This window comes from Schistocerca gregaria, unplaced genomic scaffold (assembly GCF_023897955.1).
Source record: "Schistocerca gregaria isolate iqSchGreg1 unplaced genomic scaffold, iqSchGreg1.2 ptg000308l, whole genome shotgun sequence".
NCBI lineage: Eukaryota > Metazoa > Arthropoda > Insecta > Orthoptera > Acrididae > Schistocerca > Schistocerca gregaria.
In genome coordinates this window covers 520509-592597 of record NW_026061788.1, presented here as the reverse complement: position 1 = coordinate 592597, position 72089 = coordinate 520509, and positions in this window count along the sequence as shown.

Here is a 72089-nt window from a genome sequence, read left to right as displayed (position 1 = left end):
CCAGGGATTCCCATACGAGTTCCCAAAGCATCTATGTACAACTTACATGTCATTTGAAAATACCGTTAACACATCCTTCTCTCTCTCTCTCTCTCTCTCTCTCTCTCTCTCTCTCTCTCTCTCTCTCTCTCTCTCTCTCTCTCTCACTCACTCACTCACTCACACACACACACACACACACACACACACACACACACACACACACACACACACACACACACACACAACCATAAATGTTGTCTAAATCATCTTGTATCACAGCATCATCTGCAAACAACCGCACATTATTCCCCACCCTGCTTGCCAAATCATTATGTTTACAGAAAACACTTCCCTAGGGGCATTCCTGACAATACCATTGTTTCCGTTGAACACTCGTCTCATTAGAGGAGTTTGTTAAGAGTGGTTACATTACTTTATCATGAGTCTGAGTAGATATGTGCTTTCTTACGGTCCTCAATCATCTGCAAACAGAAATAAAATTACATGGCCAGAAGTATTGGAACTGCACAGCAGGTCCACTGCATCAAGAAAGTACAAAGTGCAGCAGCAAATTTAAAGATCTATTCACAGCAAATGAGAGACAAGAGTGTTACTATGGAACGGTGGGTTTCCTACGGATTTCCATGAATACTACTACAGGTTGTTGAATGGAGATGTGGATCGTGTGCTGCCTAAACCAGACATAAGTACAGAGAGATGACAAACCAAAGATTCTGTGTGAGAGCTCCCACAGTTGTTTCTATAGGTATTTTGAAGCAATAAATTGCAACGGGCACCAGTATATTTGATTTACCTGTTGCACCAATCTGAAAAATCCAATAAATATTTCTCACTGTGGAACAATGAATGGTAAATGGTTATCAATCTCATACCCTAATATTTGTGTTTTGGAACAGATGAGACAGTATGCCATGCACTTGTGACCACCCACTTTCTGGGAGGGCATGGTGAAAGCATCATTAAGAATGGGAGGTTAAACCCTAGTATACCTTTCTGTTTACATAATTAGGCGTTCACAGTTTTCCTGTCGATGGCATGGAATAAACTGCAAGTTCCTCTTTTTCAGTTTGCAAAAGCCACAAGATTTTACATACCACTTAAAATTTTGAAAATGGTGCCTTAACATGATAACGAGTCACTCCCTAAACGAATGTGATAATTAACGTACCCTAAATATGAGTGTAAATTTATTTACCACAACAGGGCTTATTTATTGCGTCCGAGTGTTACTTAGGAGTAACAATTGTTTCTACACAATCAGAACAAGATTATGAAATTTTTAGATATGTTTTTCAGATTTACTTGCCCCTTAAGGTTTTAGGGAGAAATAAAGCTTTCAACAGCTTCTCTGTTATTGACAGGACCTGCCTGTTGAACCGCACACTGTCATCCTCTGTATGTAAAAAACTGTCACAGTGTTACTGGCAGAGCTAACTCTCTTAACTGAGTATGGAAGAAGCTCCCAAATGCTCAAGCTATCTGTGCACCCTCATGTGGGAATAGGAGAAAATTATCCCATAATGCTGTCACAAAAGAAATTTTGATTATTGGAAAATTCTGTTCTAATGTAGTGTATAACCACTCAGATACAACCATTTCAGTGTTGTGTATTTGATAACAGCACTTGCCACCATTATCTTTCTTCCCAATTCCAAATTTTATGGACAAAAACGTTGCAAGAGTTTGTTTTACATCTTGAGGTTGCTTCCTGACTACCACATCAAATTAATAAACACTGCCAGAGATGAAATAAGTTATATGTGAGATATCCTGAGGGAGATGAATTAAAATACCTATACATGTCAAACATATTTTTATTTCTTTCTGGATGAAGGCATAGCCGCTTACACTATAATTCAACAACATTGTTAACATCCACTTTCCGCAGCAGGCAATAAAGATATAAAAATAGATGATGTATATAAATCAAGAATCTGCTTTTATAAGAGATCAGTAACAAAATAATGGTAAGTGGCCATAAAAGTGTAAATCAGCATCAACATATTACAATGACTTACAAAACACTGTGAGTGACAGTAGGGGATAACTTTAATAATGTATTTCAGGATAGTTAGTAATATTCTTTAATGTTCAGAACATACTAACAGTGAAACATCAAACTAAACTTAAATAACATATTAAACACAAACAACTTTCTTTTTTTTACAATTATAGCTTTGAAAACTAAATTACAAACAAGTGTTAGGCAATGCTATACATAAATTCGAGATAAAAATGGCAATAGTGACAAGGATTCAGATGAGGCATTAAAGAAATGATACACTGGTGTATTTAACATCCAAATGAATACAGAATTCCATCAAATGAACAATTCAATCATATCATTTAATTTTACTTTATTGTTGCAGCAACATATGTGGACACGAAAAATTTATTGAATAAAGCAGAAATTTGTATTAAGCAGTCTTGCTTCAGGTGGTAATGCAGTCATCATTGCACTGATTAACAATCAACTCATCTAACAGAATAAATAAATAATTACAAATTTACTGTCCAGTGAATAGACTATTATAAGTGTTGTTCATGTCATCAATGTCGTTATCATCGCCATTAATACTGTTCACTGTGCTGTGTGTTATTTATGTAATGTTATAAATTAACTGGGTCAAAGAGCACTTCATGACACATTCGATGCTGTAGAATTAAATACTCTGAAACCCCTGATGGATGTTCTCAAAAAGAAGTACATGCCACATATGCACAGCCTTTATTGCTACTACTTTAGAGGCAGTCTTGGATAAGGTAGTGGTAAGCTGTCAAGTTACAGTTCACAGTGCCGCAAACGTATGTCGGCTACCCATGTCTTGTGTTGCATAAGAAGGGCTTTGATGCACATACAGATTCATATCCATATAAAATTTGAGAACTGTTGTTCATGGGTGGAGTGAGGATGGGTCTGTGTAGGACCAATTTTCTCTTGGAAAGGAAACTGAAGCCTCTTCACAAGTGTCATGTTACCCACTGCACCTGCAAAGGGAGGTACAAAGAACAGGGTGTGGTAGACAGTGTGATAGCAGTACAGATTAATCCAGGAGTCTAAGAAATATGGAATGTCCAGTACAGCTAGGAACAGATCGTAATCCTGGTGGCTGCACACCTATCAAGAGAAATTCTTGCACCCCAGAGATGGTCATCCACTCAAGAATGTTTTCATCTCCACACCAGTCCCATTGTAGCACTAGTCCCATCGTCAAATCAGCCCCATCGTAGCACTAGTTATGCTGTTACATCCAGAAACATCATAGAAATGACGTTTCTGATTATCACAGAATGTCATTAGCTCTGATAGTATTGTTAACATGCGAATACAGAGCTCATTTGTTTTACACAAAAGTAGTATTGTTTTGACTTCTCCCATATGATGCATACAAATATAAAGTAACCAAGCAAAACTGAAGCTAACACAGCTAACATTTACAGCATTAAGTATCAGGTACCAGCAAGGCATCTTTACACTTAAAAATGCATGCAGAAATCAGTGTACAGTAAGAAAGGAAAGAATGTCTTTAAGCATTAATCTGAATGTTACTAAGTTTACATTTAATTTTGTATATTTTAAGATAATTGTGCATAAACTATTTTAATTATTATCATAAATTATAACTGTCTGTTTGGAATTGTGTTGACCCAAACTTAAGTTTCCTAGCGAACAATAAACATTTACATACATAATGTATAAACAGGTTACTATATAACATGAATAAAAGTACTTACGTAACTAGAAACATTCTAGATTAAGGAATAATCATTATGTCAACATGACAAATTACTATCAAGCAGTTACAACTTTTACAAGCAGCGCAATGGCAGATTTCTATAGTGATGTTTGCTACATACAGAATGTAAACATCAAAGGTAATTATAAGTTTAAGGTAGAAGATCAATTTTCAACATTTGGTAAATACAACTTCAGTTATAGCTGAGCAGTCTAAATATGCACATAGTGCAAACTTCACATCATCCTCTGTAAGTCATTCATTTTACATTATTGTTTGCACAACATACTTATATGTAGCATCTCTGTCCCAAATAATCCCACCACAAACCTCATAGTTTGGGCAATTACATAATATCAGACTGAATAACAATATTTTTGGCTTATACAGAACAAAGCAGTTATCTCACAAACAGCTGTATTCACATGATCTGAGTAAATATCAGTTTTGTCCGACACATGTTTCAAGATAAACAAAACAACAGCCAGTATTTTCTACAATGGAATAAAACTGCACCATAATTTTTTTGAATGCATTAAAACCCTAATATTAAAAAAAATGAAGCATACCTCTCAAATAGTTAATACTAAAAAGTCCATGATTATTTATGTAACATCAAGCAGGCATTGAAAAAATTATTATTATTTAACTAGAAATAATGTGAAATTCTGCACCCAGTGTCTGTGATGGATAATTTCCATCCTTCATCCAATTTTGTCATCTTAACTTTGTGGTGAGCTGATGACTCTGCTTTTTCAAATGGGCTAAAGAGACAACACAAAGAATACAAGGGGATGCTAAAAGTATTGTCAAGGTACTTGAAACAGCTGAAAGGCAGTGCCCAAACTACAAATATTCGCTCACCCAGTGTGTAGTTATGCGACACAAACTGTATTTTTTTTTTTACATAAATTGTACACTTGTTTGGCAATGTGTATAAAAAATTGTACAAAACACTTCAAAATTAACAGCAGATCATCATCATCTACAACTGTAAAAGATGTTATTGCTGTATGTATGGATTAGTTAATTAAAAAACTGTTTCCTCTTTCAATTAACATGACATATGTAATATTTCATAAATATTCTATGGTTGAATAAAGTAACTTACTAATATTTTCTGCACAATTTCGACTTTAAGCCCATAGATGCACACTAAATGCGGCAACATAACATAGTACATAAAACCAAAACCATTGGGCTGGGTCTCTAAAACTGAGGAGTACACAGTACTGATTGTGACAATTGCATCAGATTTTATCTTGGCCTGACTGGCAGCAACTTCAAGATATAATAAGTACAAGGATGCTTTTAGACTGAAAACATTTAAGTACATCTGCAACTGCCACTCACATGGCTCAATATAGATACAGCATTTCAAACACTAAAGATAATCTACAAACAAAATATACAACTAACTTATGGAGGAAAATGGGTATCTTAAAATAACTAGAAATATGCATTCACACCTTCAATTCATCTCAGCAAATTCTAAATGAGCAACTACAGCTGGCTAACAAACAATCCTGAAAATGTTCATTGCACTTTTCACACAAATTAAACATGATTGGTCTGTGTTAGGACTCTGAACAAGGGTATCCTTATTCCACTAGCTGCCCAACTTAACATCCATTGAAGAATATTGTCAGGGACCAAAATCAAAACACATGCCATTGCTTCTCGAGAGTAGCCTGATAAATCTTCTTGTTAATTTCTCCTATGACATGCTACAATTAGAGTTCCTCACTTGTAAGAAGTGCACTTTTCTGGACAAAGCATTTTTCTGTTATTTAGATTTGTATCGTCCACACATTCTTTACTTAACATACAGTAGATGAGATGTTTCCTTGTTGAGAAATGAGTGATATCATTGGTCAGTGGATAGACTTTTCACTGTAAGCAAAATCATTACATGTGAAGTACTTGTCAAAGGCTGCAACTGATGAAAAATACTGTGAAGTGTGTGCACAACACAGTGGATTGTTTAGAATAAGTGCATTGTCTATAATTCTTAACTCTTCGTGTGTCATGCTGAAAATGCTTAAGGACCAAAGAAAGCCTAAATGATACCGACAAAACAAATCGAGGGTATGTAAGTATTTCATTTTATATTTTATCAAATACACGTATATTAGCACATTGTTGCAATTACTTAAAAAAAAGTAAGTAAATAAAATAAAAACCTGTAGACAGACATAATAGCTTGAGACTGGTAATGGCATTTAAATAAATACTTTTAGAAGTACTCATGGTTGGTTGCATTCTTAATCAACATTTGTTCACAGCTGATGAGTTCAGAAAGATCCAGAATGGATAATAGACCATTAAAATTATATGCTAAGCTGACAACAGCCAATGATTCAACATTACATATTTATAAAAGCATTTCAACCCTCAGAGAAATTTTGAAGTGAAATTATCTATAAAACATGATAAACTGAACTGTACATTTAACTATGTGGGCCCGAATAGTATGGAAACAAATGTGTACCCACTAACTCAGATCCATAAGGGAATGCATCACATATCCTGTGACTATCTACATACTGCAAATAATAATGGTGTACTGGCATTTTTCCATATTATAAAAAGTTTTTACATCTATTTATCATGTTTTATGTTATTAAATTACAGGAAAATTGAAAATAACTCTGTGGGCAGCTACTGACAGGTTATGTATACAGAGATGCATGCTGAACTGATTACAAAAAATGCAATATTAAATACTTGTTATTGTATGCAGGCCTGCAAGGGACTGCAAGTGCTTTATGTGGATCAAATCAGTTTCATATAAGCATCATTTCATTATACTGGAAGAAAAAAACATCGGGACAGTGGAAGGTTTATAAAACTAAACGAAACAAACCAGGACCAGAAATGAGAAAAATCAGTAAAAAGTAGTAAATAGTGTTATGATGATGAAACTTTCCAAATTATTACTAATGTTAACAGTTTAATTCCATTACCCACAGACATTCTTGAATTCATTCACAAATTACTGTAACTATTGTCACTGATAAGCTTATTAAGCAAACGACTTCATTGACATGAACGTTCATAAATATCCTGAAGCTTATTAGCAAGAAAAACAGATATAAAAGACTGAAGGTGACACTGTCAAAAGGGTGCAACAGTAAAGAACTGACTTATTTGTAACTACAGATTCTTTAATTTTTTGTATTTTCATTAAATACGCCACCAGCTTGTTCCCCTATCCAGGTGTTTTGCTATTTCATACTTCAAATATCTGTATCTGTGCTTACAAACATATCAATTCTTTACCATTGGATCGTTTTGACAACTTCACTTTCAGTTCTTTATATCAATTTTTCCCATGGATAATAAGTTTCAGGGCTACTCAAAATTCATGCAGGTTCAAGATCCGTGCCAACATAGTTGAGGGCAAAAGCTAGTGGATATTAAGAGAAGAATTGGAATGCCCAAGCCTTCAGAAATAAGAGTAAATTATTTACAGACAGACACCTTAGTATACAAAGAAGAAGGACAGTGACTTGGATCATTTTAAATTATAGTTGCCAGGAGTGGACTTTGTAGAAACAGGAAAAAATATACAGAAGCATTAGGAATGTGAAGTTGCAGAAAATCTGCTACAACATCCTGGGCCGGAAGAAGATATTTTTCCCATTTGGTTGCAGTTGCTGCTCACTGTTAACCCATTGTGATACAGATTTTCTGGACACACAACTTGGTGTTTTTTCAGGCTTTTCACTTTAAATGTGTTTTTGTGAAACTTTTACATTTATTTACGTCTCTAATAGTTTTACGTCTCTATATCAGGCTGATTTTCTTTCAGCCCAAGATGTTCATAAACACTGCCCGGCTAAGAAATTGAAATTCGCAGAAATAAAAGAAATGCCATGGGTTCAGACGGTATGTGATGTTACTTTAGTGATTACAAAATTGAGTCAGATTTACAAAGAACTTGGCAGTATGATCTCACTTATCAATATGACATGCACCAAATTGCCCTTCTTGCATACACTTGTTTGGTTGGAAGGGTGTCATAAGGCCACTAGATTCCTTCCTCGGGCAAGCTGGCCTCAAACTCCTGTAATGGTCCACAATATTCTGGATACTGACACTGGGGCAGAGTTTATGTCCAAGCTCGTGCCACATATGCTCTGCAGGGAACATATCTAAGGATTTTGCTGACTATGGGAGCAGCTAATACCATGCATACAATTGATACATACACATGCCACTATGTGGATGAGCACTGTTGTGTTGGAAATAACATCACGATACTGTCATACAAGATGTAACACGAGGATTATCGACATCTGAAAGATTGTTGTTCCGTCACAGTTCCCTCAATCACTATCAACTGCAACCTACATTCATAACCATTTGCTGGCCATACTGTGCCTTTCCAAAACATTGGAAGAATGGAATGTCCCCCAAGCTGCCGCCACACGTGCTGACAGTGGTCATCGGGGATAGTGCAGAACCGTGATTCAACACTGAACACAATGTGACACCTCTCATCAGTAGTCTACCCGATGGTGCTCACACCTCTTGTATACCCTCCACCATCAACACTAGTGGCCTTTCTACTTTCGCTGAGAACCGCTGCTGTAATTGTGTACATGCCCGCTAATAGTTTGTACTTGTACAAAGTTACACTGTTATGGGTGCTTTATTTCCTTTTTCCAGACACTGCATATGAGGTGTGATCAAAAAGTTACAGGAATTTAATTCTGTCGGCTGTATACATTTTTGTTCTTTTCTTATTAGTACACGTGTTCCTGATGTACCGTACATATATTTACATCTATTTTCAGTATTTAGTTCATTGTTGACAGTGGAAAAGGAGGTTTTTGTTTTTGAGTGCTCAGAGAATTTTTACTTTCAAAAAAGATGGATCAAAGATTCTCCATTAAATTTTGTTTAAAAATGGAACAAAGTGCAGTATCGCATTGGAAACATCGAGTGTGGCTTTTGGCGACTCTACTACGAGTACAAGACTTTACAAGTGGTACAAATGTTTCAAAGATGGTTGAGAAGATGTTGAAAATGACTACTGCAATTACTGACGACAATGTGGTAGGAGCGAAGTAAATTGTGGTAACCACAACCATCAGCAGGAATGGCTGGGGTTGCGGATCGGAGCCGCCAGGCAGGGAAGACACCAGCGGTGGAGCACGCACCACAAGGTAAACACAGGACAAGTCGGACGACAGACCAATGACACCTGACAACAACCAACCGCTACCGACTATAGGCGACACAAGGAGGAAGAGATAAACAACAGAGGCTTGTGGAAACCAAAGACCAAACGTAAATCCACTCAGAACCAGAGCCAGGCTATTGTCAACAACGAGCAACGACCAGAATGCACTACCACCGAGATAGAAACAAAACCCAGAGCGAGTACCAGACTGGCTGGACTAGGGCAGAGCGGGTCCCTATTACGAAACCGGAGAGAGCAGCTATTGGCCACTGTCTGCACGTGGCTTTCACTGTGACATAGATTAAGGCTTCCTGAATGAAAATGAGGAGAGATTTAATTAGGTGAAAAATGAATTAGTTACTTAAATTGTATCCTTTATTTCTCATCAACTGAGTTTGCACATGTTCCCCATGTGCTAAATATAATGCATAAATATGAATTATGTTCACTGGAAGCTCAGATGTAACTAAAGAAGATCTACGTAGTTAGTGTGTGTGTGTGTGTGTGTGTGTGTGTGTGTGTGTGTGTGTGTGTGTGTGTGTGTGTGTGTGTGTGTGTGTGTGTGTGTGAAGTTTGATTTCAACTTGCAATGGTACAGAATATAAAATACAATGGCCAGGTTGCCCTGCCTTACCACACAGACATAGGACACTCATTTACAGAAGGAAATGGCTTTCACTCAAATCATTTTTCAATGTCGGCCACTGTGGAAGACATGTTCTACAACAAACACATTGTTAATGATATGCAGAAAAACCTGCATATTCATTCCAGTGGCAGGAAAATGTATCTCCTGGAGCGGATAGATATACATTTATAAATGAAAAATAACAAAATGTATACCACCAGAAAAAGAATGGTTTACCAGTCACACCTGATTCTACTGACTCTTTTAGACCTTTTGTAAAGTTACAGAATTTTTAATACTGCAGTTTACCACAATAGCATTGTCTGTGTTTTCACGTCGACTAAAGATCTTATTCTTTGCCAAACCCACAACGCTTCTCAACTCTCAACTGCTTCAATCCTGTATATGAACATGAGGAATTAGAGCACAGCAGAAAGGCCTTTTGAAGTACATTACTTGACACACATTTCCTCAGACAGGTCCGATAATAATTTAAGTTAAATAGTGACAACAGTTGGAGACTGTGGCTGAAATTCACTACATTCTAGTTCAATCCCAAGGAAACATGTACGCCAGGTTAGTGCTGTTTCCTCTAAATACACGAGCTACAACAAAATACTTTGTCGATGACTAATATTCAGTGTTTTATCAAGAATGAAAACACATGATACGTGAAGGATAGAAAATACTGCGAAGCTACTCACACCACGCGCATTAAATCACCTCCTACTCCTCCTTTCACAAGGTACACTTCAGGAGACAAGCACACATTTACACAACATAGGCCAGAATCAACACAAAAACACACACAAAAACACACACATTTACATTAAGCGATAAAATCCCCCTGCCCGAATAAAATGCAAAACTAAGTCCGCTATGGAACAGTCATAAGTTAAAAGCGCAGAGAGCATTTCAGCCATCGCAAAAGTCTGCCTGAGCACACTTAAAAGGGCGCACTCCAACAGAATATGGACCACTGTCAAGGAAGCCCCACAACGACAAAGAGGTGGATCCTCACGACACAGGAAATAACTATGCATCAGTCAGGTGTGGCCAATGCGGAGATGACAAAGGATGACTGAGTCCCTGCGGTGGCACGCATGGATGACCAGCACACAGTCATCATCTCCTTGTTATGACGGAGTTTGTTTGGCATGGGCAGGTTGCGCCAATCACTGTCCCATAAATCTAAAACTTTTTGGCGTAATAGTGCGCGCAAATCAATCTCCGGGAGGCTAATCTCCAGAGATGCTTTACTGGTGGCCTCTTTCGCCAGGCAGTCAACAGTTTCATTGCAAGCTATCCCAACATAGCCTGGGTTCCAAACAAAGACAACAGATCCGCCGCAACGGGCAAGATTATGCAGGGACAACTGGATAGCCATCACCAGACGAGAATGAGGGAAACACTTGTCGAGAGCTGGTAAACCGCTCAGGTAATAGCCACAGATAATGAAGGACTCACCTGAGCAGGAGCGGAGATACTCTAGAGCTCGAAAGATGGTGACCACGTCAGCAGTGTAAAAGCTGCAGCCAGCCGGAAATGAAAGATGTTCACAATGGTCCCCTAGAGTTAGGGCATAACCGACACGACCAGCAACCATCGAACCGACAGTGTAGACAATGCCAGAGCCGTGATACGTGGCTAAGATGGAATAAAAGTGGTGGCGCAAGACCTCCGGAGGGACTGAGTCCTTCGGGCACTGTGCCAATTACAGCCGAAGGCAAGGGCGAGGCACACACCAAGGCAGCATACACTATGTGGTATAATTAGTACACAGACACAATCAATACATTTCTTTTATGGAGTTTGTTTGTTGGAATGGTTACTACAAAGCAAAAATCATTGCATTTCATTCATTACCCTATGTATGGTTACTACAATCGTTACATTTCATCCATTACCTGATGTGACATATTTCTGAGGGAAGCTACATAAAGCTCCTCCCTCATTTCGTTTGTTTGTTGGAATGGTTCCTAAAAACCCAGAATCATGGCATTTCATCTATCACCCTATGTGAAATATTTCTGAGAAAAGCTACAGAAAGGTCCTCCCTCATTTGCGTTTGTTTTTTGGTATGGTTACTACAAAGCCAGAACCATCGCATTTCATCTATAACCCTATGTGATGTATTTCAGAGAGAAGGTGCAGAATGCTCCTCCCTCACTTTCATCTGATCGTTGGTATGATTAGTACACTACCCTACGTGAAGTATTTCTGAGAGAAGGTGCAGAAAGCTCCTCCATCACTTTCATCTGATTGTTGGTATGATTAGTACACAGACACAATCATTACATTTCATCCATTACCTGATGTGATTTATTTCTGAGGGAAGCTGCAGAAAGCTAATCCCTCAATTGGATCCCATTGTTGGTATGATTAGTACAGAGACAAAATCATTACATTTCTTTTATGGACTTTGTTTGTTGGTAGGGTTACTAGAAAGCCAGAATCATCGCATTTCATCTATTACCCTATGTGAAGTATTTCTGAGGAGAGCTACAGAAAGCTCCTCCCACATTTGCATTTGTTTGTTGGTATGGTTACCACAAAACCAGAATCATTGCATTTCATCTATTACCCTATGTAATGTATTTCATGGAAAAGCTGCAGAAAGCTCTTCCCTCACTTGCATCTGTTTATGGTATGATTAGTACACAAACACAAACACTACATTTAATCCATTACCGGATGTGAAGTATTTCTGAGGGAAGCTGCAGAAAGCTCTTCCCTCACTTACATCTGTTTGTTGTTATTTTCAGTACACAGACACAATCACTGCATTTCATCCATTACCTGATGTGAAGTATTTCTGAGGGGGGCTACAGGAAGCTCCTACCTCAGTTGTGTTTGTTTGTTGGTATTATTACTACAAATCCAGGATCATCGCATTTCATCTGTTACCCTTTGTGATGTATTTCTGAGAAAAGCTACAGAAGGCTCAAGCGTCACTTGCGTTTGTTTGTTGGTATGGTTACTACAAAGCCAGAATCATTGCATATAATCCATTACCCTATGTGATGTATTTCAGCCAATGAAAGCTCCTTAATCACTTGCCTCTGTTTGTTGGAATGATTAGTACACAGACACAATCAGTACATTTCACCCATTGCCTGATGTGAAATATTTCAAAGGGAAGCTATGGAAAGCTCCTCCATGATTTGCGTTAGTTTGTTGGTGGGGTTACTACGATGCCGGAATCAACGCATTTCATCTATTACCCTATGTGATTTATTTCTGAGAATAGCTAGAGAAACCTCCTGCATTATATGTGTTTGTTTTTGGTATGGTTACTACAAAGCCAGAATCATTGCATTTCAACCATTGCGATATGTAGTGTATTTCAGCGAGGAGCAGCAGAAAGCTCCTCCCTCACTTGCATCTGTTTGTTGATATTCTTACTACAAAACCAGAATCATTGTATTTCATTTATTACTCTATGTGATGTATTTCAGGGAGGAGTAGCAGAAAGCTCTTCCCTCACTTGCATCTGTTTGTTGCTATTCTTAGTACACATACACAAACATTAAATTTCATTTACTAGATGATGTGAAGTATTTCTCAGGGATGCTCTGGAAGCAGCTCCCTTATTTGCATTTGTTTGTTGGTATGGTTACTACAAAGCCAGAATTATACCATTTCATTTATTACCCAATGTGATGTATTTCAGAGAGAACTTGCAGAAAGCTCCTCCTTCACTTGCATCTGTTTGTTGTATGATTAGTACACAGATACAAACAATACATTTCATTTATTACACGATGTGAATTATTTCTGAGGTATGCTACAGAAATCTTCTCACTAATTTGCATTTGTTTGTTGGTATGGTTACTACAAAGCCAGAATCATCGCACTTCATTTATTAACCTATGTGAAGTATTTCTGAGAAGAGCTACAGAAAGCTCCTCCCTCAATTGCATTTGTTTGTTGCTATGGTTACTACAAAGCCAGAATCATCGCATTTCATCTATTACCGTATCTGAGGTATTTCAGAGAGGAGCAGCAGAAATTTCCTCCCTCACTTGCTCTGTATGTTGGTATGATTAGTACCCAGGCACAATCATTACATTTCATCCATTACCTGATGTGAAGTATTTCTGAGGGAAGGTACAGAAAGCTCCTCCCTCATTTGCGTTTGTTTGTTGGTATGGTTATTGTGAAGCCAGAAACATTGTGTTTCATCCATTATCCTATGTGGTGTATCTCAGAGAGAAGCTGCAGAAAGCTCATCCCTCACTTGCAACTGTTTGTTGTTGTGATTAGTACACAGACACAATCATTACACTTCATCCATTACTTGATGTGAAATATATCTGAGGGAAGCTACAGAAAGCACCTCCCTCATTTGCGATTGTTTTTTGGTATGATTACTACAAAGCCAGAATCATCGCATTTCGTCCATTACCCCATGTGATGTATATCAGAGAGAAGCTGCAGTATGCTCTTTCCTCACTTGCATCTGTTTATGGCAATATTAGTACACAGACACAATCATTACCTTTCATCCATTACCGGATGTGAAGTATTTCTGGGGGAAGGTACAGAAAGCTCCTCCCTCATTTGCATTTGTTTGTTGCTATGGTTACTACAAAGCCAGAATCATCGCATTTCATCTATTACCCTATCTGAGGTATTTCAGAGAGGAGCAGCAGAAATTTCCTCCCTCACTTGCTCTGTATGTTGGTATGATTAGTACACAGGCACAATCATTACATTTCATCCATTACCTGATGTGAAGTATTTCTGAGGGAAGGTACAGAAAGCTCCTCCCTCATTTGCGTTTGTTTGTTGGTATGGTTACTGTGAAGCCAGAAACATTGTGTTTCATCCATTATCCTATGTGGTGTATCTCAGAGAGAAGCTGCAGAAAGCTCGTCCCTCACTTACAACTGTTTGTTGTTGTGATTAGTACACAGACACAATCATTACACTTCATCCATTACTTGATGTGAAATATATCTGAGGGAAGCTACAGAAAGCACCTCCCTCATTTGCGTTTGTTTTTTGGTATGATTACTACAAAGCCAGAATCATCGCATTTCGTCCATTACCCCATGTGATGTATATCAGAGAGAAGCTGTAGTATGCTCTTTCCTCACTTGCATCTGTTTATGGCAATATTAGTACACAGACACAATCATTACATTTCATCCATTACCGGATGTGAAGTATTTCTGGGGGAAGCTAAAAATGCTCCTCCGTCATTTGCGTTTGTTTGTTGGTGGGGTTACTACAAAGCCAGAATCATCGTATTTCTCATCTATTACCCTATGTCATGTATTTCAGAGGAAAGCTCCTGAAAGCTCCTTTCTCACTTGCAACAGTTCGTTGGAATGATTACTACAGAAAGCACCTGCCTCATTTGCGTTTGATTGTTGGTATGGTTACTACAAAGCTAGAATCATTGCATTTCACCTATTTTCAGAGAAAAGCTGCAGAATCCTTGTCCCTCACTTGCACCTGTTTGTTGTTATGATTAGTACACAGAACGATCATTACATTTCATCCATTACCTGATGTGAAAAATTTCTGAGGGAAGCTACAGAAAGCTCCACCCTCATCTGCGTTTGTTTGTTGGTATGGTTACTACAAAGCCAGAACCATCACATTTCATCTATTACCCAATGTGAAGTATATCTGAAAAAAACTGCAGAAAACTCCTCCCTCATTTGTGTTTCTTTGTTGGTATGGTTACTACAAAGCCAGAATCATTGCATTTCATTTATTATCCTAAGTGAAGTATTTCTGAGGGAAGCAGCACAAAGCTCCTCCCTCACTGGCATCTGTTTGTTGATATGATTAGTACTCAGACACAACCATTACATTTCATCCATTACCTAATGTGAAGTATTTCTGAGGGTATTTACAGAAAGCTCTTCCCTCATTTACGTTTATTTGTTGGTATGGTTACTACAAAACCAGAATCATCGCTTTTTATCTGTTAACCTATGTGATGTATTTCAGAGAGAAGCTGCAGAAAGCTCCTCCCTCATTTGCATCTGTTTGTTGGTATTCTTACTACAAAACCAGAATCATCACATTTCATTTATTACTCTATGTGATGTATTTCAGAGTGAAGTTTGCAGAAAGCTCTTACCTCACTTGAATCTGTTTGTTGGTATTATTAGTGCACAGACACAAGCATTAAATTTCATTTACAAGATGATGTGAAGTATTTCTCAGATATGCTACAGAAAGCTCTTCCCTAATTTGCATTTGTTTGTTGGTATGGTTACTACGAAGCCAGATTCATCCCATTTCATTTATTACCCTATGTGATGTTTTTCAGAGAGAAGCTGCAATAGATGTAATTCAGAGAGAAGCTGCAATAATCTCTTCCCTCGCCTGCATCTGTTTTTGTATGATTAGTACACAGACACATGTATTTCGGAGGAAAGCTGCAGAAAGCTCCTTTCTCACTTGCATCAGTTCGTTGGAATGATTACTACAGAAAGCACCTCCCTCATTTGTGTTTGTTTGTTGGTATGATTAGTACACAGACACAATCATTACATTTCATTTATTACATGATGTGAAATATTACTGAAGGCTGCTACTGAAAGCTTCTCCCTAATTTTCATTTCTTTGTTTGTATGATCACTACAAAGTTAGAATCATCACATTTCATCTATTACCCTATGTCAAATATTTCTGAGAATAGCTATAGAAAGTTCATCCCTCATTTGCATTTGTTTCTTCGTATGGTTATTACAAATCTAGAATCTTCGCAATTCATTTATTACCCTATGCGATGTATTTCAGAAAAAAAAACCTGCAGAAAGCTTTTCCCTCACTTGCATCTGTTTATGGTATGATTAGTACACATACACAATCACTGCATTTCATCCATCACCTGATGTTAAGTATTTCTGAGGGGGGCTAGCGAGGGCTCTTCCCCCATTTGCGTTTTGTTGTTGGTATTGTTACCACAAAGCCAGAATCATCGCATTTCATCTTTTGCCATGTGTGAAGTATTTCTGAAAAGAGCTACAGAAAGCTCAAGCGTCATTTGCGTTTGTTTGTTGGTATTGTCACTACAAAGCCAGAATCATTGCATTTCATCCATTACCCAATGTGATGTATTTCAGAGAGGAGCTGCAGAAAGCTCCTCCCTCACTTGCATCTGTTTATGGTATTCTTACTACAAAACCAGAATCATCGCATTTCATTTATTACTCTGTGTGATGTATTTTAGAGAGAAGTTGCAGTAAGCTCCTCCTTCACTTGCATCATTTTGTTGTATGATTAGTACACAGACACAAACATTACATTTCATTCATTACATGGTGTGAAGTATTTCTGAGGGATGCTACAGAAAGCTCCTCCATAATTTGCAATTGTTTGTTGGTATGGTTACTACGAAGCCAGAATAATTGCATTTCATCTATTACCCTATGTGAAGTATTTCTGAGAATACACAAACATTAAATTTCATTTACTAGATGATGTGAAGTATTTCTCAGGTATGCTCTGAAAGCAGCTCCCTAATTTGCATTTGTTTGTTGGTATAGTTACTACAAAGCCAGAATCATCCCATTTCACTTATTACCCATTGTGATGTATTTCAGAGAGAAGTTGCAGAAAGCTCCTCCTTCAATTGCATCATTTTGTTGTATGATTAGTACACAGACACAAACATTACATTTCATTTATTACATGAAGTGAAGTATTTCTGAGGGATGCTACAGAAAGCTCCTCCCTAATTTGCATTTGTTTGTTGGTATGGTTACTACGAAGCCAGAATCATCGCATTTCATCTATTACCCTATGTGAAGTATTTCTGAGTATAGCTACAGAGAGCTCCTCCGTCATTTGCATTTGTTTGTTGCTAGGCTACTACAAAGCCAGAATCATCGCATTTTACTATTACCCTATGTGAGGTATTCCAGAGAGGAGCAGCAGAAAGCTCCACCCTCACTTGCTCTGTATGTTGGTATGATTAGTACTGAGACACAATCATTACATTTCATCCATTACCTGATGTGAAGTATTTCTGAGGGAAGCTACAGAAAGCTCCTCCCTCATTTGCGTTTGTTTGTTGGAATGGTTACTACGAAGCCAGAATCATTGCATTTCATCCATTATCCTATGTAATGTAATTCAGCGAGACCATGCAAAAAGCTCCTCACTCACTTGCATCTGTTTGTTGGAATGATTAATACACAGACACAAACATCACATTTCGACCATTACCTGATGTGAAGTATTTCTCAGGGAAGCTACAGAAAGCTCCTCACTCCTTTGCGATTGTTTGTAGGTATGGTTACTACAATGCCAGAATCATCGCATTTCATCTATTACCTAATGTGATGTATTTCAGAAAGAAGCTGCAGAAAGGTCCTCCCTCACTTGCATCTGTTTGTTGGAATGATTAATACACAGACACAATCATCACATTTTGTCCATTACCTGATGTGAAGTATTTCTGAGGGAAGCTGCAGAAAGCTCTTCGCTCATTGCATTTGTTTTTGTTGTTCTGATCAGTACACAGACACAATCATTACATTTCATCCATTACCTGATGTGAAGTATTTCTGAGTGAAGCTACAATAAAATCCTTCCTCAGTTGCGTTTGTTGGTTGGTATGGTTACTACAAAGCCAGAATCATCGCATTTCATTTATTACCCTATGTGATGTATTTAAGAGAAAAGCTGCAGAAATCTCCTCCCTCATTTGCTTCTGTTTATGGTATGATTAGTACACAGACACAATCATTGCATTTCATCCATTACCTGATGTGAAATATTTCTGAGGGAAGCTACAGGAAGCACAACCCTCATTTGCGTTTCTTTGTTGGTATGGTTACTGCAATGCCAGAATCATCGCATTTCATCTATTACCTAATGTGATGTATTTCAGAAAGAAGCTGCAGAAAGGTCCTCCCTCACTTGCATCTGTTTGTTGGAATGATTAATACACAGACACAATCATCACATTTCGTCCATTACCTGATGTGAAGTATTTCTGACGGAAGCTACAGAAAGATCTTCCCTCATTTGCATTTGTTTATTGAAATGGTTACTATAAAGAAAGAATTATCGCATTTCATCTATTACCCTATGTGAAGTATTTCTGAGAATAGCTACAGAAAGCTACTCATTCATTTGCGTTTGTTTTTGGTATGGTTACTACAAAGCCAGAATCATTGCATTTCAACCATTGCGATATGTAGTGTATTTCAGCGAGGAGCAGCAGAAAGCTCCTCCCTCACTTGCATCTGTTTGTTGATATTCTTACTACAAAACCAGAATCATTGTATTTCATTTATTACTCTATGTGATGTATTTCAGGGAGGAGTAGCAGAAAGCTCTTCCCTCACTTGCATCTGTTTGTTGCTATTATTAGTACACATACACAAACATTAAATTTCATTTACTAGATGATGTGAAGTATTTCTCAGGGATGCTCTGGAAGCAGCTCCCTTATTTGCATTTGTTTGTTGGTATGGTTACTACAAAGCCAGAATTATACCATTTCATTTATTACCCAATGTGATGTATTTCAGAGAGAACTTGCAGAAAGCTCCTCCTTCACTTGCATCTGTTTGTTGTATGATTAGTACACAGATACAAACAATACATTTCATTTATTACACGATGTGAATTATTTCTGAGGTATGCTACAGAAATCTTCTCACTAATTTGCATTTGTTTGTTGGTATGGTTACTACAAAGCCAGAATCATCGCACTTCATTTATTAACCTATGTGAAGTATTTCTGAGAAGAGCTACAGAAAGCTCCTCCCTCAATTGCATTTGTTTGTTGCTATGGTTACTACAAAGCCAGAATCATCGCATTTCATCTATTACCGTATCTGAGGTATTTCAGAGAGGAGCAGCAGAAATTTCCTCCCTCACTTGCTCTGTATGTTGGTATGATTAGTACCCAGGCACAATCATTACATTTCATCCATTACCTGATGTGAAGTATTTCTGAGGGAAGGTACAGAAAGCTCCTCCCTCATTTGCGTTTGTTTGTTGGTATGGTTATTGTGAAGCCAGAAACATTGTGTTTCATCCATTATCCTATGTGGTGTATCTCAGAGAGAAGCTGCAGAAAGCTCATCCCTCACTTGCAACTGTTTGTTGTTGTGATTAGTACACAGACACAATCATTACACTTCATCCATTACTTGATGTGAAATATATCTGAGGGAAGCTACAGAAAGCACCTCCCTCATTTGCGATTGTTTTTTGGTATGATTACTACAAAGCCAGAATCATCGCATTTCGTCCATTACCCCATGTGATGTATATCAGAGAGAAGCTGCAGTATGCTCTTTCCTCACTTGCATCTGTTTATGGCAATATTAGTACACAGACACAATCATTACCTTTCATCCATTACCGGATGTGAAGTATTTCTGGGGGAAGGTACAGAAAGCTCCTCCCTCATTTGCATTTGTTTGTTGCTATGGTTACTACAAAGCCAGAATCATCGCATTTCATCTATTACCCTATCTGAGGTATTTCAGAGAGGAGCAGCAGAAATTTCCTCCCTCACTTGCTCTGTATGTTGGTATGATTAGTACACAGGCACAATCATTACATTTCATCCATTACCTGATGTGAAGTATTTCTGAGGGAAGGTACAGAAAGCTCCTCCCTCATTTGCGTTTGTTTGTTGGTATGGTTACTGTGAAGCCAGAAACATTGTGTTTCATCCATTATCCTATGTGGTGTATCTCAGAGAGAAGCTGCAGAAAGCTCGTCCCTCACTTACAACTGTTTGTTGTTGTGATTAGTACACAGACACAATCATTACACTTCATCCATTACTTGATGTGAAATATATCTGAGGGAAGCTACAGAAAGCACCTCCCTCATTTGCGTTTGTTTTTTGGTATGATTACTACAAAGCCAGAATCATCGCATTTCGTCCATTACCCCATGTGATGTATATCAGAGAGAAGCTGTAGTATGCTCTTTCCTCACTTGCATCTGTTTATGGCAATATTAGTACACAGACACAATCATTACATTTCATCCATTACCGGATGTGAAGTATTTCTGGGGGAAGCTAAAAATGCTCCTCCGTCATTTGCGTTTGTTTGTTGGTGGGGTTACTACAAAGCCAGAATCATCGTATTTCTCATCTATTACCCTATGTCATGTATTTCAGAGGAAAGCTCCTGAAAGCTCCTTTCTCACTTGCAACAGTTCGTTGGAATGATTACTACAGAAAGCACCTGCCTCATTTGCGTTTGATTGTTGGTATGGTTACTACAAAGCTAGAATCATTGCATTTCACCTATTTTCAGAGAAAAGCTGCAGAATCCTTGTCCCTCACTTGCACCTGTTTGTTGTTATGATTAGTACACAGAACGATCATTACATTTCATCCATTACCTGATGTGAAAAATTTCTGAGGGAAGCTACAGAAAGCTCCACCCTCATCTGCGTTTGTTTGTTGGTATGGTTACTACAAAGCCAGAACCATCACATTTCATCTATTACCCAATGTGAAGTATATCTGAAAAAAACTGCAGAAAACTCCTCCCTCATTTGTGTTTCTTTGTTGGTATGGTTACTACAAAGCCAGAATCATTGCATTTCATTTATTATCCTAAGTGAAGTATTTCTGAGGGAAGCAGCACAAAGCTCCTCCCTCACTGGCATCTGTTTGTTGATATGATTAGTACTCAGACACAACCATTACATTTCATCCATTACCTAATGTGAAGTATTTCTGAGGGTATTTACAGAAAGCTCTTCCCTCATTTACGTTTATTTGTTGGTATGGTTACTACAAAACCAGAATCATCGCTTTTTATCTGTTAACCTATGTGATGTATTTCAGAGAGAAGCTGCAGAAAGCTCCTCCCTCATTTGCATCTGTTTGTTGGTATTCTTACTACAAAACCAGAATCATCACATTTCATTTATTACTCTATGTGATGTATTTCAGAGTGAAGTTTGCAGAAAGCTCTTACCTCACTTGAATCTGTTTGTTGGTATTATTAGTGCACAGACACAAGCATTAAATTTCATTTACAAGATGATGTGAAGTATTTCTCAGATATGCTACAGAAAGCTCTTCCCTAATTTGCATTTGTTTGTTGGTATGGTTACTACGAAGCCAGATTCATCCCATTTCATTTATTACCCTATGTGATGTTTTTCAGAGAGAAGCTGCAATAGATGTAATTCAGAGAGAAGCTGCAATAATCTCTTCCCTCGCCTGCATCTGTTTTTGTATGATTAGTACACAGACACATGTATTTCGGAGGAAAGCTGCAGAAAGCTCCTTTCTCACTTGCATCAGTTCGTTGGAATGATTACTACAGAAAGCACCTCCCTCATTTGTGTTTGTTTGTTGGTATGATTAGTACACAGACACAATCATTACATTTCATTTATTACATGATGTGAAATATTACTGAAGGCTGCTACTGAAAGCTTCTCCCTAATTTTCATTTCTTTGTTTGTATGATCACTACAAAGTTAGAATCATCACATTTCATCTATTACCCTATGTCAAATATTTCTGAGAATAGCTATAGAAAGTTCATCCCTCATTTGCATTTGTTTCTTCGTATGGTTATTACAAATCTAGAATCTTCGCAATTCATTTATTACCCTATGCGATGTATTTCAGAAAAAAAAAACCTGCAGAAATCTTTTCCCTCACTTGCATCTGTTTATGGTATGATTAGTACACATACACAATCACTGCATTTCATCCATCACCTGATGTTAAGTATTTCTGAGGGGGGCTAGCGAGGGCTCTTCCCCCATTTGCGTTTTGTTGTTGGTATGGTTACCACAAAGCCAGAATCATCGCATTTCATCTTTTGCCATGTGTGAAGTATTTCTGAAAAGAGCTACAGAAAGCTCAAGCGTCATTTGCGTTTGTTTGTTGGTATTGTCACTACAAAGCCAGAATCATTGCATTTCATCCATTACCCAATGTGATGTATTTCAGAGAGGAGCTGCAGAAAGCTCCTCCCTCACTTGCATCTGTTTATGGTATTCTTACTACAAAACCAGAATCATCGCATTTCATTTATTACTCTGTGTGATGTATTTTAGAGAGAAGTTGCAGTAAGCTCCTCCTTCACTTGCATCATTTTGTTGTATGATTAGTACACAGACACAAACATTACATTTCATTCATTACATGGTGTGAAGTATTTCTGAGGGATGCTACAGAAAGCTCCTCCATAATTTGCAATTGTTTGTTGGTATGGTTACTACGAAGCCAGAATAATTGCATTTCATCTATTACCCTATGTGAAGTATTTCTGAGAATACACAAACATTAAATTTCATTTACTAGATGATGTGAAGTATTTCTCAGGTATGCTCTGAAAGCAGCTCCCTAATTTGCATTTGTTTGTTGGTATAGTTACTACAAAGCCAGAATCATCCCATTTCACTTATTACCCATTGTGATGTATTTCAGAGAGAAGTTGCAGAAAGCTCCTCCTTCAATTGCATCATTTTGTTGTATGATTAGTACACAGACACAAACATTACATTTCATTTATTACATGAAGTGAAGTATTTCTGAGGGATGCTACAGAAAGCTCCTCCCTAATTTGCATTTGTTTGTTGGTATGGTTACTACGAAGCCAGAATCATCGCATTTCATCTATTACCCTATGTGAAGTATTTCTGAGTATAGCTACAGAGAGCTCCTCCGTCATTTGCATTTGTTTGTTGCTAGGCTACTACAAAGCCAGAATCATCGCATTTTACTATTACCCTATGTGAGGTATTCCAGAGAGGAGCAGCAGAAAGCTCCACCCTCACTTGCTCTGTATGTTGGTATGATTAGTACTGAGACACAATCATTACATTTCATCCATTACCTGATGTGAAGTATTTCTGAGGGAAGCTACAGAAAGCTCCTCCCTCATTTGCGTTTGTTTGTTGGAATGGTTACTACGAAGCCAGAATCATTGCATTTCATCCATTATCCTATGTAATGTAATTCAGCGAGACCATGCAAAAAGCTCCTTACTCACTTGCATCTGTTTGTTGGAATGATTAATACACAGACACAAACATCACATTTCGACCATTACCTGATGTGAAGTATTTCTCAGGGAAGCTACAGAAAGCTCCTCACTCCTTTGCGATTGTTTGTAGGTATGGTTACTACAATGCCAGAATCATCGCATTTCATCTATTACCTAATGTGATGTATTTCAGAAAGAAGCTGCAGAAAGGTCCTCCCTCACTTGCATCTGTTTGTTGGAATGATTAATACACAGACACAATCATCACATTTTGTCCATTACCTGATGTGAAGTATTTCTGAGGGAAGCTGCAGAAAGCTCTTCGCTCATTGCATTTGTTTTTGTTGTTCTGATCAGTACACAGACACAATCATTACATTTCATCCATTACCTGATGTGAAGTATTTCTGAGTGAAGCTACAATAAAATCCTTCCTCAGTTGCGTTTGTTGGTTGGTATGGTTACTACAAAGCCAGAATCATCGCATTTCATTTATTACCCTATGTGATGTATTTAAGAGAAAAGCTGCAGAAATCTCCTCCCTCATTTGCTTCTGTTTATGGTATGATTAGTACACAGACACAATCATTGCATTTCATCCATTACCTGATGTGAAATATTTCTGAGGGAAGCTACAGGAAGCACAACCCTCATTTGCGTTTCTTTGTTGGTATGGTTACTGCAATGCCAGAATCATCGCATTTCATCTATTACCTAATGTGATGTATTTCAGAAAGAAGCTGCAGAAAGGTCCTCCCTCACTTGCATCTGTTTGTTGGAATGATTAATACACAGACACAATCATCACATTTCGTCCATTACCTGATGTGAAGTATTTCTGACGGAAGCTACAGAAAGATCTTCCCTCATTTGCATTTGTTTATTGAAATGGTTACTATAAAGAAAGAATTATCGCATTTCATCTATTACCCTATGTGAAGTATTTCTGAGAATAGCTACAGAAAGCTACTCATTCATTTGCGTTTGTTTTTGGTATGGTTACTACAAAGCCAGAATCATTGCATTTCAACCATTGCGATATGTAGTGTATTTCAGCGAGGAGCAGCAGAAAGCTCCTCCCTCACTTGCATCTGTTTGTTGATATTCTTACTACAAAACCAGAATCATTGTATTTCATTTATTACTCTATGTGATGTATTTCAGGGAGGAGTAGCAGAAAGCTCTTCCCTCACTTGCATCTGTTTGTTGCTATTATTAGTACACATACACAAACATTAAATTTCATTTACTAGATGATGTGAAGTATTTCTCAGGGATGCTCTGGAAGCAGCTCCCTTATTTGCATTTGTTTGTTGGTATGGTTACTACAAAGCCAGAATTATACCATTTCATTTATTACCCAATGTGATGTATTTCAGAGAGAACTTGCAGAAAGCTCCTCCTTCACTTGCATCTGTTTGTTGTATGATTAGTACACAGATACAAACAATACATTTCATTTATTACACGATGTGAATTATTTCTGAGGTATGCTACAGAAATCTTCTCACTAATTTGCATTTGTTTGTTGGTATGGTTACTACAAAGCCAGAATCATCGCACTTCATTTATTAACCTATGTGAAGTATTTCTGAGAAGAGCTACAGAAAGCTCCTCCCTCAATTGCATTTGTTTGTTGCTATGGTTACTACAAAGCCAGAATCATCGCATTTCATCTATTACCGTATCTGAGGTATTTCAGAGAGGAGCAGCAGAAATTTCCTCCCTCACTTGCTCTGTATGTTGGTATGATTAGTACCCAGGCACAATCATTACATTTCATCCATTACCTGATGTGAAGTATTTCTGAGGGAAGGTACAGAAAGCTCCTCCCTCATTTGCGTTTGTTTGTTGGTATGGTTATTGTGAAGCCAGAAACATTGTGTTTCATCCATTATCCTATGTGGTGTATCTCAGAGAGAAGCTGCAGAAAGCTCATCCCTCACTTGCAACTGTTTGTTGTTGTGATTAGTACACAGACACAATCATTACACTTCATCCATTACTTGATGTGAAATATATCTGAGGGAAGCTACAGAAAGCACCTCCCTCATTTGCGATTGTTTTTTGGTATGATTACTACAAAGCCAGAATCATCGCATTTCGTCCATTACCCCATGTGATGTATATCAGAGAGAAGCTGCAGTATGCTCTTTCCTCACTTGCATCTGTTTATGGCAATATTAGTACACAGACACAATCATTACCTTTCATCCATTACCGGATGTGAAGTATTTCTGGGGGAAGGTACAGAAAGCTCCTCCCTCATTTGCATTTGTTTGTTGCTATGGTTACTACAAAGCCAGAATCATCGCATTTCATCTATTACCCTATCTGAGGTATTTCAGAGAGGAGCAGCAGAAATTTCCTCCCTCACTTGCTCTGTATGTTGGTATGATTAGTACACAGGCACAATCATTACATTTCATCCATTACCTGATGTGAAGTATTTCTGAGGGAAGGTACAGAAAGCTCCTCCCTCATTTGCGTTTGTTTGTTGGTATGGTTACTGTGAAGCCAGAAACATTGTGTTTCATCCATTATCCTATGTGGTGTATCTCAGAGAGAAGCTGCAGAAAGCTCGTCCCTCACTTACAACTGTTTGTTGTTGTGATTAGTACACAGACACAATCATTACACTTCATCCATTACTTGATGTGAAATATATCTGAGGGAAGCTACAGAAAGCACCTCCCTCATTTGCGTTTGTTTTTTGGTATGATTACTACAAAGCCAGAATCATCGCATTTCGTCCATTACCCCATGTGATGTATATCAGAGAGAAGCTGTAGTATGCTCTTTCCTCACTTGCATCTGTTTATGGCAATATTAGTACACAGACACAATCATTACATTTCATCCATTACCGGATGTGAAGTATTTCTGGGGGAAGCTAAAAATGCTCCTCCGTCATTTGCGTTTGTTTGTTGGTGGGGTTACTACAAAGCCAGAATCATCGTATTTCTCATCTATTACCCTATGTCATGTATTTCAGAGGAAAGCTCCTGAAAGCTCCTTTCTCACTTGCAACAGTTCGTTGGAATGATTACTACAGAAAGCACCTGCCTCATTTGCGTTTGATTGTTGGTATGGTTACTACAAAGCTAGAATCATTGCATTTCACCTATTTTCAGAGAAAAGCTGCAGAATCCTTGTCCCTCACTTGCACCTGTTTGTTGTTATGATTAGTACACAGAACGATCATTACATTTCATCCATTACCTGATGTGAAAAATTTCTGAGGGAAGCTACAGAAAGCTCCACCCTCATCTGCGTTTGTTTGTTGGTATGGTTACTACAAAGCCAGAACCATCACATTTCATCTATTACCCAATGTGAAGTATATCTGAAAAAAACTGCAGAAAACTCCTCCCTCATTTGTGTTTCTTTGTTGGTATGGTTACTACAAAGCCAGAATCATTGCATTTCATTTATTATCCTAAGTGAAGTATTTCTGAGGGAAGCAGCACAAAGCTCCTCCCTCACTGGCATCTGTTTGTTGATATGATTAGTACTCAGACACAACCATTACATTTCATCCATTACCTAATGTGAAGTATTTCTGAGGGTATTTACAGAAAGCTCTTCCCTCATTTACGTTTATTTGTTGGTATGGTTACTACAAAACCAGAATCATCGCTTTTTATCTGTTAACCTATGTGATGTATTTCAGAGAGAAGCTGCAGAAAGCTCCTCCCTCATTTGCATCTGTTTGTTGGTATTCTTACTACAAAACCAGAATCATCACATTTCATTTATTACTCTATGTGATGTATTTCAGAGTGAAGTTTGCAGAAAGCTCTTACCTCACTTGAATCTGTTTGTTGGTATTATTAGTGCACAGACACAAGCATTAAATTTCATTTACAAGATGATGTGAAGTATTTCTCAGATATGCTACAGAAAGCTCTTCCCTAATTTGCATTTGTTTGTTGGTATGGTTACTACGAAGCCAGATTCATCCCATTTCATTTATTACCCTATGTGATGTTTTTCAGAGAGAAGCTGCAATAGATGTAATTCAGAGAGAAGCTGCAATAATCTCTTCCCTCGCCTGCATCTGTTTTTGTATGATTAGTACACAGACACATGTATTTCGGAGGAAAGCTGCAGAAAGCTCCTTTCTCACTTGCATCAGTTCGTTGGAATGATTACTACAGAAAGCACCTCCCTCATTTGTGTTTGTTTGTTGGTATGATTAGTACACAGACACAATCATTACATTTCATTTATTACATGATGTGAAATATTACTGAAGGCTGCTACTGAAAGCTTCTCCCTAATTTTCATTTCTTTGTTTGTATGATCACTACAAAGTTAGAATCATCACATTTCATCTATTACCCTATGTCAAATATTTCTGAGAATAGCTATAGAAAGTTCATCCCTCATTTGCATTTGTTTCTTCGTATGGTTATTACAAATCTAGAATCTTCGCAATTCATTTATTACCCTATGCGATGTATTTCAGAAAAAAAAAACCTGCAGAAAGCTTTTCCCTCACTTGCATCTGTTTATGGTATGATTAGTACACATACACAATCACTGCATTTCATCCATCACCTGATGTTAAGTATTTCTGAGGGGGGCTAGCGAGGGCTCTTCCCCCATTTGCGTTTTGTTGTTGGTATGGTTACCACAAAGCCAGAATCATCGCATTTCATCTTTTGCCATGTGTGAAGTATTTCTGAAAAGAGCTACAGAAAGCTCAAGCGTCATTTGCGTTTGTTTGTTGGTATTGTCACTACAAAGCCAGAATCATTGCATTTCATCCATTACCCAATGTGATGTATTTCAGAGAGGAGCTGCAGAAAGCTCCTCCCTCACTTGCATCTGTTTATGGTATTCTTACTACAAAACCAGAATCATCGCATTTCATTTATTACTCTGTGTGATGTATTTTAGAGAGAAGTTGCAGTAAGCTCCTCCTTCACTTGCATCATTTTGTTGTATGATTAGTACACAGACACAAACATTACATTTCATTCATTACATGGTGTGAAGTATTTCTGAGGGATGCTACAGAAAGCTCCTCCATAATTTGCAATTGTTTGTTGGTATGGTTACTACGAAGCCAGAATAATTGCATTTCATCTATTACCCTATGTGAAGTATTTCTGAGAATACACAAACATTAAATTTCATTTACTAGATGATGTGAAGTATTTCTCAGGTATGCTCTGAAAGCAGCTCCCTAATTTGCATTTGTTTGTTGGTATAGTTACTACAAAGCCAGAATCATCCCATTTCACTTATTACCCATTGTGATGTATTTCAGAGAGAAGTTGCAGAAAGCTCCTCCTTCAATTGCATCATTTTGTTGTATGATTAGTACACAGACACAAACATTACATTTCATTTATTACATGAAGTGAAGTATTTCTGAGGGATGCTACAGAAAGCTCCTCCCTAATTTGCATTTGTTTGTTGGTATGGTTACTACGAAGCCAGAATCATCGCATTTCATCTATTACCCTATGTGAAGTATTTCTGAGTATAGCTACAGAGAGCTCCTCCGTCATTTGCATTTGTTTGTTGCTAGGCTACTACAAAGCCAGAATCATCGCATTTTACTATTACCCTATGTGAGGTATTCCAGAGAGGAGCAGCAGAAAGCTCCACCCTCACTTGCTCTGTATGTTGGTATGATTAGTACTGAGACACAATCATTACATTTCATCCATTACCTGATGTGAAGTATTTCTGAGGGAAGCTACAGAAAGCTCCTCCCTCATTTGCGTTTGTTTGTTGGAATGGTTACTACGAAGCCAGAATCATTGCATTTCATCCATTATCCTATGTAATGTAATTCAGCGAGACCATGCAAAAAGCTCCTCACTCACTTGCATCTGTTTGTTGGAATGATTAATACACAGACACAAACATCACATTTCGACCATTACCTGATGTGAAGTATTTCTCAGGGAAGCTACAGAAAGCTCCTCACTCCTTTGCGATTGTTTGTAGGTATGGTTACTACAATGCCAGAATCATCGCATTTCATCTATTACCTAATGTGATGTATTTCAGAAAGAAGCTGCAGAAAGGTCCTCCCTCACTTGCATCTGTTTGTTGGAATGATTAATACACAGACACAATCATCACATTTTGTCCATTACCTGATGTGAAGTATTTCTGAGGGAAGCTGCAGAAAGCTCTTCGCTCATTGCATTTGTTTTTGTTGTTCTGATCAGTACACAGACACAATCATTACATTTCATCCATTACCTGATGTGAAGTATTTCTGAGTGAAGCTACAATAAAATCCTTCCTCAGTTGCGTTTGTTGGTTGGTATGGTTACTACAAAGCCAGAATCATCGCATTTCATTTATTACCCTATGTGATGTATTTAAGAGAAAAGCTGCAGAAATCTCCTCCCTCATTTGCTTCTGTTTATGGTATGATTAGTACACAGACACAATCATTGCATTTCATCCATTACCTGATGTGAAATATTTCTGAGGGAAGCTACAGGAAGCACAACCCTCATTTGCGTTTCTTTGTTGGTATGGTTACTGCAATGCCAGAATCATCGCATTTCATCTATTACCTAATGTGATGTATTTCAGAAAGAAGCTGCAGAAAGGTCCTCCCTCACTTGCATCTGTTTGTTGGAATGATTAATACACAGACACAATCATCACATTTCGTCCATTACCTGATGTGAAGTATTTCTGACGGAAGCTACAGAAAGATCTTCCCTCATTTGCATTTGTTTATTGAAATGGTTACTATAAAGAAAGAATTATCGCATTTCATCTATTACCCTATGTGAAGTATTTCTGAGAATAGCTACAGAAAGCTACTCATTCATTTGCGTTTGTTTTTGGTATGGTTACTACAAAGCCAGAATCATTGCATTTCAACCATTGCGATATGTAGTGTATTTCAGCGAGGAGCAGCAGAAAGCTCCTCCCTCACTTGCATCTGTTTGTTGATATTCTTACTACAAAACCAGAATCATTGTATTTCATTTATTACTCTATGTGATGTATTTCAGGGAGGAGTAGCAGAAAGCTCTTCCCTCACTTGCATCTGTTTGTTGCTATTCTTAGTACACATACACAAACATTAAATTTCATTTACTAGATGATGTGAAGTATTTCTCAGGGATGCTCTGGAAGCAGCTCCCTTATTTGCATTTGTTTGTTGGTATGGTTACTACAAAGCCAGAATTATACCATTTCATTTATTACCCAATGTGATGTATTTCAGAGAGAACTTGCAGAAAGCTCCTCCTTCACTTGCATCTGTTTGTTGTATGATTAGTACACAGATACAAACAATACATTTCATTTATTACACGATGTGAATTATTTCTGAGGTATGCTACAGAAATCTTCTCACTAATTTGCATTTGTTTGTTGGTATGGTTACTACAAAGCCAGAATCATCGCACTTCATTTATTAACCTATGTGAAGTATTTCTGAGAAGAGCTACAGAAAGCTCCTCCCTCAATTGCATTTGTTTGTTGCTATGGTTACTACAAAGCCAGAATCATCGCATTTCATCTATTACCGTATCTGAGGTATTTCAGAGAGGAGCAGCAGAAATTTCCTCCCTCACTTGCTCTGTATGTTGGTATGATTAGTACCCAGGCACAATCATTACATTTCATCCATTACCTGATGTGAAGTATTTCTGAGGGAAGGTACAGAAAGCTCCTCCCTCATTTGCGTTTGTTTGTTGGTATGGTTATTGTGAAGCCAGAAACATTGTGTTTCATCCATTATCCTATGTGGTGTATCTCAGAGAGAAGCTGCAGAAAGCTCATCCCTCACTTGCAACTGTTTGTTGTTGTGATTAGTACACAGACACAATCATTACACTTCATCCATTACTTGATGTGAAATATATCTGAGGGAAGCTACAGAAAGCACCTCCCTCATTTGCGATTGTTTTTTGGTATGATTACTACAAAGCCAGAATCATCGCATTTCGTCCATTACCCCATGTGATGTATATCAGAGAGAAGCTGCAGTATGCTCTTTCCTCACTTGCATCTGTTTATGGCAATATTAGTACACAGACACAATCATTACCTTTCATCCATTACCGGATGTGAAGTATTTCTGGGGGAAGGTACAGAAAGCTCCTCCCTCATTTGCATTTGTTTGTTGCTATGGTTACTACAAAGCCAGAATCATCGCATTTCATCTATTACCCTATCTGAGGTATTTCAGAGAGGAGCAGCAGAAATTTCCTCCCTCACTTGCTCTGTATGTTGGTATGATTAGTACACAGGCACAATCATTACATTTCATCCATTACCTGATGTGAAGTATTTCTGAGGGAAGGTACAGAAAGCTCCTCCCTCATTTGCGTTTGTTTGTTGGTATGGTTACTGTGAAGCCAGAAACATTGTGTTTCATCCATTATCCTATGTGGTGTATCTCAGAGAGAAGCTGCAGAAAGCTCGTCCCTCACTTACAACTGTTTGTTGTTGTGATTAGTACACAGACACAATCATTACACTTCATCCATTACTTGATGTGAAATATATCTGAGGGAAGCTACAGAAAGCACCTCCCTCATTTGCGTTTGTTTTTTGGTATGATTACTACAAAGCCAGAATCATCGCATTTCGTCCATTACCCCATGTGATGTATATCAGAGAGAAGCTGTAGTATGCTCTTTCCTCACTTGCATCTGTTTATGGCAATATTAGTACACAGACACAATCATTACATTTCATCCATTACCGGATGTGAAGTATTTCTGGGGGAAGCTAAAAATGCTCCTCCGTCATTTGCGTTTGTTTGTTGGTGGGGTTACTACAAAGCCAGAATCATCGTATTTCTCATCTATTACCCTATGTCATGTATTTCAGAGGAAAGCTCCTGAAAGCTCCTTTCTCACTTGCAACAGTTCGTTGGAATGATTACTACAGAAAGCACCTGCCTCATTTGCGTTTGATTGTTGGTATGGTTACTACAAAGCTAGAATCATTGCATTTCACCTATTTTCAGAGAAAAGCTGCAGAATCCTTGTCCCTCACTTGCACCTGTTTGTTGTTATGATTAGTACACAGAACGATCATTACATTTCATCCATTACCTGATGTGAAAAATTTCTGAGGGAAGCTACAGAAAGCTCCACCCTCATCTGCGTTTGTTTGTTGGTATGGTTACTACAAAGCCAGAACCATCACATTTCATCTATTACCCAATGTGAAGTATATCTGAAAAAAACTGCAGAAAACTCCTCCCTCATTTGTGTTTCTTTGTTGGTATGGTTACTACAAAGCCAGAATCATTGCATTTCATTTATTATCCTAAGTGAAGTATTTCTGAGGGAAGCAGCACAAAGCTCCTCCCTCACTGGCATCTGTTTGTTGATATGATTAGTACTCAGACACAACCATTACATTTCATCCATTACCTAATGTGAAGTATTTCTGAGGGTATTTACAGAAAGCTCTTCCCTCATTTACGTTTATTTGTTGGTATGGTTACTACAAAACCAGAATCATCGCTTTTTATCTGTTAACCTATGTGATGTATTTCAGAGAGAAGCTGCAGAAAGCTCCTCCCTCATTTGCATCTGTTTGTTGGTATTCTTACTACAAAACCAGAATCATCACATTTCATTTATTACTCTATGTGATGTATTTCAGAGTGAAGTTTGCAGAAAGCTCTTACCTCACTTGAATCTGTTTGTTGGTATTATTAGTGCACAGACACAAGCATTAAATTTCATTTACAAGATGATGTGAAGTATTTCTCAGATATGCTACAGAAAGCTCTTCCCTAATTTGCATTTGTTTGTTGGTATGGTTACTACGAAGCCAGATTCATCCCATTTCATTTATTACCCTATGTGATGTTTTTCAGAGAGAAGCTGCAATAGATGTAATTCAGAGAGAAGCTGCAATAATCTCTTCCCTCGCCTGCATCTGTTTTTGTATGATTAGTACACAGACACATGTATTTCGGAGGAAAGCTGCAGAAAGCTCCTTTCTCACTTGCATCAGTTCGTTGGAATGATTACTACAGAAAGCACCTCCCTCATTTGTGTTTGTTTGTTGGTATGATTAGTACACAGACACAATCATTACATTTCATTTATTACATGATGTGAAATATTACTGAAGGCTGCTACTGAAAGCTTCTCCCTAATTTTCATTTCTTTGTTTGTATGATCACTACAAAGTTAGAATCATCACATTTCATCTATTACCCTATGTCAAATATTTCTGAGAATAGCTATAGAAAGTTCATCCCTCATTTGCATTTGTTTCTTCGTATGGTTATTACAAATCTAGAATCTTCGCAATTCATTTATTACCCTATGCGATGTATTTCAGAAAAAAAAAACCTGCAGAAAGCTTTTCCCTCACTTGCATCTGTTTATGGTATGATTAGTACACATACACAATCACTGCATTTCATCCATCACCTGATGTTAAGTATTTCTGAGGGGGGCTAGCGAGGGCTCTTCCCCCATTTGCGTTTTGTTGTTGGTATGGTTACCACAAAGCCAGAATCATCGCATTTCATCTTTTGCCATGTGTGAAGTATTTCTGAAAAGAGCTACAGAAAGCTCAAGCGTCATTTGCGTTTGTTTGTTGGTATTGTCACTACAAAGCCAGAATCATTGCATTTCATCCATTACCCAATGTGATGTATTTCAGAGAGGAGCTGCAGAAAGCTCCTCCCTCACTTGCATCTGTTTATGGTATTCTTACTACAAAACCAGAATCATCGCATTTCATTTATTACTCTGTGTGATGTATTTTAGAGAGAAGTTGCAGTAAGCTCCTCCTTCACTTGCATCATTTTGTTGTATGATTAGTACACAGACACAAACATTACATTTCATTCATTACATGGTGTGAAGTATTTCTGAGGGATGCTACAGAAAGCTCCTCCATAATTTGCAATTGTTTGTTGGTATGGTTACTACGAAGCCAGAATAATTGCATTTCATCTATTACCCTATGTGAAGTATTTCTGAGAATACACAAACATTAAATTTCATTTACTAGATGATGTGAAGTATTTCTCAGGTATGCTCTGAAAGCAGCTCCCTAATTTGCATTTGTTTGTTGGTATAGTTACTACAAAGCCAGAATCATCCCATTTCACTTATTACCCATTGTGATGTATTTCAGAGAGAAGTTGCAGAAAGCTCCTCCTTCAATTGCATCATTTTGTTGTATGATTAGTACACAGACACAAACATTACATTTCATTTATTACATGAAGTGAAGTATTTCTGAGGGATGCTACAGAAAGCTCCTCCCTAATTTGCATTTGTTTGTTGGTATGGTTACTACGAAGCCAGAATCATCGCATTTCATCTATTACCCTATGTGAAGTATTTCTGAGTATAGCTACAGAGAGCTCCTCCGTCATTTGCATTTGTTTGTTGCTAGGCTACTACAAAGCCAGAATCATCGCATTTTACTATTACCCTATGTGAGGTATTCCAGAGAGGAGCAGCAGAAAGCTCCACCCTCACTTGCTCTGTATGTTGGTATGATTAGTACTGAGACACAATCATTACATTTCATCCATTACCTGATGTGAAGTATTTCTGAGGGAAGCTACAGAAAGCTCCTCCCTCATTTGCGTTTGTTTGTTGGAATGGTTACTACGAAGCCAGAATCATTGCATTTCATCCATTATCCTATGTAATGTAATTCAGCGAGACCATGCAAAAAGCTCCTCACTCACTTGCATCTGTTTGTTGGAATGATTAATACACAGACACAAACATCACATTTCGACCATTACCTGATGTGAAGTATTTCTCAGGGAAGCTACAGAAAGCTCCTCACTCCTTTGCGATTGTTTGTAGGTATGGTTACTACAATGCCAGAATCATCGCATTTCATCTATTACCTAATGTGATGTATTTCAGAAAGAAGCTGCAGAAAGGTCCTCCCTCACTTGCATCTGTTTGTTGGAATGATTAATACACAGACACAATCATCACATTTTGTCCATTACCTGATGTGAAGTATTTCTGAGGGAAGCTGCAGAAAGCTCTTCGCTCATTGCATTTGTTTTTGTTGTTCTGATCAGTACACAGACACAATCATTACATTTCATCCATTACCTGATGTGAAGTATTTCTGAGTGAAGCTACAATAAAATCCTTCCTCAGTTGCGTTTGTTGGTTGGTATGGTTACTACAAAGCCAGAATCATCGCATTTCATTTATTACCCTATGTGATGTATTTAAGAGAAAAGCTGCAGAAATCTCCTCCCTCATTTGCTTCTGTTTATGGTATGATTAGTACACAGACACAATCATTGCATTTCATCCATTACCTGATGTGAAATATTTCTGAGGGAAGCTACAGGAAGCACAACCCTCATTTGCGTTTCTTTGTTGGTATGGTTACTGCAATGCCAGAATCATCGCATTTCATCTATTACCTAATGTGATGTATTTCAGAAAGAAGCTGCAGAAAGGTCCTCCCTCACTTGCATCTGTTTGTTGGAATGATTAATACACAGACACAATCATCACATTTCGTCCATTACCTGATGTGAAGTATTTCTGACGGAAGCTACAGAAAGATCTTCCCTCATTTGCATTTGTTTATTGAAATGGTTACTATAAAGAAAGAATTATCGCATTTCATCTATTACCCTATGTGAAGTATTTCTGAGAATAGCTACAGAAAGCTACTCATTCATTTGCGTTTGTTTTTGGTATGGTTACTACAAAGCCAGAATCATTGCATTTCAACCATTGCGATATGTAGTGTATTTCAGCGAGGAGCAGCAGAAAGCTCCTCCCTCACTTGCATCTGTTTGTTGATATTCTTACTACAAAACCAGAATCATTGTATTTCATTTATTACTCTATGTGATGTATTTCAGGGAGGAGTAGCAGAAAGCTCTTCCCTCACTTGCATCTGTTTGTTGCTATTCTTAGTACACATACACAAACATTAAATTTCATTTACTAGATGATGTGAAGTATTTCTCAGGGATGCTCTGGAAGCAGCTCCCTTATTTGCATTTGTTTGTTGGTATGGTTACTACAAAGCCAGAATTATACCATTTCATTTATTACCCAATGTGATGTATTTCAGAGAGAACTTGCAGAAAGCTCCTCCTTCACTTGCATCTGTTTGTTGTATGATTAGTACACAGATACAAACAATACATTTCATTTATTACACGATGTGAATTATTTCTGAGGTATGCTACAGAAATCTTCTCACTAATTTGCATTTGTTTGTTGGTATGGTTACTACAAAGCCAGAATCATCGCACTTCATTTATTAACCTATGTGAAGTATTTCTGAGAAGAGCTACAGAAAGCTCCTCCCTCAATTGCATTTGTTTGTTGCTATGGTTACTACAAAGCCAGAATCATCGCATTTCATCTATTACCGTATCTGAGGTATTTCAGAGAGGAGCAGCAGAAATTTCCTCCCTCACTTGCTCTGTATGTTGGTATGATTAGTACCCAGGCACAATCATTACATTTCATCCATTACCTGATGTGAAGTATTTCTGAGGGAAGGTACAGAAAGCTCCTCCCTCATTTGCGTTTGTTTGTTGGTATGGTTATTGTGAAGCCAGAAACATTGTGTTTCATCCATTATCCTATGTGGTGTATCTCAGAGAGAAGCTGCAGAAAGCTCATCCCTCACTTGCAACTGTTTGTTGTTGTGATTAGTACACAGACACAATCATTACACTTCATCCATTACTTGATGTGAAATATATCTGAGGGAAGCTACAGAAAGCACCTCCCTCATTTGCGATTGTTTTTTGGTATGATTACTACAAAGCCAGAATCATCGCATTTCGTCCATTACCCCATGTGATGTATATCAGAGAGAAGCTGCAGTATGCTCTTTCCTCACTTGCATCTGTTTATGGCAATATTAGTACACAGACACAATCATTACCTTTCATCCATTACCGGATGTGAAGTATTTCTGGGGGAAGGTACAGAAAGCTCCTCCCTCATTTGCATTTGTTTGTTGCTATGGTTACTACAAAGCCAGAATCATCGCATTTCATCTATTACCCTATCTGAGGTATTTCAGAGAGGAGCAGCAGAAATTTCCTCCCTCACTTGCTCTGTATGTTGGTATGATTAGTACACAGGCACAATCATTACATTTCATCCATTACCTGATGTGAAGTATTTCTGAGGGAAGGTACAGAAAGCTCCTCCCTCATTTGCGTTTGTTTGTTGGTATGGTTACTGTGAAGCCAGAAACATTGTGTTTCATCCATTATCCTATGTGGTGTATCTCAGAGAGAAGCTGCAGAAAGCTCGTCCCTCACTTACAACTGTTTGTTGTTGTGATTAGTACACAGACACAATCATTACACTTCATCCATTACTTGATGTGAAATATATCTGAGGGAAGCTACAGAAAGCACCTCCCTCATTTGCGTTTGTTTTTTGGTATGATTACTACAAAGCCAGAATCATCGCATTTCGTCCATTACCCCATGTGATGTATATCAGAGAGAAGCTGTAGTATGCTCTTTCCTCACTTGCATCTGTTTATGGCAATATTAGTACACAGACACAATCATTACATTTCATCCATTACCGGATGTGAAGTATTTCTGGGGGAAGCTAAAAATGCTCCTCCGTCATTTGCGTTTGTTTGTTGGTGGGGTTACTACAAAGCCAGAATCATCGTATTTCTCATCTATTACCCTATGTCATGTATTTCAGAGGAAAGCTCCTGAAAGCTCCTTTCTCACTTGCAACAGTTCGTTGGAATGATTACTACAGAAAGCACCTGCCTCATTTGCGTTTGATTGTTGGTATGGTTACTACAAAGCTAGAATCATTGCATTTCACCTATTTTCAGAGAAAAGCTGCAGAATCCTTGTCCCTCACTTGCACCTGTTTGTTGTTATGATTAGTACACAGAACGATCATTACATTTCATCCATTACCTGATGTGAAAAATTTCTGAGGGAAGCTACAGAAAGCTCCACCCTCATCTGCGTTTGTTTGTTGGTATGGTTACTACAAAGCCAGAACCATCACATTTCATCTATTACCCAATGTGAAGTATATCTGAAAAAAACTGCAGAAAACTCCTCCCTCATTTGTGTTTCTTTGTTGGTATGGTTACTACAAAGCCAGAATCATTGCATTTCATTTATTATCCTAAGTGAAGTATTTCTGAGGGAAGCAGCACAAAGCTCCTCCCTCACTGGCATCTGTTTGTTGATATGATTAGTACTCAGACACAACCATTACATTTCATCCATTACCTAATGTGAAGTATTTCTGAGGGTATTTACAGAAAGCTCTTCCCTCATTTACGTTTATTTGTTGGTATGGTTACTACAAAACCAGAATCATCGCTTTTTATCTGTTAACCTATGTGATGTATTTCAGAGAGAAGCTGCAGAAAGCTCCTCCCTCATTTGCATCTGTTTGTTGGTATTCTTACTACAAAACCAGAATCATCACATTTCATTTATTACTCTATGTGATGTATTTCAGAGTGAAGTTTGCAGAAAGCTCTTACCTCACTTGAATCTGTTTGTTGGTATTATTAGTGCACAGACACAAGCATTAAATTTCATTTACAAGATGATGTGAAGTATTTCTCAGATATGCTACAGAAAGCTCTTCCCTAATTTGCATTTGTTTGTTGGTATGGTTACTACGAAGCCAGATTCATCCCATTTCATTTATTACCCTATGTGATGTTTTTCAGAGAGAAGCTGCAATAGATGTAATTCAGAGAGAAGCTGCAATAATCTCTTCCCTCGCCTGCATCTGTTTTTGTATGATTAGTACACAGACACATGTATTTCGGAGGAAAGCTGCAGAAAGCTCCTTTCTCACTTGCATCAGTTCGTTGGAATGATTACTACAGAAAGCACCTCCCTCATTTGTGTTTGTTTGTTGGTATGATTAGTACACAGACACAATCATTACATTTCATTTATTACATGATGTGAAATATTACTGAAGGCTGCTACTGAAAGCTTCTCCCTAATTTTCATTTCTTTGTTTGTATGATCACTACAAAGTTAGAATCATCACATTTCATCTATTACCCTATGTCAAATATTTCTGAGAATAGCTATAGAAAGTTCATCCCTCATTTGCATTTGTTTCTTCGTATGGTTATTACAAATCTAGAATCTTCGCAATTCATTTATTACCCTATGCGATGTATTTCAGAAAAAAAAAACCTGCAGAAAGCTTTTCCCTCACTTGCATCTGTTTATGGTATGATTAGTACACATACACAATCACTGCATTTCATCCATCACCTGATGTTAAGTATTTCTGAGGGGGGCTAGCGAGGGCTCTTCCCCCATTTGCGTTTTGTTGTTGGTATGGTTACCACAAAGCCAGAATCATCGCATTTCATCTTTTGCCATGTGTGAAGTATTTCTGAAAAGAGCTACAGAAAGCTCAAGCGTCATTTGCGTTTGTTTGTTGGTATTGTCACTACAAAGCCAGAATCATTGCATTTCATCCATTACCCAATGTGATGTATTTCAGAGAGGAGCTGCAGAAAGCTCCTCCCTCACTTGCATCTGTTTATGGTATTCTTACTACAAAACCAGAATCATCGCATTTCATTTATTACTCTGTGTGATGTATTTTAGAGAGAAGTTGCAGTAAGCTCCTCCTTCACTTGCATCATTTTGTTGTATGATTAGTACACAGACACAAACATTACATTTCATTCATTACATGGTGTGAAGTATTTCTGAGGGATGCTACAGAAAGCTCCTCCATAATTTGCAATTGTTTGTTGGTATGGTTACTACGAAGCCAGAATAATTGCATTTCATCTATTACCCTATGTGAAGTATTTCTGAGAATACACAAACATTAAATTTCATTTACTAGATGATGTGAAGTATTTCTCAGGTATGCTCTGAAAGCAGCTCCCTAATTTGCATTTGTTTGTTGGTATAGTTACTACAAAGCCAGAATCATCCCATTTCACTTATTACCCATTGTGATGTATTTCAGAGAGAAGTTGCAGAAAGCTCCTCCTTCAATTGCATCATTTTGTTGTATGATTAGTACACAGACACAAACATTACATTTCATTTATTACATGAAGTGAAGTATTTCTGAGGGATGCTACAGAAAGCTCCTCCCTAATTTGCATTTGTTTGTTGGTATGGTTACTACGAAGCCAGAATCATCGCATTTCATCTATTACCCTATGTGAAGTATTTCTGAGTATAGCTACAGAGAGCTCCTCCGTCATTTGCATTTGTTTGTTGCTAGGCTACTACAAAGCCAGAATCATCGCATTTTACTATTACCCTATGTGAGGTATTCCAGAGAGGAGCAGCAGAAAGCTCCACCCTCACTTGCTCTGTATGTTGGTATGATTAGTACTGAGACACAATCATTACATTTCATCCATTACCTGATGTGAAGTATTTCTGAGGGAAGCTACAGAAAGCTCCTCCCTCATTTGCGTTTGTTTGTTGGAATGGTTACTACGAAGCCAGAATCATTGCATTTCATCCATTATCCTATGTAATGTAATTCAGCGAGACCATGCAAAAAGCTCCTCACTCACTTGCATCTGTTTGTTGGAATGATTAATACACAGACACAAACATCACATTTCGACCATTACCTGATGTGAAGTATTTCTCAGGGAAGCTACAGAAAGCTCCTCACTCCTTTGCGATTGTTTGTAGGTATGGTTACTACAATGCCAGAATCATCGCATTTCATCTATTACCTAATGTGATGTATTTCAGAAAGAAGCTGCAGAAAGGTCCTCCCTCACTTGCATCTGTTTGTTGGAATGATTAATACACAGACACAATCATCACATTTTGTCCATTACCTGATGTGAAGTATTTCTGAGGGAAGCTGCAGAAAGCTCTTCGCTCATTGCATTTGTTTTTGTTGTTCTGATCAGTACACAGACACAATCATTACATTTCATCCATTACCTGATGTGAAGTATTTCTGAGTGAAGCTACAATAAAATCCTTCCTCAGTTGCGTTTGTTGGTTGGTATGGTTACTACAAAGCCAGAATCATCGCATTTCATTTATTACCCTATGTGATGTATTTAAGAGAAAAGCTGCAGAAATCTCCTCCCTCATTTGCTTCTGTTTATGGTATGATTAGTACACAGACACAATCATTGCATTTCATCCATTACCTGATGTGAAATATTTCTGAGGGAAGCTACAGGAAGCACAACCCTCATTTGCGTTTCTTTGTTGGTATGGTTACTGCAATGCCAGAATCATCGCATTTCATCTATTACCTAATGTGATGTATTTCAGAAAGAAGCTGCAGAAAGGTCCTCCCTCACTTGCATCTGTTTGTTGGAATGATTAATACACAGACACAATCATCACATTTCGTCCATTACCTGATGTGAAGTATTTCTGACGGAAGCTACAGAAAGATCTTCCCTCATTTGCATTTGTTTATTGAAATGGTTACTATAAAGAAAGAATTATCGCATTTCATCTATTACCCTATGTGAAGTATTTCTGAGAATAGCTACAGAAAGCTACTCATTCATTTGCGTTTGTTTTTGGTATGGTTACTACAAAGCCAGAATCATTGCATTTCATCTATTACCCCATGTGATGTATTTCAGAGAAAAGTTGCAGATAACTCACCCCTCATTTGCAACTGTTTGTTGGAATGATTAGTACACAGCCAAAATCATTACATTTCATTTATTACATGATGTGAAGTAATTATGAGGTTAGCTACAGAAAGCTCCCCCCTCATTTGTGTTTGTTTGTTTTATGGTTACTACAAACCCAGATTCAAAGCATTTCGTCCATTACCAAATGTGATGTATTTTAGAGAGGAGCTGCAGAATCCTCATCCCTCACTTGCAGCTGTTTGTTGTTATGATTAGTATACAGACACAATCATAACATTTCATCCATTACCTGATGTAAAATATTTCTGAGGGAAGATGCAGAAAGCTCCTCCCCCATTTGCTTTTGTTTGTTGGTATGTTTAACTCAAAACCAGAATCATTGCGTTTCATCTATTACCCTATGTGATGTATCTCAAATAAAAGCTGCAGAAAGCTTTTCCCTCACTTGCATGTATTTATAGTATGATTAGTACACAGACACAATCATTATATTTCATTTATTACATGATGTGAAATATTACTGAAGGCTGCTACTGAAAGCTTCTCCCTAATTTTCATTTCTTTGTTTGTATGATCACTACAAAGATAGAATCATCACATTTCATCTATTACCCTATGTCAAATATTTCAGAGAATAGCTATAGAAAACTCATCCCTCAATTGCATTTGTTTCTTCGTATGGTTATTACAAATCTAGAATCTTCGCAATTCATTTATTACACTATGTTTTGTATTTCAGAAAAAAAAACCTGCAGAAAGCTTTTCCCTCACTTGCATCTGTTTATGGTATGATTAGTACACATACACAATCACTGCATTTCATCCATCACCTGATGTTAAGTATTTCTGAGGGGGGCTAGCGAGAGCTCTTCCCTCATTTGCGTTTTGTTGTTGGTATGGTTACCACAAAGCCAGAATCATCGCATTTTATCTTTTGCCATGTGTGAAATATTTCTGAAAAGAGCTACAGAAAGCTCTAGCGTCATTTGCGTTTGTTTGTTGGTATTGTTACTACAAAGCCAGAATCATTGCATTTTATCCATTACCCAATGTGATGTATTTCAGAGAGAAGCTGCAGAAAGCTCCTCCCTCACTTGCATCTGTTTATGGTATTCTTACTACAAAACCAGAATCACCGCATTTCATTTATTACTTGATGTGATATATTTTAGAGAGAAGTTGCAGTAAGCTCCTCCTTCACTTGCATCATTTTGTTGTATGATTAGTACACAGACACAAACATTATATTTCATTCATTACATGGTGTGAAGTATTTCTGAGGGATGCTACAGAAAGCTCCTCCCTAATTTGCAATTGTTTGTTGGTATGGTTACTACATTAGAACTACTGACGGCCTTGGGAGAGCCTGTCATGACAAAACTCTACCAGCTGGTGAGCAAGATGTATGAGACAGGCGAAATACCCTCAGACTTCAAGAAGAATATAATAATTCAAATCCCAAAGAAAGCAGGTGCTGACAGATGTGAAAATTACCGAACTATCAGTTTAATAAGCCACGGCTGCAAAATACTAACGCGAATTCTTTACAGACGAATGGAAAAACTGGTAGATGCAGACCTCGGGGAGGATCAGTTTGGATTCCGTCGAAATGTTGGAACACGTGAGGCAATACTGACCTTACGACTTATCTTAGAAGAAAGATTAAGAAAAGGCATACCTACGTTTCTAGCATTTGTAGACTTAGAGAAAGCTTTTGACAATGTTGACTGGAATACTCTTTTTCAAATTCTAAAGGTGGCAGGGGTAAAATACAGGGAGCGAAAGGCTATTTATAATTTGTACAGAAACCAGATGGCAGTAATAAGAGTCGAGGGGCATGAAAGGGAAGCAGTGGTTGGGAAAGGAGTGAGACAGGGTTGTAGCCTATCCCCGATGTTATTCAATCTGTATATTGAGCAAGCAGTAAAGGAAACAAAAGAAAAATTCGGAGTAGGTATTAAAATTCATGGAGACGAAGTAAAAACTTTGAGGTTCGCCGATGACATTGTAATTCTGTCAGAGGCGGCAAAGGACTTGGAAGAGCAGTTGAACGGAATGAACAGTGTCTTGAAAGGAGGATATAAGATGAACATTAACAAAAGCAAAACGAGGATAATGGAATGTAGTCAAATTAAATCGGGTGATGCTAAGGGAATTAGATTAGGAAATGAGACACTTAAAGTAGTAAAGGAGTTTTGCTATTTAGGAAGTAAAATAACTGATGATGGTCGAAGTAGAGAGGATATAAAATGTAGACTGGCAATGGCAAGGAAAGCGTTTATGAAGAAGAGAAATTTGTTAACATCGAATATAGATTTATGTATCAGGAAGTCGTTTCTGAAAGTATTTGTTTGGAGTGTAGCCATGTATGGAAGTGAAACATGGACGATAACTAGTTTGGACAAGAAGAGAATAGAAGCTTTCGAAATGTGGTGCTACAGAAGAATACTGAAGATAAGGTGGATAGATCACGTAACTAATGAGGAGGTATTGAATAGGATTGGGGAGAAGAGAAGTTTGTGGCACAACTTGACTAGAAGAAGGGATCGGTTGGTAGGACATGTTCTGAGGCATCAAGGGATCACCAATGTAGTATTGAAGGGCAGCGTGGAGGGTAAAAATCGTAGAGGGAGACCAAGAGATGAATACACAAAGCAGATTCAGGAGGATGTAGGTTGCAGTAGGTACTGGGAGATGAAGAAGCTTGCACAGGATAGAGTAGCATGGAGAGCTGCATCAAACCAGTCTCAGGACTGAAGACAACAACAACAACATGGTTACTACGAAGCCAGAATCATTGCATTTCATCTATTACCCTATGTGAAGTATTTCTGAGAATACACAAACATTAAATTTCATTTACTAGATGATGTGAAGTATTTCTCAGGTATGCTCTGAAAGCAGCTCCCTAATTTGCATTTGTTTGTTGGTATAGTTACTACAAAGCCAGAATCATCCCATTTCATTTATTACCCAATGTGATGTATTTCAGAGAGAAGTTGCAGAAAGCTCCTCCTTCACTTGCATCATTTTGTTGTATGATTAGTACGCAGACACAAACATCACATTTCATTTATTACATGAAGTGAAGTATTTCTGAGGGATGCTACAGAAAGCTCCTCCCTAATTTGCATTTGTTTGTTGGTATGGTTACTACGAAGCCAGAATCATCGCATTTCATCTATTACCCTATGTGAAGTATTTCTGAGTATAGCTACAGAGAGCTCCTCCGTCATTTGCATTTGTTTGTTGCTAGGCTACTACAAAGCCAGAATTATCGCATTTTACATATTACCCTATGTGAGGTATTCCAGAGAGGAGCAGCAGAAAGATCCTCCCTCACTTGCTCTGTATGTTGGTATGATTAGCACTAAGACAAAATCATTACATTTCATCCATTACCTGATGTGAAGTATTTCTGAGGGAAGCTACAGAAAGATCCTCCCTCAGATGAGTTTGTTGGCTCGTATGGTTACTACAAACACAGAAATATCGCTTTTCATCTATTACCCCATGTGATGTTTTCAGAGAGAGACTGCAGGAATCTCAACCCTCACTACCATCTGATTGTTGGTAAAATTAGTACACAGACACAATCATTACATTTCATCCATTGCCTGATGTGAAGTATTTCTGACGGAAGCTACAGAAAGATCCTCCCTCTTTTGCATTTGTTTATTTAAATGTTTACTATAAAGAAAGAATTATCGCATTTCATGTATTACCCTATGTGAAGTATTTCTGAGAATAGCTACAGAAAGCTACTCATTCATTTGCGTTTGTTTTTGGTATGGTTACTACAAAGCCAGAATCATTGCATTTCATCTATTACCCCATGTGATGTATTTCAGAGAAAAGCTGCAGATAACACACGCCTCATTTGCATCTGTTTGTTGGAATGATTAGTACACAGCCAAAATCATTACATTTCATTTATTACATGATGTGAAGTAATTATGAGGGAAGCTACAGAAAGCTCCCCATCATTTGTGTTTGTTAGTTTTATGGTTACTACAAACCCAGATTCAAAGCATTTCGTCCATTACCCTATGTGATGTATTTTAGAGAGGAGCTGCAGAATCCTCATCCCTCACTTGCAGCTGTTTGTTGTTATGATTAGTATACAGACACAATCATAACATTTCATCCATTACGTGATGTGAAATATTTCTGAGGGAAGCTTCAGAAAGCTCCTCCCCCATTTGCGTTTGTTTGTTGGTATGTTTAACTCAAAATCAGAATCATTGCATTTCATCTATTACCCTATGTGATGTATTTCAAATAAAAGCTGCAGAAAGCTCTTCCCTCACTTGCATCTGTTTATAGTATGATTAGTACATAGACACAAACATTACATTTGATCCATTAGCGGATGTGAAGTATTTCTGAGGGAAGCTGCAGAAAGCTCTTCCCTCACTTACATCTGTTTGTTGTTATGATTAGTACGCAGACACAATCACCTCATTTCATCCATTACCTGATGTGAAGTATTTCTGAGAGGGATACAGCAAGCTCCTCCCGCATTTGTGTTTGTTTGTTGGAATTATTACTACAAAGCCAGAATCATCGTATTTCATCTATTAACCAATGTGAAGTATTTCTGAAAAAACTGCTGAAAAATCTCTCTCATTTGAGTTCCTTTGTTGGTATGGTTACTACAAAGCAAGAATCGTTGCATTTCATTTATTATCCTATGTGAAATATATCTGAGGGAAGCTGCAGAAAGCTCCTCACTCACTGGCTTATGTTTGTTGGTATGATTAGTACACAGACACAATCATTACATTTCATCCATTACCTGATGTGAAGTATTTCTGAGGGAAGCTATAGAAAGCTCCTCCCTCATTTGCGTTTATTTGTTGGTATGGTTACTACAAAACCAGAATCATCGCATTTCATCTATTACCCTATGTGAAGTATTTCTGAGAATAGCTACAGGAAGCTACTCTTTAATTTGCGTTTGTATTTGGTATGGTTACCACAAAGCCGGAATCATTGCATTTCGTCTATTACCCCATGTGATGTATTTGAGATAAAAGCTGCAGAAAGCTCATCCCTCATTTGCATCTGTTTGTTGGAATGATTAGTACACAGCCAAAATCATTACATTTCATTTATTACTTGATGTGAAGTAATTCTGATGGAAGCTACAGAAAGCTCCCCCCTCATTTGCGTTTGTTTGTATTATGGTTACTACAAACCCAGATTCAAAGCATTTCGTCCAGTACACTATGTGATGTATTTTAGAGACAAGCTGCAGAATCCTCATCCCTCACTTGCACCTGTTTGTTGTTATGATTAGTATACAGACACAATCATAACATTTCATCCATTACCTGATGTGAAGTGTTTGTGAGTGAAGCTACAATAAAATCCTCCCTCATTTGCGTATGTTGGTTTTGTATGGTTACTACAAAGCCAGTATCATCGCATTTCCTCTATTACCCTATGTGATGTATTTCAGAGAAAAGCTGCTGAAAGCTCACCCTTCATTTGCTTCTGTTTATGGTACGATTACTACACAGACAAAATCATTGCATTTCATCCATTAGCTGATGTGAAGTATTTCTCAGGGAAGCTGCAGAAAGCTCTTCCCACGCTTGCATCTGTTTGTTGTTTAGATTAGTACACAGACACAATCATTACATTTCATCCATTACCTGATGTAAAATATTTCTCAGGGGACCTACAGAAAGCTCCTCTCTCAGTTGCGTTAGTTTGTTGATATGGTTGCTACAAATATAGTGTCATCGCATTTCATCTATTACCCTATGTGAAATATTTCTAAATAAAGCTACAGGAAGCTCAAGTGTCATTTGCATTTGTTTGTTGGTATGGTTACTACAAAGCCAGAATCATCGCATTTCATCTATTACCCCATGAGATGTATTTCTGAGAATAGCTGCAGAAAGCTACTCCCTCATTTGCTTTAGTTTTTTGCTATGGTTATTACAAAGCCAGAATCATCGCTATTCATCTATTACTTTATGTGATGTATTTCAGCATGGAGCTGCAGAAAGCTCCACCCTCACTTGCATATGTTTTGTTATAATGATTAATACACACACACACTGATTACATATCATCCATTACCTGATGTGAACTACTTCTGAGGGAAGCTGCAGAGAGCTCTTCCCTCAGTTGCATCTGTTTATGGTATGATTAGTACACAGACACAATCATTATTTTTCATCCATTACCGGATGTGAAGTATTTATGAGGAAAGCTGCAGAAAGCTCATCCATCACCTACATCTGTTTGTTGTTATGATTAGTACACAGACACAATCATTTCATTTCATCCATTACCTGACGTGAAGTATTTCTGAGGGGGGCTACAGCAAGCTTCTCAATCACTTGCGTTTGTTTGTTGGTATTATAACTACAAAGTGAGAAACATCGCATTTCGTCTATTACTCTATGTGAAGTATTCCTGACAAAAGCTACAGAAGGCTCAAGTGTCATTTGCGTTTGTTTGTTTTTATGGTTACTACAAAACCAGAATAATCGCATTTCATCTATTAACCTATTTGATGTATTTCAGAGAGAAGCTGCCGAAAGCTACTCCCTCACTTGCATCTGTTTGTTGGTATTCTTACCAGAATCATCGCATTTCATTTATTACTCTATGTGATATATTTCAGAGAGAAGTTGTGGAAAGCTCTTCCCTCACTTGCATCTGTTCGTTGGTATTATTAGTACACATACACTAACATTACATTTCATTTATTACATGATGTGAAGTACTTCTGAGGGATGCTACAGAAAGCTCCTCCCTAATTTGCATTTGTTTGTTGCTATGGTTTTTACAAAGCCAGAATCATCGCATTTCATCTATTACCCTATGTGAAGTATTTCATAGAGGAGCAGCAGAAAGCTCCTCCCACACTTGCTCTGTATGTTGGTATGATTAGTACAAAGACACAATCATTACATTTTGTCCATTACCTGATGTGAAGTATTTCTGAGGGAAGCCACAGAAAGCACATCCCTCATTTGCATTTGTTTGTTGGAAAGGTTACTATAAGGCCAGAATCATTCGTTTCATCTATTACCCTATGTGAAGTATTTTTGAGAATAGTACAGAAAGCAACACCCTTATTTCTGTTTAGTTCTTTGGTATGGTTACTACAAAGCCAGAATCATCGCATTTCATCTATTACCCTGTGCGATATATTTCAGAGAATAGCTGCAGAAAGTTCATCCCTCATTTGCATCTGTTTATGGTATGATTAGTACACAGACACAATCATTACATTTCATCCATTACCGGGTGTAAAGTATTTCTGAGGGAAGCAGGAGAAAGCTCTTCCCACACTTGCATCTGTTTGTTGTTATCATTAGTACACAGACACAATCATTACATTGCATCCATTACCTGTTGTGAAGTATTTCTGAGTTGAGCTACAGTAAGCACCTCTCTCAGTTGTGTTTGTTTGTTGGTTTATTTACTACCAAGCCAGAATCATCACATTTCATCTATTAACCTATGTGAAATATTTCTAAAAAAATCTACAGAAGGCTCCTCCCTCATTTGCTTTTGTTTGTTAGAATGGATACTACAAAGCCAGAATCATTGCATTTCATCCATTATCCTATGTGATGTATCTCAGAGAGAAGCTGCAGAAAGCTCGTGCCTCACTTGCTCATTTTTTTGTTATGATTAGTACACAGACACAATCATTATATTTCATCCATTACCTGATGTGAAATATTTCAGAGGGAGGCTACAGAAAGCACAACCCTCATTTGGGTTTCATTTGTTGGTATGGTTACTACAAAGCCAAAATCATCGCATTGCATCTATTACCTCATCTGATGAATTTCTGAGAATAGCTACAGAAAGCTCCTCCCCCATTTGCTTTAGTTTGTTGGTATGGTTATTACAAAGCCAGAATCATCGCAATTCATCTACTACCTTATGTGATGTATTTCAGAAAGGATCTGCAGAAAGCATCTCCCTGACTTGCATCTGTTTGTTATAATGATTAATACACACACACACTCATTACATTACATCCATTACCTGATGTGAAGTATTTCTGCGGGAAGCTGCATAAAGCTCTTCCCTCACTTGCATCTGTTTGTTGTTGTTATCAGTACACAGACACAACCATAACATTTCATCCATTACCTGATGTGAAGTATTTCTGAGAGAAATGTGTTTGTTTGTTGGTATGGTTCCTACAAATCCAGAATCTACGCATTTCGTCTATTACCCTATTTGAAGTATTTCTAAAAAATGCTACAGAAAGCTTAAGTGTCGTTTGCATTTAGTTTGTTGGTATGGTTACTACAAAGCCAGAATCATCGCATTTCATCTATTACCATATGTGAAGTATTTCTGAGAATAGCTACAGAAAGCTCCTCTATCTTATGTGTTTGCTTGTTGGTATGGTTACTACAAAGCCAGAATCATTGCATTTCATTTATTACCCTATGTGAAGTATTTCTAAAGAAAGAATACAGAAAGCTGAAGTGTCATTTGAGTTTAGTTTGTTTGTATGGTTACTACATAGCCAGAATCATTGCATTTTATCTATTAACCTATGTGAGGTATTTCAGAGAGGAGCAGCACAAAGCTCCTCCCTCACTTGCTCTGTATGTTGATATGATTAGTACTAAGACACAATCATTACCTTTCATCCATTACCTGATGTGAAGTATTTCTGAGGGAAGCTACAGAAAGCTCCTCCCTCATTTGCGTTTGTTTGTTGGAATGGTTACTACAAAACCAGAATCATTGCATTTCATCTATTACCTAATGTGATGTATTTCAGAAAGAAGCTGCAGAAAGCTCCTCCCACACTTGCATCTGTTTTTTGGAATGATTAATACACAGACACAATCATTACATTTCATCCATTATCTGATGTGAAGTATTTCTGAGGGTAACTACAGAAAGATCCTCCCTCAGTTGCGTATGTTTGCTGGTATGGTTACTACAAAGCCAGAATTATCGCATTTTATCTATTAGCCCATGTGATGTATTTCAGAGAGAGACTGCAGAAATCTCCCCCCTCACTCCATCTGATTGACTCCATCAATCATTGCATTTCATCCATTACCTTATGTAATGTACTTCAAGGAGAACCTGCAGAAAGCTCCTCCCACACTTGCATCTGTTTGTTGGAATCATTAATACACAGACACAATCATCACATTTCGTCCATTACCTGATGTGAAATATTTCTGAAGGAAGCTATAGAAAGCTCCTCACTCATTTGAGTTTGTTGGTTGGTATGGTTACTACAAAGCCAGGATCATTGCATTTCATCCATTACCCTATGTGAGGTATTTCAGAGATACGCGGGAGAAAGCTCTTCCCTCACTTGCATCTGTTTATGGTATGATTAGTACACAGACACAATCATTTCTTTTCATCCATTACCGGATGTGGAATATTTCTGAGGGAAGCTGCAGAAAGCTCTTATCTCACTTACACATGTTTTTCGTTATGAATAGTACACAGACACAATCACTGCATTTCATCCATTACCTGATGTGAAGTATTTCCGAGGGGGGCTACAGAAAGCTCCTCCCTCATTTGCATTTTTTTTTGGTAAGGTTACTACAAAACCAGAAACATCGCATTTCGTCTATTACCATATGTGAAGTATTTCTAAAAAATGCTACAGAAAGCTTAAGTGTCATTTGCATTTAATTTGTTGGTATGGTTACTACAAAGCCAGAATCATCGCATTTCATCTATTACCATGTGTGAAGTATTTCTGAGAATAGCTACAGAAAGCTCCTCCATCATATGTGTTTGCTTGTTGGTATGGTTTCTACAAAGCCAGAATCATTACATTTCATTTATTACCCTATGTGAAGTATTTCTAAATAAGCTACAGAAAGCTCAAGTGTCATTTGCGTTTAGTTTGTTGGTATGGTTACTACAAAGCCAGAAACATCGTATTTCATCTATCATCCCATGTGATGTATTTCTGAGAATAGCTACAGAAAACTCCTACCTCATTTGCGTTAGTTTGTTGATATGGTTATTACAAAGCCAGAATCGTTGCATTTCATCTATTACACTATAAGAAGTATTTCTGAGAATAGACACAAAATGCTCCTCCCTCATTTGCGTTAGTTTGTTGGGCTGGTTATTACAAAGCCAGAATCATCTGATTTCATTTTTTACCCTATGTGATGTATTTCACATTGAAGCACCAGAAAGCTCCTCAGTCATTTGCATCTGTTTGTTGGTATGATTAGTACACCGACACAATCATTACATTTCATCCATTACCTGATGTAAAATATTTCTGAAGGAAGCTATAGAAAGCTCCTCCCTCATTTGCGTTTGTTAGTTGGTACGGTTATTACAAAGCCAGAATCATTGCATTTCATCCATTACCCTATGTGATGTATTTCAGAGAAAAGCTGCTGAAAGCTCCTGCCTCACTTGCATCTGTTCATTGGTATCCTTACTACAAAACCAGAATCATTGAATTTCATTTATTACTCTTTGTGGTGTACTTCAGGGAGAAGTTGCAGAAAGCTCTTCCCTCACTTGCATGTGTTTGATGGTATTATTAGTACACATACACAAACATTAAATTTCATTTACTAGATGATGTGAAGTATTTCTCAAATATCGTCTGAAAGCAGCTCCGTAGTTTGCATTTGTTTGTTGGTAAGGTTACTACAAAGCCAGAATCATCCCATTTCATTTATTACCCAATGTGATGTATTTCAGAGAGAAGTGGCAGAAAGCTCCTACTTCACTTGCATCTGTTTGTTGTATGATTAGTTCACATACACAAACATTACATTTCATTTATTACATGATGTGAAGTATTTCTGAGGGATGTTACAGAAAGCTCCTCCCTAATTTGCATATGTTTGTTGGTATGGTTACTACGAAGCCAGAATCATCGCATTTCATCTATTACCCTATGTGAAGTATTTCTGAGTATAGCTACCAAAAACTCCACGTCATTTGCATGTGTTTATTGCTATGGCTACTACAATGCCAGAATCATTGCATTTTATCTATTACCCTATGTGAGGTATTTCAGAGAGGAGCAGCAGAAAGCTCCTCCCTCACTTGCTCTGTATGTTGATATGATTTGAACTAAGACACAATCATTACATTTCGTCCATTACCTGATGTGAAGTATTTCTGAGGGAAGCTACAGAAATCTCCTCCCTCACTTCCATATGATTGTTGGTGCCATTAGTACACAGACACAATCATTACATTTCGTCCATTACTTGATGTGAAGTATTTCTGAGGGAAACTACAGAAAGCTTCTCACTCCTTTGCGTTTGTTTGTAGGTTTGGTTACTACAATGCCAGAATCATCGCACTTCGTCTATTACCTAATGTGATGTATTTCAGAAAGAAGCTGCAGAAAGCTCTTCCCTCACTTGCATCTGTTTGTTGGAATGATTGATACACAGACACAATCATCACATTTCGCCCATTACCTGATGTGAAGTATTTCTGAGGGAAGCTGCAGAAAGCTCTTCGCTCATTGCATTTGTTTGTTGTTCTGATCAGTACACAGACACTATCACGACATTTCATCCATTACCTGATGGGAAGCATTTCTGAGTGAGGCTACAATAAAATCCTCCCTCAGTTGCGTTTGTTGGTTGGTATGGTTACTACAAAGCCAGAATCATCGCATTTCATCTATTACCCTATGTGATATATTTCAGAGAAAAGCTGCAGAAAGCTCATCCCTCATTTGCTTCTGTTTATGGTATGATTAGTACACAGACACAATCATTGCATTTCATCCATTAACTGATGTGAAATATTTCTGAGGGAAGCTACAGAAAGCACAACCCTCATTTGCTTTTTTTTGTTGGTATGGTTACTACAAAGCCGGAATCATTGCATTTCATCTATTACCCTATGTGATGTATTTCAGGGAAAAGCTGCAGAAAGCTCATCCCTCATTTGCATCTATTTATGGTATGATGAGTACACAGACACAATAATTACATTTCATCCATTACCGGATGTGAAGTATTTCTCAGGGAAGCTGCAGAAAGCTCCTCCCACACTTGCTTCTGTTTGTTGTTACGATTAGTACACAGACACAATCATTACATTTCATCCATTACCTGATGTGAAATATTTCTCAGGGGAGCTACAGAAAGCTCCTCTCACAGTTGCGTTTGTTTTTTGGTATGGTTACTACAAATATAGTGTCATCGCATTTCATCTATTACCCTATGTGAAATATTTCTAAATAAAGCTACAGGAAGCTCAAGCGTTATTTGCGTTTGTTTGTTGGTATGGTTACTACAAAGCCAGAATCATCGCATTTCATCTATTACCCCATGAGACGTATTTCTGACAATAGCTACAGAAAGCTACTCACTCATTTTCTTTAGTTTTTTGCTATGGTTATTACAAAGTCAGAATCATCGCAATTCATCTATTACTTTATGTGATGTATTTCAGCATGGAGCTGCAGAAAGCTCCACCCTCACTTGCATCTCTTTGTTATAATGATTAATACACACACACACTCATTACATAACATACATTACCTGATGTGAAGTATTTCTGAGGGAAGCTGCAGAAAGCTCTTCCCTCAGTTGCATCTGTTTATGGTATGATTAGTACACAGACACAATCATTACTTTTCATCCATTACCGGATGTGAAGTATTTATGAGGGAAGCTGCAGAAAGCTCATCCCTCACCTACATCTGTCTCTTGTTATGATTAGTACACAAACACAATCACTTCATTTCATCCATTACCTGATGTGAAGTATTTCTGAGGGGGGCTACAGCAAGCTCCTCAATCATTTGCGTTTGTTGGTTGGTATTATTACTACAAAGCCAGAATCATCGCATTTCATCTATTACCCTATGTGAAGTATTCCTGAGAGAAGCTATAGGAGGCTCAAGTGTCTTTTGCGTTTGTTTGTTTTTATGGTTACTACAAAACCAGAATCATCGCATTTCATTTATTACTCTATGTGATATATTTCATAGAGAAGTTGTGGAAAGCTCTTCCCTCACTTGCATCTGTTTGTTGGTATTATTAGTACACATACACAAACATTAAATTTCATTTACTAGATGATGTGAAGTATTTCTGAGGGATGCTACAGAAAGCTGCTCCCTAATTTGCATTTGTTAGTTGGTATGGTTACTTCAAAGCCAGAATCATTGCATTTTATCTATTACCCTAAGTGAGGTATTTCATAGAGGAGCAGCAGATAGCTCCTCCCTCACTTGCTCTGTATGTTGGTATGATTAGTACAAAGACACAATCATTACATTATGTCCATTACCTGATATGGAGTATTTCTGAGGGAAGCTACAGAAAGCTCCTCCCTCTATGGTGTGCATTTGTTGGTAAGATTACTACTAAGCCAGAATCATTGCATTTCATCTATTACCCTATTTGATGTATTTCAGAGAGAAGCTGTAGAAAGCTCATCCCTCACTTGCATCTGTTTATTGTTATGATTGGTACAAGGAGACAATCATTACACTTCATTCACTACCTAATGTGAAGAATTTCTGAGGGAAGCTACAGAAAGCTCCCCCCTCATTTGGATTTTGTTTGTTGGTATGGTTACTACAAAGCTAGAAACATCGGATTTCATCTACTACCTTATGTGAAGTATTTCTGAGACAAGCTGCAGAACGCTTCTCCCTCACTTGCATCTGTTTTTTGGTAAGATTACTATACAGACACTATGGTTACATTTCATCCGTTACCTGATGTGAAATATTTCTGTGGGATGCTACAGAAAGCTCCACCTGCACTTGTGTTTGTTTGTTGGTATGGATACTAGAAGCCCAGAATCATCGCATTTCATCTATTACCCTATGTGATGTATTTCTGAGAGAAGCTGCAGAAAGATCCTCCCTCACTTGCATCTGTTGTTGGTATGATTAGGACACAGACACAATTATTACACTTCATCCATTACCTGATGTAAAGTATTTATGAGACAAGCTACAGAAAGCTCATCCCTCATTTGCGTTTGTTTGCTGGTATGGTTACTTCAAAGCCAGAATAACCGCATTTTATCTACTACTCTATGTGAAGTTTTTGTGAGGGAAGCTGCAGATCGCTCCTCCATCACTTGTATCTGATTGTTGGTAAGATTAGTGCTCACACTCATTCAATACCTTTCATCAATTACCTAATGTGAACTATTTCTGAGGGTAGCTAGAGAAAGCTCCTCCCTCATTTGTGTTTGTTTGTTGGTATGGTTACTACAAACCCAGAATCATCCCATTTCATCTATTACCCTATGTGAAGTATCTCTGATAGAAGCTGCAGAAAGTTCCTCCCTCACTTGCATTTTTTTCATATGATTAGTATACAAACACAATCATTACATCTCATCCATAACCTGATGTGTAGTATTTCTGAGGGAAGCTACAGCAAACTCATCCCCCATTTGAGTTTGTTTGTTGGTATGGTTACTACAAAGCCAGGATAATCGCATTTCATCTGTTACCTTAAGTGAAGTATTTCTGAGAGAAGTTGTTGGAAGATCCTCCCTAACTTGCATCTCTTTTTTGGTTTGATTGTTACACAGAAAAGATCATTACACTTCATCCATTAACTGATGTGAGGTATTTATTATAGAAGCCACTGAAAGCCTCTCCCTGATTTTAATTACTTTGTTGGTATGTTTATTACAAAGCCAAAATCATCGGATTTCATTTTTTACCCTATGTGGTGTATTTCAGATAGAAGCTACAGAAAGCTCCTCCCTCACTTCCATCTGTTTGTTGGTATGATTAGTAGACGGTGACAATCATTATATTTAATCCATCACCTGATGTGAAGGATTTCTGAGGGAAGCTGCTGAAAGCTGCTCCCTCACTTGCGTCTCTTTGTTGGTATGGTCAGTACAAAGCCAGAATATTATCATTACATCCATTACCCTATGGATGTGTTTCAGAGAGAAGCTGCAGAAAGCTCCTCCCACACTTGCATCTGTTTGTTGCTATGATTAGTACACAGACACAATCATTTCATTTCATCCATTACTTGATGTGAAGTTTTTGTGGGAGAAGACACAGAAAGCTCCTCCCTCACTTGCGTCTCTTTGTTGGTATGGTTAGTACAAAGCCAGAATAATCGCATTTCTTCTATTACCCTATTTGAAGTATTTCTGAGAGATGTTGCAGAAAGCTCCTCCCTCACTTGTATCTGTTTGTTGGTATGATTAGTACACAGACCCAATCATGACATTTCAGCATTTACCTGATGTGAAGTATTTATGAGGGGAGCCACAGAAGGCTCCTCCCTCATTTGCGTCTAATTGTTGGTATGATTACTACACAGACAGAATCATCACGTTTCATGCATTACCCTATGTGAAATATTTCTGAGAGAAGCTACAGAAAGTTCCTCCCTCCTTTGCATGTCTTTGTTGGTATGGTTACTATGAAGCCAGAAACATCGCACTTCACCCTTTACCCTATATGCAGTATTTCTGAGAGAAGCTGAAGAAAGCTTTTCACTCATTTGCTTCTCTTTGTTGGTATGGTTACTACAAAGCCAGAATCATCGCGTTTCCTCCATTACCCTATGTGAAGTATTTCTGAGAGATGTTGCAGTAAGCTCCTCCCTCATAGGCATATCTTTGTTGGTAAGGTTATTACGAACTCGGAATCATCGCATTTCGTCCATTACACTGTTGTTGTTGTGGTTGTTGTTGTGGTCTTCCGTCCTGAGACTGGTTTGATGCACCTCTCCCTGCTACTCTATCATGTGCAAGATTCTTCATCTCCCAGTACCTACTGCAACCTAGATCCTTCTGAGTCTGCTTGGTGTATTCATCTCTTGGCCTCCCTCTACGATTCTTACCCTCCACACTGGCCTCCAATACTAAATTGGCGATCTCTTGATGCCTCAGAACATGTCCTACCAACCGATTCCTTCTTCTGGTCAAGTTGTGCCAGTCACCAACTTTCTCTTCCGAATGCGAAAATATTTTGTTGAGCCCAACCTACATAGGTAGGAATGATCATCAAAATAAAATAAGAGAAATCAGAGCTCGAACAGAAAGGTTTAGGTGTTAATTTCTCCCGCTCGCTGTTCGGGAGTGGAATAGTAGAGAGATAGTATGATTGTGGTTCGATGAACCCTCTGCCAAGCACTTAAATGTGAATTGCAGAGTAGTCATGTAGACGTAGATGTAGATGTAGGAGGCATTGATTGTAAATTGCCACTAGCATACTTCATATACGACCAGAATATCTTGGATTTGTTTGCCAGGTTTCGAGACAAAGTTTCGTCGTGGAAACTGTTATAGGCATCTCGCATTGAACTCTGGCTATCCTTTAGAGAAGCCCGGAATTTAGCGCAATCTTAGGGATTTTGCGTCTGTTTAAATTTGGCATGTTTGTTTCGTTGTTTCTGCAACAGTATTCTAACCCGTTTTGTGTACCACGGAGGATCAGCTCCGCCGTTTCTTAGTTTATTTCGTATAAATCTCTCAATTGCTGCCGATACTATTTTTTGAATGCAAACGACTTCTGGTCTACACTTATATTATTAATTTGGAATGAGTCTCTCAGGAAGGCGTCAAGTGAATTTTTATCAGCATTTTTGAATAGGTATACTTTTTGTTTGTTTTTCGAGGATTTCGGGATTACAATATACAGTCTCACTACGACAACCCTGTGTTCACTAATCCCTATAACGGTTTTGATGCTCGTTATTAACTCAGGATTATTTGTCATTTGCACTTTCTTTAGTTTCAGTAAAAACCTAAATTTGGGAAATTTGTGGTAAGCTCCTATGGGACCAAACAGCTGAGACCATCGGTCCCTAACTTAAACTGACTTACATTACGGACAAAACACACACCCGTGGCCCGAGGAAGGACTCGAACCTCCGAGGGGAGCCGTGCGAACCTTGGCAAGGCGCCCAAGACAAATCGGCTACCGCGTGCGGCTCTCTCTACCTGCATTATTCCGTGAAATATTGACTTTTGAAATAATACGGACTTTAGCATATCCCTGCACAATATCAACAGCAAGGCTTCCAAGACACTTCCCTGGGGCACAATCTAAGTTACATTGATATTTAATGATGACTCTTCATCCAAGATTACAAGCTACATTCTCCTTATCAAATATCCTCAACTGACGCAAATTTTCATTGATACCTCATAGTGCCTTACTTTTGATAATAGTATAGCCGTGGTACTGAATCAAATACTTTTCGAAAATCGAAAAATACTGCATTTATCTGCCTTCGTCCATTACTTTTAGCAGTCATCTGATAAAATAGCGAGTTGGGTTTCACGTGATCATTGTTTTCGGAAATCATACAGGTTGCCATGGGGAGGTCATTCTGTCAGAGATACCTCGTTATTTTTTAATTTAGAATATATTCGAAGATTCTATAACAAATCGATATCAAGGATACCGGGTACGATCTGTGATTTCTTCCAACTACAGGGCAGGGCTTTTGTTCGTGCGATGGGCAATGGATTATAGTTAACAGAACTGCTAACGCAGCTGCAAATACAATGCACCGTGTTAAGGGATCGGTCGAGCCATGGAGCTTCATTCAATTTGAGAGATTTCAGCTGTTCTCAATGTTCGATGATCTATTGGAATTTGCCGGACGCAATGGCCGAATGGTTCTAGGCGCTTCAGTCCGGGAATGGGCTGCTGCTACGGTCGCAGGTCCGAATCCTGCCTCGGGCATGGATGTGTGTGATGTCCTCAGGTTAGTTAGGCTTATGTAGTTCCAGGTCTAGGGGACTGATGACTTCAGATGTTAAGTCCTATAGGGCTCAGAGCAATTTGAACCATCTGTTGAAACTGATTAAAGGTAAACACATTATATGAGCAGAAGCGTTCTCTTCAGCAAATGCTTTGCAAAAAACAGATGACAGTCCTTTATGAACAGCAATCTGTTGTAGACTAATTATTATTGGTTTTCCCATATTAAGGATACTGCAAATAATTAAACAGTATTTTCACCATATTTATAACGCATCTTCTTAGTCATTCTGGGAGTATGGATATACGTTATAACACACATAAAAACTATAGGCCATGAAAGAATAATGCGAATGAGACGAAAATCCGTCGATGTGTAGTACATGTACAGAACAATGTGGATGATTTATCCAACACAAAGTGCTTCAGAAATCGAGCAAGTAAGTAACGCGTTGATCCACATCTGGTGCTTATTCAGGTATTTATTCGATTCGGCATTATTAAGTACAGTTATTGGATGTTCTCCTGAGGTATATCGTGCCAAAAGTCTGTCGAACTGACGCGTTAGATCGGCGAAATCTCGACGAAAGATCCATACCCAAAGACTGGAAAGTTGCACAGGTCACACCAATATTCAAGAAAGGTAGTAGGATAACATTATGAATTACCTCGAAGAAAACGACCTATTGACACACAGTGAACATGGATTTAGTGAAGATCGTTCTTATGTAACATGTGAAGTGTTGACTGCTATTGACAAGTGATTTCAGATCGATTCCGTATTTCTGGATATCCAGAAGGCTTTTGACACTGTACCACATGAGCGGCTTTTAGTGAAATTGCGTGCTTTGGAATATCGTCTCAGTTTTGTGACTGGATTTGTGATTTGCTGTCAGGGAAGTCACAGTTCGTAGCAATCGACGGAAAGCCATCGAGTAAAACAGAAGTGACTTCTGGCGTTCCAAAGGTAGTGTTATAGGCCCTTTTCTATTCCTTATATTTATAAACGATTTTGAAGACAATCTGAGTAGCTGTCATAGATTGTTTGCAGATGACGCTGTCGTTTATCGACTAGCAAAGTCGTGAGAACAGCAAAACAAATTACAACACGATTTAGAAAATATGTATACTGCGAAAATTGTCAATTGACCCTAAATAACGAAAAGCGTGAGGTCATCCATTTGAGTGCTAAAAGGAATCAGTTAAACTTCGGTTACACGATAAATCAGTCAAATATGAAGGCCGTAGATTCAACTAAATGCCTAGGAATTACAATTACGAACAACCAAAAATTGGAAGGAACACAAAGAAAATGTTGTGGGGACGGCTAACCAAAGACTCCGTTTTATTGGTAGGACACATAGAAAATGTAACAGATCTACTAACGAGACTGACTACATTACGTTTGTCCGTCCTCTTTTAGAATACTGCTGCGTGGTGTGGGTTCCTTACCAGATACGACTGACTGAGTACATCGAAAAAGTTCAAAGAAGGGCAGCACGTATTGTATTATCGCGAAATATGGGAGAGAGTGCCACAGAAATGATACAGGATTTGGGCTGGACATCATTAAAAGAAAGCCGTTTTTCGTTCCGACGGAATCTTGTCATGAAATTCACCAACCTTCCCCTCCGAATGCGAAAATATATTGTTGACACTGACTACACAGGGAGAAACGATCACCATGATAAGGGAAAGCAGAGCTCGTACGAAAAGATAAGGGTGTTCGTTGTTTCCGCGAGGTTTATGAGTTTCGAATAATAGAGGATTGTGAAGGTGGTTCTATGATCCCTCTGCCAGGCACTTCAATGTAATTTGCAGAGTATCCATGCAGATGAGGTGCTGCCCATAATGCTCCGAACGTTCTCAGTTGGAGAGAGACCAGGCGATCTTGCCGGCCGAGGTATGGTTTGGCAAGGACGAAGACAAGCAGTAGAAACTCTCGCCGTGTGCTGACAGGCACTGTCTTTCTGAAGTGTCAGACCAGAATGGCTTCTCATGAAGAACAAAAAAAAAAAAAAAAAAAAAAAAAAAAAACAGCACGTGCAATGTCTTGGACTGCTGTGCTGTAAGGGTGTCGCGGCTGACAACCAAAGAGGCCTTACTGTGAAAAGTAATGGCACCCCGGAGCATGACTCCTATTTGTCGGGTCGTATGGTGGTATACCACCACTGTCCATGAGGTTTCCACAAACGCTTTCGGCCTGGAATCTCATTGGCTGGGGTAGAGCTGTCTTCATTCTTGAGTCCCGCTTCGAACTGAGCGAAAGTGTGTCTGGAGGCGCCCTGGACAGCAGTGGGATACCTACTTGACTCTTCCAAATTGGCCTGTAGAGTGTAACGTGGTTACCGGTTCCAGTGTCTGCTTAGAATCGACGTTTAACGTGATCCGGTAACAAGATTTTGAGGTAATACTATTTTGTTCCCATCGGGATGCTTACTATCGCTGAGCACCCATGCCACTCACCATTGGAATGCTTGATTTCGTTGAGTATCCATGACAGGTGAGCCTGTCATTATCACCTTGTGGGCATTTTAACTTATTAGAGTGGTTGTGGTTTGTGTTCCGCGTAGCGGCCAGCGGGAGATTTACAGCGGTTGGGCGGAAACGCACATCTAAATGAGTCACCCTGTTGGAGGAGTTCGAGGGAGGCGACCGAAGTGAAGCATTCAGCTTCAAATGGTTCAAATGGCTCTGAGCACTATGGGACTTAACATCTGAGGTCATCAGTGCCCTACAACTCAGAACTCAGGATTGGAACCTGCGACAGTAGCGATCGCGCGGTTCCAGATTGAAGCGCCTAGAACCGCTCGGCCACAACGCCTGGCGATGCATTCACGTGGATTCTGAGAGAACTAAGTGTTCTACATCCCACAGTACACTGAGGTATCTGCCAACCACAATCACTCACCTCTGGCCACCACAGTACTGATGAAACACGTTGAAGACTCTATCACCACTAAATTGCATCATAAGTGATACAATCACAGCCACCCCGTAGGAAACAGAAAACTACGTTACCATACAAGTAGCTTATTTGCTAGAAATGTCTTTTATTTGCCCCGTACACATTTACAACACACTCAGGCAATGTCTGAAGATCAGTATGTACCTTTTGAACAGGAAGGTTTTCATTTACATCGTAAATTCTTTGTGTCTTAAATGCAAAAACAGGCACAGTGGATATTCGTCGATTACAGCGCCATCTACCGCGATTGGGAAACAAGAAACAATGGTTTGGGTAGGCCGTAGGAATGTTTCTTTTTTCTTTTCTTTTCTTTTCTTTTCTTTTCTTTTCTTTTCTTTTCTTTTCTTTCTTTTACTTACACACTTTCCTGCATGACGGACTGCCATCGACTCCTTGTTATGTTCGTAGCTATCGCTTGGTCTCACGCTGTTAGTAAGATAGTAAGGGACTTCTGTCTTGGTGCGTGACAGTGGATAAGTGTGGCGAACAGAAATTCGCGAAATACTGAGCAACAAATACTCTTAGGAAGAGCTACATACTCTGTGATTTACGAACTTTACCGTACATATGAAAATGCGTTTATTGTTTCATTTGACAGACGCCATACGATGCTTGCCCAGTTTCATTATTCAAACTTTAATAAATATATCAGTTTTTAATGTTCCAGTGCGTTTTCGTTAATTACAGTTTGCCGACAATCAACAGAGTCACAAAGAAAAAAAATCCAGATATACTACGAGTTAAAACCACTCGTAACAAACAAATAAGTAACCGAACGATTCTCTACAGTGATCTCGCATAAGCATTTCGCTTTTTCTTCATATGTATAATGCTTTTCACGATTTTGCGCGTTTCCGTCAGTAACTGCAAATATAGTCTGTAAGAAAATATTATGAAAACAATATATTACATATATGCAATGAAAAGTAATGCCTAATGACATAAGGCAGCTTCCTCGCATTTCGAGCTTCATTTAAATAGCATTATTTTAAGAGAGTATTACTGCTGTTAAATATGTCGCGTAACGAAACGTTAATGCCAGTATGGATGCAACAGGGAGAGGATTGTATAAGCGAGTATATTAAGTAATGCGGTAAAGTTCAAAGGTAATAGAGAATATAGCCTTTTCTGAGAGAACTAAGTGTTCTACATCCCACAGTACACTGAGGTATCTGCCAACCACAATCACTCACCTCAGGCCACCACAGTACTGATGAAACACGTTGAAGACTCTATCACCACTAAATTGCATCATAAGTGATACAATCAAAACACTTTTACATATATGGCAATGCTCCTAAGTCATATACACTGAAGAGCCAAAGAAACTGGGACACCTCCCTAACATCGTGTAAAGCCCCCGTGAGTACACGGAAGTACCGCAACTCGACGTGGCATGGCTCGACTAATGTCTGAGGTTAGAATTACATTAACACCTTCAGCTGCTGATGGGCTTTGATATATATAAACGAGCACAGGTGAAAATGTGTGCCCCGACCGGGACTCGAACCCGGGATCTCCTGCTTACATGAAGGACGCTCTATCCCGGTCGGGCACACATTTCCACCAGTCCCCGTTGCTATACGTCAACGCCCGTCAGCAGCTCAAGGTATTAATACAATCGTAATTTCGTTCTAGACGGCCTCAGGTCAGCAATTGTGTCCGTTCTTTTGGACGAGAGTCGTCCGACCATGCAACATATTTCCAGTCACCAATAGTCCAATATCGGTGTTGAAGGGCCTAGTGCAGGCGTAAAGCTTTGTGTCGTGCAGTTATCAAGGATACACGAGTGGGCTTTCAGCTCCGAAAGCCCATATCGATGATGTTTCGTTAAATGATTCGGACGCAGCGATGTGGGACACTTGATATTTTACCGGATTCCTGATATTCACGGTTCACTACACATACATCCTCACTTCGTCGCTACTTTGGAGATGCTGTGTCCCATAGCTCGTGCGCCTACTATAACATCACGTTCAAACTCACTTAAATCTTGATAACCTGTCATTGTAGCAGTAGTAATGGATCTAACAACTGAGCGTGTCACCTGTTCTCTTATATTACCGTTGCCGACCGCAGCGCCGTATTCAGCCTGTATTTGAATACGCATGCCTATACCAGTCTGTTTGGCGCTTCAGTGCATATTATTTAGTATTACCGAAGAGTATTTATTGCTCCATATTTCGCGGATTTTGCCTACTTCACTCAGCCACTACCACGTACCGCGACCAAACTAACATGGTAACTGCATTCATAATATCCTTAATGAGATATACGTCTGTGTGCATCTCATATCTAGACCGCTACGCATGGGTGTTCTCATGCCACACATTCTGACTCGGGCAACGATCTGGATGAGAAAAACTGGCGATACCTGCAAGAAAATGACCCAGGTTCCGAGCCAGAACCACAATTCCACAACGAGGCAGCTTTCATCGCATAACCTGGTGGCTGGGATTTGTTGCAGCTGCGGTGTTCATTCCTTCGTATGGGCCATTACTGTGGAGTAACACTTGTAAGCAGCAACAATCTGATGTAATGAAAGTTTACTTTATTACTGGCGCTTCCTGGCAGATTAAAACTGTGTGCCGGACCGAGACTCGAACTCGGGATTTTTGCCTCACGGCGTTCTCTGCCGTCTGAGCTACCCAAGCACGACTCACGACCCGTCCTCACAGCTTCAATTGTACCTTCCTAAATTCACCGAAGCTCTTCTGCGAGCGTTGCAGAACTGGCTCTCCTGGAAGAAAGGATTTTGTAGAGACATGGCTTAGCCACAGCCTGGTGGATATTTCCAGATTGATATTGGGTACTTTATTACTGTTTAATTAAACAGCTTCATTAAACAACGAAAAAGTAACTCACATTATATGAGCTGAATCACTAAGATTAAACTGCGTAATAACAGCAGCGCCGTCATTCACTAATGAACATGAAAAATATCAGTTCTGCAGAAGTATGTAAAGATTCTTACGAAAATTCCAATAGAGTTGCAGATTCTCAAGATAAGAAGGCTACACACAGCCCGCTACACTGGCCATACTAACGTAAAAGTTGATTCCTTATTTCCCTCGCAAAGTCCAAAACATCCCCACCACGCCTGAGGTTTTGCGGACCTCCTACCACGCCGTGCGTCAGCGCCGGCACGGAGACCTGTCTCTGAACTAACAGAGCGCTCCATTAATTCGGGCTGAAACACGCCACCACTCTCCAGGACAGGTGCAAGACCCACCCGTGGCTGGCGATAAGTCGCACGGAGACGTGGTGTGGATGTTTTACCAAATAGGCGCGCCTCCACTGACGGAACAGTTTCTGTCAACCTGCAGACTACAGGGCCCCTCATCATACAAGATACTTCCAGTCAGCGTTTGGTGTTAGGAAGCCTTCCAAATTTCGTATATACTCTACACTCGACACTCAAAATTATGTTTGAGAACATTTTTCATATTATCCCCACTATTTGTAGTTAAAGAAAGAAAATGATTACAGTGCTTCAAAAAGTAATATTTGCAGTAAACTGAATAACGTATTGATTTAATTTTACATATTTTAAAAGAAGAAATGTTGAATTTTCTCGCGCAGAGTACGAGAGACTGGCGCGGCTATATGCGCACTGTTTTGACAGACAGGTGGAGCTGAGCTAGATAGGAGCTGGCGTGTATAGCTGGTTGTCTAACGAGCAGGCGATAACCGTGATACTGGCGGAATGTGTGCGCCACTTAGAAAGCGAGTGTCGTAATGACTGCAAGTCTAGTATACAGGCACGTTAATGCAAGTGCTTTTTCCAAGGGAGGGTGGTCTTCCCTGGCCCTCGCGACGTGTGACGGTGCCTCACGCCGCAAATTCTGAGATCGCAAGCTATTAGGATGGTGCATAAGATCGCAGCGTTTTCTTCTGTATATTAATATTGTTATAGGTTTTGGATTTTACAAGGAGTGTTATACGTCATTGGTCCCTTACCTGCATTTGTCGTAGATCCCTCGCCCAGCGCGAAGTTCCAAGCGACTGGAAAAAAAGCGCAGATGACTCCAGTATATAGAGAGGTAAGGAAACGGACCCGTAAAATTAGAGACCAATATCCCAAACTTCTGATTGCTGCAGACTCCCTGTACACATTCTCAGTTCGATTATAATAGACTTACGTGAGGCTAAGCAACATACGTCGACGAATCAACATGGCTTTAGGAAGCATCGTAAGTGCGAAACTCAGCTTGCCCTTTCCTCACGTGACATACTGAGAACTATGTACGAAGGGCAACAGGCAGATTCCATATTTCTAGATTTCCGGAAAGAATTTGACATCGTGCCCCATTGCAGATTGTTAAAGAAACTACGAGCATATCGTATAAGTTCACAGATATGTGAATGGCTCGAAAACTTCTTGAAAAATAGTACGCAGTATGTTGTCCTCGATGGTGAGGGTTCATCAGAGACAACGAAATGTGATAGAACGGCTGTTGTTCTTTATACAGGGCGAGGCCATCTAAATGTTCAATACATTAGCTCCGAGGAACAAATGGCAGTTTACTGAAATGTCCAGTCCTAGTTGCTTCTGGTAAAATATGTCAAAAGCTGGGGATAGTGAATTTTACGGGTAATTAAGGAAAGTATTAAATTGATGGGGGTGTTGAAGTAATGACAATTTAATAATTATACTTTGCTAACTTCCAGCATTCTGAAAGGCATTGTAGTGTCTCGAGAATTTCGGGGTAAATTCTAGAGACCCTCGTATTTCCACCGTCTTGAACACGGGTTATTTTAGAGACGAGTGTGGTATAGTAGAATGTATCTACTGCACCACAACTATGTGTGTGCAGGACGGACATGTATGGGACGGATGATAGGCGCGTGCAGGTAGTCGCCGATCCTGGCTAACAAGGGGAAGGCCTCAGACACGGCCAACCGATTCAGCTCAAATTTGGCAGGTTGCTTGTGTAGAACCTAAAATGAAATACTCCAAGATCTTTTGGGTCAACACCCCCGCGATTTTGAGAAAATCAACCCTAAAGGTTTTGACGAGCAACGGACTCAGAATTAGAGCGATCGATAGGTAATTGTAAATAGAGCATTTTTCATCATCAGGTATGGGGTCCGCAAACGCAAACTTTTCCAAAAATTGAGGAAAGAAACTTTTACAATTGTCGCTCCTGTACCCACTTGGTAAACGCTTTTCGCCGACAGCGGCGATAGCGGAACAGCTAAGGTAACTAACTGGCTGGGAATCGGAGAACCCTAGCGGATGTTATTATTTTCGTTTGTATTTTTCCATATCTCAATTGATAGGGATAGGATGGTTAATAAGGTAAGTAAATTAATAAAGAATGATAATAATAAAGTAGGCAAACTAATGACCCCAACGCCGTTGGTTAGTAAAATATTAAACTTTTAAGGCTTGTCACATGACCACAACTACGACTAACAAGGGGAGGCCGCCAATTGTGAAATTCAGATTCGATCCCTACTGCGCATAATAAAAGCACATGGCCAGAGGTGTAATGTGGCAAAGCACCAAGATGCACTTCTCAGCCGTTGTCGAGAAAATCGACAGTTAAAAGAAACCGTTGCGGTGAAATACTCTCTACGATTGATAGTTTTCTACAGCGTCGTGGATCAGCGGTAAACGCTCGGGTTCGTAATCCGAAGGTGGCCGGATCGAACAGCCGGCACGGTAGCTTAGCGCGTTCGGTCAGTGTGTTAGCTGCCGTCTGTAATAAAAAAACTGAGTTAATGGATCAACGACGAACTGAAACGGGTGTCTTGCGATGTCTGCCCCGAGCAGATACAATGAACAAAAATGAAATAAAAAAAATAAAAAAATCAATGGAACGCTTAACCAACTAATTAGCAGCATAAGCAGTGCAGGGTATATGAAGCGTTTTGGGAGAGGCGGAAAAATAAAAAAAAAAAAAAAATCTCGCGCCATGCAACATTTTTTATTATTAGTGTTTTGTAATTCATATATGAATTGCTTACACATGTTGGTGAAGGCGGATCGCTGTCCAATTGTACCGCCTCAATTTTTCCGTTTGTTTAACAGGGTGTACCAAAGCTCTCACGTCCGCACTGATTTTCGACGATGTTATAAGTTGCGCTAGGGACCGAACCTACCTTCTTTCGAAGTTGGCAGGCAACTACGCTGTTATGCGGCGGCTCGTTTCGGCCCATTCAACATCTGTCCTTCGAGTGTAACGAGCGAGTAACGGAGTTTATATTTCATACCTGCCACAGCAAATTTGTGTACGTGGGGTTTGTATTCTAATTCGAACGTTTGATTTACGCTATACGTATTCGTTTCGGAATATCGTTTTTACGTCTTCCGTTAACTATACTTGGTTAACATTATGAAGACAATTAATAACATTAATGAAATACAACTTTGTTTGCGGAAAGGGTTAATAAGGTAACCTTATTAACTTCGTTTGAAGTTGCCAGTTTTTCCACGACAAACGACTTTCAACAACTTATTATATGCATAATTGTTGCAACTGATTGCTGGGAATTATATATATATTGTGTGTATGTACAAACATTTGAATTACAAAAAACAAATACTAAAAAAAAATGGTTGCATGGCGCGAGATTCGAACCGGCGAACTTCGGAATTACGAACCTGAACCCGAGAGCTTACCGCTGCGCCACAACGCTGTAGAAAACTATCAATCGTAGTGAGTATTTCACGCCGGTTTCTTTTAACTGTCGATTTTCTCGACAGCGGCTGAGAAGTACATCTTGGTGCTTTCCCACACAGCACCTCTGGCTATGAGCTTTTATTATGCGCAGTATGAATTGAATCTGAATTTCACAATTGGCGGCCTCCCCTTGTAAGAGTGCTTCGAATTCCTCACGAGGGATCACAGACAGCCAACCGCGCGACGCTTGTTTACAGCGAGGCACGGGGCAGAATGCACGCGGGGAGAGTTATGTTGTCCCGGTTGCCTCTTCGTCATATCATAGTTGTGAATCTGGAAGAGAGAAGGTGTCCAGCACGAGACTTATAGACGTAAATCGGAAAGAGTTGTTTTCCGTCATTAGGCTGCCGTGATCCTGGCGGATACAGTAGTGATTTTTCCATCATTAATGTGCCGAATGAAATAAGTTTCGTGAATGAATACAGTGTTATTCTGTAAGTAACATATGACGAGTGTTGTATGTAGTTTGTAGAAATTAGCTCGTCTGTTTATGCCGTAGTAACTAGTTATTATTTGTTGTCATATCTTTCAGGTGCATAATCTGAGTAACGGAGGATGTACACCCTTCGACTAGCGTTGTAATATATAGTTGGGAGCCTGTCACAGACGATGGCAAGCGGGAAGTTACCGTCACTGTGTTTTGGTTTGCAAAATACAGATGCATTATCAACGCACTACCGGAAGCAGCCAGGTCTGTTTCTCGGCGTTCCAGTTCGATAAGAACGGCTATGGTCGAGAGATTTTTGGTGGTGACGAACGAAATGACTTTTCTTGATACTGAGGTAGTATACCATGAAGACGAAGCAGAAGGTGATTCAGTGGAAGATATCCCGACTAGTGAATCCCTAAATTGCCATAACACTTCAGAAATCTCCACTTCTCTGGGAATATGTGCTTCATCCGTTCCCGATGAGTATCACGAACCGGTTACTAAACGACTTAACTACAGCTCTATACCCCTTGAAGTAGAAGTTAAGGCGGTAGCGCTAGCCAGGAATCATCCAAATTTGAACTTACAAACACTGCAAAAGAATGGAGCAACAACAGCCCTGGAACGGAAGAAGGACTTGAAATTGTGGGAAAGTGATATCGTTAAAGGAGGGACAAGATAGGACAAATACCAGGCGATAAATATGTGGACTTACGACCGATTTGTCGAATCTTGTTGACGTAACGAGAATGTAACAGCGACAATACTTCAGGAGTGGGCTGCAGGTGCAGCGCTTCAATATACGGCCAACAAGGATTCTACGTCTGCTGCATCATTATCTTGGGCAAAAAATTTCAGATCGGGGTATAAAATTCGTCAACGGCGAGTCACTAAATACGTCTCTCATAAGGAGGTACAAAATATAGAAGATATACAGAAAGTGGGAGCTCTTTTCAACAGGCAAACGGCGTCACTTATGACCGGTTTTAATAGTGATTACGTGATCAACACCGGTAATACAGGATGCGAGTATTGGGTGAACATTCGACGCACGTTATCGCATAAGGGAGAAAAACGAATCCTTGTCGCAGTTGGCAGTAAAAACCTACTAACACATTCGTACACGGCGCAACATGCCACTACAGCCTCTGGAAAACTGTTACGTAAGGTTTTCCTATGTTTACAAGAAACGAATGTTACATTTGGTCCTCAGGTTATAGAAGAGGTCAACCGTTTAACCGACTCGTTGAAAAATGTTTACATTACCTTCTCCAAACTGACGAATGCGATTTACAGAACATTTCTTGAGAATGTTTTAAAACCATACGTTCCCTATACCAAGTTTTTTCTAGTAGTGGATTCCTGGAGTGGACAAAGTAATGCTATATTATATGACACAATGATTATAAATGGCGAGGGTCAGCCGACGTGCACGGTAAAAGTAATACCGCCCAACTGTACACCTGTGTACCAGCCGTGTGATGTTGATTTCTATCGCCAGGTTAAAAACTTTATTTCCAGGCTTCAGGATTGCAGTGTGCTTCTGGAAACCCAGCGGGAATTGGACAACCGCACGGATACAATAACTATTTACAACATAATTCATATCCAACTTTCAGCATCGATTTTTCACGCAATGATATCGTATGCGTGGTACGCATCAAAATTAATTCCCGAAAAAGACATTTTTAAATGTAAACCAAGTTTGTTTTCCGCCTACTCTTGGGAAGGAACAGTGTAGCTTTCGAAAGATTGCATTCATTAGATGTTCTTGGTGCCGTGAGTATATTTGTTTCAAATTTTTATGTGACAAGTACCACCCATCTAGTTGTTCGACGAAAAATGAGGACACGTAACAGTGACTGGAAGAGCCATTCTAAAGTGACCTGGAGTAACATTTTAGATGTTTACTACCCCAAGAAGTTTCAGAAATTTATTTACCTACCTTATTTTTATCGTTCCTTATAGATTTACTTACCTTATTAACCCTCCTATTCCTATCAATTGAGATATGGAAAAGTACAAAGGAAAATAATAACATCCACTGGGTTTCCTCGCGATTCGAACCCGGGTTCTCAGATTCCCAGCCAATTACCTTGGCTGTTGCGCTTTCAGTGCTGTCGGCAAAAACCGTTTAAAAAGTTGGAACAGAAGCGACAGTTGTAAAACTTTCTTTCCTCGATTTCTGGAATAGTATGCGTTTTCGGA